Genomic DNA, 60948 nt, shown 5'->3' on the forward strand with positions numbered 1-60948 from the left:
AGAAAGAGGACAAAAGCAATGGAAGCCCTAGGCAATACCACGGATGCTGGAGATACAACAGAGAAATCCAAAACATTAATAGGATCCTTCTTGTTTGACTTATCCGACTTGATAATGCCCATGTTTGGAACCAGTACAACGTTCTATTTGTGATGGGGAGGCGTTTCCCTTATTTCCATTTCACCCCTTTTCTACTTTTGCTTAATACCAGTAATGCTATACTCACAACCAACGCAATGATTACAATTAATACTCGCCATGTTTCATCATCTTTTTTCCAATTAAAATAGTAAGATGATCACTTAATTTGGAACTAACAGAGTGAAAGAAAATGACATTTTTAATGTATGGGAGTGAGTGGGTCAATCAAACTGTTCCGGCCTCAAAGAGATTTCCAACTTGTTCACGGCTCCTCTTCAAAAAATTTCTTGAAAGCAACAGGGTGAAGTGTGCACAACAATGGAGCAAGTACACATATTGGATAGAGCCAGTTAAAAGAGGGAGAGAGATTGGAGCACAAGGCAAATTATTGTTGGATTAAATTTGAACAGGTAAAAAGCAAAATAGGGAGTGGTGATTGCGATTGTACACTGTGGGGGGGGGGGGAAGGATGCTGAGTTCTGCTTCTGATCAATGGGAGGTAGCCAAGGTCATATCCAGCAGAAACCCCTCCAAGAAGCTCAGGTCTAGTGGCTGTCATTGCAAAAGCTGAAGAGAGTTTTGGTCAGACATATTGCCCCTTGAAAAGTGATTGAGATTGTTAGGATAATTAGGTTAGAAGATATCACAATGATTGAGCCAATGTTTCACCAAAGTCTAGCAAGAAGAATCTAAAGTTACAAAACGACGTACACTTGTCGTTTTAAATTGGTGAGTGGCACTACTCTTTTGTACATGTTTAGCTTCAATAATTGGATGGTAAATCATCGTCTCCTCCTTGCCCTAATTAATGGGCTTATTGGCTTTAATTTGTACGTAAATGGGAACGTTTTTACATATGTTCTTTGTCTATCCTCGTTGGTGATTAACTCAAACAAAAGGAAAAGGTCACTCTCGATTACGTACGTGTTCCCATTGAGTAATGCATGTATTCTCTGTTCAAAGAGTCGAATTTAAATATTTTTTCCCTCTCTTTCTCTGTTTTTTTGAAACCATTTTAATCTTTAGTGAAGCAGCTTCATTTGTCATCTTTCTTTTATATTGATTGAGATGATCCTTTTGTTATAATCACTAACCCAAATTATGCTTGGAGTTAATGTTGTTGTCCATAAGCCACCTTGGAAACCTTGCACATCAGTTGTACAATAAATATGAAGAATAATAGAATTTATTTTACGCAAAAGTTAATTTTTCATTTAAATTTAAATGAAATAGATTATTCATATGATAAAATAATAATTTGGGTCAGGTGAGGCAAGGCTTTGAGGGTTGAAATCATTGACCAAGCCTAGTCTGAAACGACCCGGGCTTGCTGGTCTAACAGGCTACCTAGCCCAGTTACAGGTCTAAGTAACCCAAAGCCAATAATCGCACCTAACAAGCTCCAAGAAACATTATACAAGTTGGGACGGAGGAAAGCTGAGAAACCCTCAAAACCCATCCTAGAGAGGATTGGTGCCGCATGTAAGCTTCGAGGAAGCTCATCCCAAGATCTCTAAGTTAAATTACAACTATGTACAAAGCCCCAAAGTCAAATTGAGACATATTTAATTACTATTTTTAAAAAAATAAGATCAATACAACTGTCAAAAAAGCCAAAAAAGTTACCTCGTGCTATCTGTATTTTGATTTGAACTTCTCCTTCACTGCTTGAAACACAATGGTTTCAATAAAACTTTGCTAGACATCTGCTCTCATTCTCATGGCAGGTATGTTTGCCAAATCCTCCGTATCTACCCCCTACAAACTGTATTGATTAAGAGTCTTACAACTGTTGCTGATGCTTTGCAATTTGCGCAACATGCAAACCATTTAACAGTATAATGTCTACTCTTTTTCTCATTCCAGAAAAATGTTCATTGCTTTGTGGGGTTGATATTTGAAGAAACTATTATAACAGTTATAACCTAGATAACATGAGCTGAACTGAAAACTATATAATTAAGTGCAATTTGCAAACTAAGAGCTATGCAAAATAGCAATAAAAGCAGCTAAATTTAACAAGATGCATCTTCAGATGCTGGAGTAGCTGTTGCAGCCAAGAAAAGAATGAGAAGACACTGGCAGGTATGCAACAGAAAGAATGATTGAGCCAACAGCTAGATGGGAGGGCACTGCAAACATATTTTGCTTAATCAGTAATTTAATTGCCACCAGCTTCGTATACAGAGAACTGTATAAGAAGCTCTTGAAGTACATTTGCTTAACATGAATCTTGTACATGAAATATAAAACAAAGGGGAAGATTGAAAGGGACTTTGAGAGATGCCTAATCTGCTATCCCGAATCAGCTGTAAAACAGTAAGTCTCTACAATGTAACTCAAAAGCTGCAAGGAAAATGGCAGACATGAGAATTATGCTCATCAGATGAGGAGCCAGACAAGAGAACAGCTGCACATCTACCTCTGAGGTGATCAATAGCAAACATAATATCACATATGTCCTGAGCTGTTGTATATTCGGAGTTTATATCAGACCAAACATTCCAAAATTTACGCTGGTGAATGTCTTTTGATTGTTTTTCTTATTTATTTCTATGCAGCTTGTTCAAGTCTAATCGCTTTAATGAAGGTTCTCATCTGATTGAAGTGCATCAGATTCAATTTAACAATCACTGTCACAAGAATCTTTAAAACCAAGACAGATGGAAATTGAAATTTTGCATCCAAAATGGATTTCTAAATTGCATAACTCCTCATATATCTCCGACTCCATCCCTTTTGCTAGACTCTATGTTAGTTCCAATCTTTACATCTCTGAATTCTCACCCAAAAGAGAAAGTTAAATCTCTTCATCCACAGGCAACAGGCACCACATCCAATTCCTGATCTCCCTAGATGAAACTTCAGTACACATTTGCATTGCGGATTGCCACCCGTGTTTGGTCTATTTGGTCCTCTACAAGTGAAAGTTCTCCGACTACTGTTTACAAAATCCATTCCAAGGCTCAAAATTCCACCATTTTTTGGCCCTTAAACACCCTAGACAGTCAAGGATTCCCTTAATAGAATTCAACTAACATTTCTCTAAAATTCAGCACCCAGATTAACTGTTGCAAGTAAATGAAATTTAATTTAAAAACCACATAATTAGGCCAAAACATGAAAACCCACAACCAATTTTTTTTAATATACGCCGTTGAACCGCTGTAGAACCAAAATCCCTATCACCCAAACCAGCTTAGTATAACTAGTAATAATTCAAAGAACAAAATTAGACCAAATTATACAAATTTAGTAACAAGAAAAAAAAAACAGAAACGAACTCATATAATGAATAGACAACATTATCATCGTAAATCAACAATTCCACACAAAGACCATTATTCGCTACAAATTTTGTTCTTCCAAAATGAAAAACCTGAAAGATTATTCGATGGGTTTAGTTGCAGCATTGGTAGAGCTTAAAATTTTCGGTTGCTGATGAATCCCTTGTTGTTGCTGAACGGATTTTCGCTCTAGCTCTCGCCATTTGTTGATTCCAATAGTAAAGATAACTGCAAATATAAATAAAAAAATAATCAAAGCAAGTCTCTTTTAGGGTTAGAATAAAAAAAAAAAAAGAAGAAAAGAGATTGACTGAAGATAGTTACACGCAGCGCCGGCGAAGTAGAGGAGACGGAGGACTTTGGGGCCAGGGGGACCTGCCGCTTCTTCACCCGTCATTTCACTTTGATTCCTTTGCTACGGCGTGGATATTTTCAGCTGAGAGGTTTGAGAGGGAAAAAGTAGTGCGTCCTTTTTCTTAGTAAATAATGATGAGAAAGAAGGGCAACGCGGGAAAATTATATTAAAGTACAAACCCTTCATTTAATCCTACTCCTTGGTTCTTTGTCTGTCTGACGACGACTCCTTTCCTCTTTCTGCCCCTCCCCTTCGTATCTAAACGCTATATCTCGTCGGTCATTGAAGGAAAGCAAACAAAATGGAGAGAAAGCAAAGCTCCAAGTTGAACATAGCCTTCATACACCCAGATCTTGGCATAGGTACCCCTTTCTCCGCCGATAAATTTTAATTGTGAAAAAAAAAAGCCTTTGAGGTAATTTTATTACTGCCCTTTGATTGGTTGCTGAGAAAAGTGAAGAAATCAACAGGAAAAAAAAAGGAGATAATTTTTAGGTTTATTTTGGTGGATAATTAGGTTTCCAAGTTTTAATTTTGAGTAGGAAAAAGCTTAATCTTGTTATTTGAATTCGAGGTTTGAGATTATTAGTTTCCACAGCAAATATCAGTTAATTTTCTTTTTCCAGATTAAAAAAGATAAAATTTTTATGCTGTTGCTCGTCTGTTCTGATTTAAAGGTGGAGCTGAAAGATTGATTGTTGATGCGGCTGTTGAATTAGCATCCCATGGGCACAGTGTTCATATTTTCACAGCTCACCATGACAAAAATAGATGCTTTGAGGAAACCCGTGCTGGTAAATTTCTTTTCTATTCTTTCAATAATTTTAGCAGCTTATTTATGAAGTTAAGAATAGACAGATTGGAAAGAGAAATTTTTATCAGAATTATGATTTATCTTTTGAAGTTCATTTCAAATTATAAGGAACATAGTTTATTAAAACTATTTGCAGTAAGTATACTGCTCGATTATAGCTGAGCAGGAGAACAGAATTAGACTTAGTTCCGGCTTAGAAAAAGTCGGAGAATGTTTGAAATTGGGTCTAACCAAAATTCAATTACATCCTGGCATGGTTATCCAGGTATCTTTCCAGTTACAGTATACGGTGACTTCCTGCCACGACATATTTTCTACCGTCTTCATGCTGTATGTGCATATCTGCGCTGCATGTTTGTTGCTCTTTGTGTGCTGTTCATGTGGCCATCATATGATGTTATAGTAGCAGACCTGGTCTCTGTTGTCATCCCATTGGTGAAACTTAAAAAGTCAACAAAGGTATATAAAATTAATCTATATGAATTGTTATCTAGAATTTCTGGTGTGATAGCTCTTTCACGTAGCACTCCTTTTCTCGCAGGTTGTGTTCTATTGTCATTTTCCAGATTTGTTGCTAGCTCGGCATACAACGTTTCTTAGGAGGATGTACAGGAAACCTATTGATTTTATAGAAGAACTGACAACAGGTTGGGTCCCTGTACGGCCTCTTTGTCCTTATGGAATGTGGAATATAATGTTCATCTTTATTTGTTCTTTTGCTATGTTTTGGAAATTGGGATGCAGGAATGGCAGATATGATACTTGTTAATAGCAGATTTACTGCATCTATCTTTGCGAAAACATTTAAGCATCTTCATGCACGAGGAATTAGACCAGCTGTTCTTCACCCTGCAGTTAATGTGGATCAGTTTGAGAAGCCTCATTCTTATAAGTAACCAACATGCTCTTACATCCCGTGGTCTCCTTTTGTTTAAACTCTCATGTTGAAACATTTCTTCAATTATGTAAAACTTAACACCATAAGCTTCACTCTGAACAATATTTTGTTACTTTGGCTAGGTTGAATTTTCTCTCCATCAATCGCTTTGAAAGGAAAAAAAACATAGATTTAGCAGTTTCTGCTTTTGCGATGCTTCACACTCTTGAAGGAAATATCCATCAAACCTCTAACCTGGCTGATGCTAACTTGACAATTGCTGGTAAGTTCCTTCTCATTTTTTTTTATGAATACTACCATTAGACATTTTAAGCTGACTGATAGATTTTGTATTTGGATAGAATATCTTCATCTCATTATTTTTTTGTGGTGACATGGGGAGTACTTCAATTAGGATTTGTCACTTATTAAGTGTATTATTTATAAAAAAAAAAAATGAAGTTCACAATGCTGTAGTTGAGTCTTGATATATGTAATAGCCTCGAATACTGTTGTGCTGCAATGTCAGTATAAACAGGTTAGAAAGTCTGTGACAGGTAACCCTGATATATCCAACTGTCACAGTGGAGTATATAGAGAAGATGCTCTGTTGGCCAGGATATTTCATATGTTTTCTTACAAATAGTTACTTGGGGAAGGTTGGACAGGCAGAACTTTAGTTATAATTGTTGGTTGCACACCTGGTATTCCATTGAAAAGGATCATTGTGATCCAGGGATTTCACTTAACTTCTCAGCATGTGCTGTGTAAATGTGAAAGCAATAGTGTTTCTAATATGGATAATAAATGGTTTTGTTCTTGCTCTTTCACCTTCTGGTATTACTTTCTGCAGTAAAATGAACATACATTTTTTTCTCTCTCTTCATTTAAATTTTAGGTGGATATGATAGACGCCTAAGGGAAAATGTGGAGTACTTAGAGGAGCTCAAAAGCTTAGCAGAGAGGGAAGGAGTGGCTGATCGGGTTAATTTTGTTACATCTTGCTCAACAGCAGAAAGGAATTCTCTGCTCTCTCAATGCCTATGTGTCCTTTATACACCAACGGTATGTTGGCATATATTTTTCTCAAGAATTAATAAGATTAATGATTGAAAAGTAAGTTTAACATACAACATTTCCAATTCAATGCAGGATGAACACTTCGGCATTGTTCCATTAGAGGCGATGGCAGCACAAAAGCCTGTTATAGCATGCAACAGCGGGGGTCCTGTGGAAACAATTAAGAATGGGGAAACTGGATTTCTTTGTGATCCAACTCCAAAGGACTTTGCTTTGGCCATGGCTAAACTCATTCAAGACCCAGAGATGGCAAAGAGACTGGGGGAACAGGCTAGGCAGCATGTCAATGAATCATTTTCTACAAGGATTTTTGGCCAGCGTTTGAATCAGTTTCTTCTGGATGTTGCTGGAAATAAGCAGGACTGAGAATGGGGATTAGAAATGAAAGATGACCTTGTAGAACATAATATGTGGACACTGTCAACATTAGCCTATCCTTACATCATCCGTAGTGTTTTCTTTCTTGAGCTATTAGGAGGGATGACATTTATACTTGAGATGGTCAGCCCAGTCAACTAAATCTAATGACTTATTATGAGTGTGATTTAACACTAGTTGGATTTTACAGCTACTAGGGCGAGAAAAATGCAATATTTTTGTGGTTTTGTTGACTCCGTTATTGTTCCATAATGGACAATTGCTTTTTGCTTATTTAGATAATTTTTGGGTTTGCGTTGATGAAACCTTGAAGATATGTTTTCATGCATTGCAAAGTGAGAACTTGATGATTAATTTGATTGTAGTTTTGGAGACAGCATAAGAACTACAAATCAATTGATATCAAAGACATGGTTTCTTTGCAAGCATGTGATGTGATAACTGAGATTTGATTTGCCCTTTCCTTTGTTTACTTTTGATAGTGAAATCTGGACAAGGTGAAAGGCTTTCCGCAATGAAATTCATCAGTTGAAGACTGCTAATAAGACATACCAGATTGAATAAATTGAGATAAGATGATATATCTAGTAGAACTCTAAATGCAGATAAGCCATGGTGACTAGGCTTCTGAGCTTGCAGTTGGCAGATATTTCAGATGCCACTAAGCCTCCCTGAGATCACCACTCTAATTCTTTTACGGCAATGTTATCTTTTCAGCTCATTTTCTTCAATTTCTCAGATCACCATTCTTCTCTTTTATTGCAAAATGATCTAGTAATCGGTAACTTACGAATGTATTAAGAAATTTTATCTTTTGGGGCAGTTTCTGTTTCTATCATTCTTGGATGTTGCAGTATAACCCCTTAAAAAAATCTTGGCTACGTTCTCTCTGCTAAATTTCGACACATGATGGCTAGTGAGAAACAACAGGAGACTATGGCTAAAATTGTAGGAGATAAATACTGCTCAATCTTGAATGAAGTATCAGAGAACATAGAGTGGAGACATGGAGGCCCTCCCATTTTCGATGCTGTAAACAAGCTCTTTGAAGAAGGCAGAGCCAATGTAGGTGGCTAGCTCTTTCAGTTGATTAATCTCTCTTTCTCTTAAGAGTTTGCAGGAATGGCCTAAGGGATCAATAGAAGAAACAGTTCAAATGCCGTCAAGTCATGGGAGGTAGAGCTTTCTCACAAGACTAGTTTACAAGACTTCAAAACTATAAATCCAGAAAAGTTCAAGCTCATTGTTAATGGTATCTGATACTCTTGGTTACCCTTTTCAATCATACGTTCAAAACCATGGATTTTTCAAATAAGTTGTTGGTGACTTTGATGTAAAGAAGCTAAATTTCATGACAAATAGGAAGGGAAGGACTGTCAGGGGAAGAGACTCTTAAGCTTGGAAACTACAATGCCTTATTAAAGAACTCTCCGCCAGAGGAGTTTCAGTACTACAAATCAGATGAATAGAACTTTGAATCATCCCATGATGCTTTTCGGACAGCTCTGCCTCGTGGATTTGCATGGGAAGTAATCAGTGTTGACTCAGGACCTCCTTTGATAACTTTCAAATTCAGGCACTGGGGTTATTTTGAGGGTCCTTACAAAGGACATGCCCCCACGGGGGAAATGGTTTGAGTTCTATGGGATTGGAGTTATGAAGGTTTCTTCCCTGCTCTCTCTCTCTCTACAGATTCAGAAGCTATCTATCATTCATAATCATTTAGATTGGACATTGAATTTTGCTGTTAATCCATGATCTTGAACAATGTAGTGAATTCTATGAGGTTGCTAAAGAAAATGTGGTGAAAAACAGTACTCAATATCATTGACATTTCTCAAGCAGCTTTCTCTTTTGGCCTCATCTGGTGAACTTCTCCCATCAGTAAGAGTCCTAGCTTTGAAACTATGAGGATTCGTTAATCTATTTGTTTTCCCATTCAGGTTGATGAATCAATGAGGGCAGAGGAGGTTGGAAATTTACTATGATCCAGCAGAGCTGTTTGCAGGCCTTCTCAAGGGACCACGTAGCTCATCAAGTTCAAACACAAAACAACACAATTCCAATGATACGTCGACATCTACTCATCACTGTCCATTCTGCAAGTGAACAAATAAACAGGTTTTGCTCCCTTTTTTGTGATGCAAATATAAGTTGATTCAGCCTACAAAACAACACATCTTTCCTAGCAAATGTCAAATGTAAACAAAACATGGGAATATGATCAAGGACTTAGATCACTTGTCTTGTTAGCTTGATTAATTGTTTGCTATGCACAGTTTTATGAAAGCTAAAGTGGATAAAATAGTAGTATCATGCTAAGTGGTCCAAAATTTAAACAGATGAGGCTCTGTAAAGGTGCTGGATGCAAATTGTGGGGGTGGAATGGAGCTCAACTGACTCCTGCGTGGTGGTTTGGCTGTCAATTAACTTGACTTTCTTGGGGATGGAAGTAGATATTGTGCTAGAGGTCCAGATTTAAAGTTTTCTTGGATTGTTAGTCAGAGTTTGTGCTAAAAGATAGGTGGTTTTGTTTTAGGTTAATTGTTTTTGGATTTAATGGCACGATTTAGAATTTCTTTTCTTGTGATATTTGTGTACACCTAGCAGTTTTTTTGGAGTTGGAAAGGTCTGTTTTTTTGTTTAGGGATCTAATAGCTAATGTGGAGTCACCAATTCCCTTTTTTTAGTGCTTGAATCCTTTTGTAATTTTGCTATCATCTTTTTGTAGTGGTTGAATCTTTTTATTATTTTTTTTCAGTGACTGTATCCTTTTGTAATTTTATTGTAATCTTTTTTCATAGTTTGATTTGATGTATCAGTATAAGTTCTATCTTTTAAGGTTCAAAACTTGATATGGTACGTAAGTTACGTGAAGTTAATAAATTCATTTTTTTAAAATTGATTAATTGTCATTAGTTAAAATAGTATTTATTATTTTATATCGTGTAAATATGACATTGACGTGAAATGTTAAAATGCCACATAGTCATGTTATAATGACATATAAGCCTGCCACGTCACTATCCATAATGACATGTCAATATACCACATCATCACCACATGACAAATGACAATTGGACCAATGATAATGAGTTAACCCTTAATTATAAGGATTTCTTTAATCACAAATGAAAGTATCATACCTTGATTTTTGAATTTTCGTGAATAATTTTAAGATATTTTTTTAAAATATTATACCTATCAATTTTTATAAACAATTATTGTTTAAATGAATGTGTGGTTTGAGCCGTTGTTTTGAACCCTAGTTTATACTAGGATTCATGTGAAGGTATTAATTTATTGTTTTTATTGATATATTTAAATATATACGTCATTATTGAATCGAATATTCGTTTGCAGCAGGAGTTTGACCATTTACATGCAAATATTTCTTTTTTATTTACTTATTTCGAATCTGGAATTGTATGTTTATTTCACTAAAAATCTTCAAGTGTTCGAAAAAAATTTGACTTTGGACATCCACGTAACAAATATTATGAGTAAGAATTTTTTTTTTATTTTTCCCTATAATATTTAGTTGTATTGATCAACACGTAAATTTCATATTCAGCCAGTTTTATAATTTTTCTCTTTAAAAGATTCTGCTGACAATTATGAAATTCCAAATTAAATAAAGTAGATTAAGCAATTAAATTTTCCATTAATTGTAGGTTGAAAACTTTAGTAAACAATTAACAAGTCTACTTCATTGATTTCCTGGAGATAGAGAGACCTGCAAATGATTATAAAGAAAAAAAAAAAAACTATGGGATCCATTTGGAAGCTAATAATCATTTGGTGAAAGAAAGAATCAAGCTCTTTTGATTGGTGCACCTGCACTATGACATTAGCAGTAGGTTGGTACCTCATTTTATTTCTAGGAAGTTTGAATTGTTCAAAACCATTGATTGTTTGATTCAATTATGAGTGAAACAATTGCATTAAAATTCAAGCTTGACTGACTGACTGACTTATCCCACTTGCAAAATGTCAAAGTTGGCTCTTAACAAAGGGATTGGAATCCTATGACAGAAGTGGGTCCAAAGATGACAGAAGAACTTTGAGCATTGCATGAACATCCAGGAAGAAGTCAAGTATCCAATTTGAATGGGTGGTTTTAAGGTGAATGGATTGAAATGGGAAACCTCCCAAGTTAATGCGAATTTATTCTCCAAAACTCTGGTAAACCTCTGGAAACTTTAAGGTTTTTGATTGGTTTACACTTGTTTTTCATTTTTGGGTCAATTACCTAGGAAAACAAACAACAAAGAAGGGCAGGCATGCACCAATGACGACCAGAAATCGACAATGGGAATCTTCGGATGTTAAACAGTGTGCTATATGATCTTATATACATATACATGTCCATGGAGAATCTTCAATATATGTTTCTTAATTCGTAACAGTACAAGGATGGAGACAAATACATAAACATAGATATGATGGTTTTACCTAGAAATACATAAACATATGCACAGGATATACTATATGCTTATTTTGATGATCATCTTGTAGTAGGTGACAGACAACACGAAAGTCGAGCACATGGCTTGGTTGCCATTCGACACCCTTCATTCGTAAGAAATTGAAACATATAGCTTTATATAAAGAGAAAGATAGATAATAATTTCTTTATTATTTTTCAGATATGGACTCGTGATATATTTTTAATAATTGATATTAAATTATGTGATGAAAATAATTTATTCTCATTTATGAAACTCACTTGTAATAAAAATTTATGTTCTAACCGTTACAATGTCTCCTTTCCCTTGAAGTCTCGACATTGAACATGTGGGTGCTATAGGCTCCACAAGAATCTGACACTTGAACTAGTTATTAATCCTTAGGGTTTGTGGGTCCAAATTGGAAAATACATAGAGGCAAGGTGTAGGGAAATCTTCCATTCTCAAAATTTAACCTTGGGTATATTTAACCATGATGTTGCCCATATTCTTCTATAAAAGCTGACCACAAAGTTGCTGTTCTTCAATTGCAAATTTGTCAAGACTTTAGCATGGCTTCTGTGCCAGGAAGAGATAAGTACAGGTCTTTCCTGCATGATGATGCAGATAGTGTTCAATGGCGACATGGTGGCCCTCCAACATATGATGCAGTGAATCAGCTCTTTGAAGAAGGCCGAACCAAGGTGCCCTGGATTAGCTACTCCTTTTTCATATTTTTGTGAATTTTTATTCCTTGATTTTAAATTTCTGAACGTTATTGTAAAACTTGGTGTATGTCTATGCAGGAATGGCCAGAAGGATCACTTGAAGAAACAGTGCAAAACGCTATCAAGACATGGGAGATGGAAATCTCCCACAAGGTTCGCTTGCAAGACATCAAGTCCATCAACCCTGAAAAATTCAAGCTCATCGTTAATGGTATGATCCCAACTTGTGAAAAGATATCACCAAAAGTATATGATTATTGATGGTATTTTCATGATTGGTCTCGACTTGTATGTCGTTGAATTTGTTGTTAATCCTTGTTAGCATGGGGATTGCAGGGAGAGAAGGATTAACAGGAGAAGAGACTCTAAAGCTAGGGACCTACAATGCACTGTTGAAGAATTCTCTACCAAAGGAGTTTCAATACTACAAAGTAGATGAAGAAACGTTTGAATCATCTCATGAAGTCTTCCGTTCAGCTTTTCCTCGTGGATTTGCATGGGAAGTCATCAGTGTTTACTCAGGACCTCCTCTGATTGCTTTCAAGTTCAGGCACTGGGGTATCTTCCAGGGTCCTTTTAAAGGACATGCCCCCACGGGGGAGAAGGTTGAATTCTTTGGCCTGGGAACTCTCAAGGTAACATGTTCCTCCCTTCTTTATTTTTCCTTGGAAAAACAAAACAAAAGAAGAAAAAAGCCCTGGATTGTCTTCTTGGTATGATTATTAACTTGAATATCTATATATGTGGAGAAGTAGGTGGTGCCTATCAGTGCCCCATTGTTGGACCAGTTATTAATTGAAATTCATGGTATTGGTTGGTCCCTTAAGAAAAGTTTCAAGCTAGAAAGGATTATACAATATAGAACGTTTACCTGCTCCTTACTTTTTCTTACAGTAAGCATTAAATTTGATCTTATCTTATCTTTCACCACAAAAAGAAACACGCTTGAATCAAAATTAAAATAAAATTGGCTTGAATTAAATCACAAACACACAAAAACTTGCTCAAATCTCTTTCAACTCTTGATTGTTAAAATTTTAGATACAGATATAACTAAATTTGGAACTTGGGTTCTGTTTTTTGGGTTTTAAGGATGAGCTTGAAAGCACATAGAAGGCATCTATTGGCCTTTATTAATAAATAATAAGCAAAAGGTAGAATAGCTAATGGGAACATTTTGGTTTGACCTGGCTAGCAACAAACATTTTAATGTGATCCAATAACAGAAGGTTAACCATAGACTTTTTGAGACATTGTGACTTTTTTTTTTTTTCTCTTTTTCATGTAACAGCAAAAAATAGATTATCTTGTCACAAGAAAATGACATTTTTTAATGAAGAAGAACTCTTAACTATATTTAATTATATGCACCGAGTTAAGAGAACAACAAATAGCGTCAATCGTTTCTTCTTAATTTTTATTTTTTTTATTATTATACGTATAAAACTTAATATATATAATAAGATTATTTTTATAATTACTTTTTAACTATTTTTATGTAAAGTTCTGAGTTCGTCAGTGATTATATGCTAATGAAATCCCTTTTCACAGGTTGATGAATCTCTTAAGGTAGAAGATGTTGAGATTTATTATGACCCTGGAGAGCTATTTGCTGGCCTACTCAAAGGTCCACCAATCTCAGAATCACAAACAGGCGATGAAGACATTGCTCAATGTTCAGCAAAAACTCATGGTTGCCCTTTCCAGAAGTGAATATACACATGCACTTGGAATAGCTTCCCATGTGCCTCAATTTGTGCTTAATGTAACTGCTTACATGCAACCACCTAGCCCAATAAAGATGAACCTTTATCTATTTTGAGTGCCATCCTATTTATATTTGCTGTAAGAAAGCAATGACATTATTCCAACTTTTTTCTTTCCTTTTAATTACTTCTTATATAGAAAGGGATCACCAATCTCTAAAATCACAAAAAGTTGACATTACTAAATAGATGGCCTCAATTTTTGTTTCTAAAATGGAAAATGAACATCAACAATTACCTAACAGCTGTCCTTTTAAATGATCATAAAGAAAATGCACATGCAAGTAGATACATAGTCATAGGCAAAATATATCTATGCTTATCCTATAAAACTTTAATGTATCCAATAGCTAAGTCAACATGAGCTTTTTCTTTTTTTTTTTTTTTTCTATTTGGAGAATTATAATTGAAATAGAGAAATCACTCCAATCTTTAAATTAAGAGTAAAGAAATATAGGGATCAAATGCATCCTTCACTAAGTAGCACCACATAGGCATAATATTGCTTGTAAACTCGGTTGATGAGCCATGAGGGCACTGAAATGTGCTATATGGCCACCGGAATTAATTGGTAGTTTTCTTTGGAAATAGGTAAGTTGGCAAGAAATCAACAAGCAATGTACCATTAAATTCCCCTTTTTCCAACAAAAATCTTTTGGTACTCTTAGGCATATAGGTTTGAATATTTCTAACTTCTACGTACTCTTAGGCACCTCAAAAATAAATATCTAAAACCTGCAAAGAGTAAAGAGTAAATACAGCCTGATACTGGATACAAGAGAAAAACACCACATAGATTAATGTGCTTTATCATTATATGCAGTGTCAACGTTGCATTACATATTACAACAATACAAAGAATATTAAAAAAATGACACGAAACTTTAACCTTTTCAGCAGAAATCAATTTTTGGGTCTATGCCCTGTCGACATTCGTCTACAAGAGCCACATTTAACATTTCGGTGCAAAATGGATCATCTGGTTTCAGCCATAAAGCCTGTTTCGAAGACAAGTGGGAAGATCAAATTTAGACATTTGGGGCAAAAAAAGATAGCATCGAACCTGTACTTCAGCTATCCTACAACTATAACATCTTATGTCAATCAAGAAAATAATCAATACATTTGCTAAAATGCATAATATGCCAAACATTGTTGACCCAAGCTAAAAGCAGGTGAAGTGTGGAGATGGAGAACACACATTACTTAAAAGCTATGAAAGTAGATTCTTGATTACTGACCTTATGATAGTATGTAATTGCAGCGGTAAAATTATCCTGTTAACAAAATCAATGTAAGTCCCAAAGCAAGTAATCAGCTTACAACTAATTCAAAAAAACATTTTCATGTACAATCTAGAAAAGCCAGCATAGTGGAATATTCAATCTTGGTGAATTAGTTACGAAGTATAACAACTTTAAGTTAGGGTCCATTTGATTGATGCTTTTCTTATTTTCCTTCTGTTTTCTGTTCATTTTTTATGTTTTGCCTTTTACTTTTCATTCAATTTTTGTAAAAAGAAAGAGAAATAGCAAAAACGTTAACCAAACGGAACCTTAGTGAGTGTTAGGGGCAGAAAAGGGCTTAACTGACCTGCAAATGGTATGTGTAGGCAAGACCTGCATAAGTGCTCAAGCTTTTAGTCGATAACGTAAGTGCTTTCTCATAGAATGAGATTGCTTCATGGTACATCCTGATATACAATGGGCTCATATAATTAGTGTCAAAAGGTTGAAATTACTTGGCACTAATTTTTTGCAAATTAATACCACCAAAATCAGATTGTAAAAATCAATATAAAGAAATGCCATTCTCCTTGTTAAATACAAACTATGACATATAGTGACATCGGATAAATCAAAATCAACTGGGAATTGCAAATTCTCTTTGAATCTACCATAACCCAGCAGATGGAGTTCAAAGCTTGAGACATACTATCTAAAAATATAAAGGAAAACTAAAAATATTGGAACATTAAGCCAACAATATATAAATATCTGAGCTTTCTCAAACGCAAGCATTAGCATTAAACACATTCTTTCCTTTGCCGGGGTCACTGCTGAACCTTTAATGCTCTTGTAAATGAATGCCAATGTTGCATAGACAGAAATTTAAGAAATTAGTAAGTCTTAATGCTCCTATAAATTCAGCATGCTATATTAATATTATGACAAAAATTTTGTTAAGTTATTTGAAGGAACTTTCTGTATCCAGAATAAGGTAATACATATGTGGGACTTGGCACTAATAGGCATTTCTGATGTAGAATAAGTAAAGGAAAGAGATAGAAAATAGACAGATAGAAAATTGATGAAAAATCAAAAATAGACAGAAGCAACTAGGGAGGAACAGACAAAATCGGGGGAGAAACAGAATACTAAAAGTGAAAACCAGAAAGAATCAATGAAGGGACAAAATCATAATACTCAATATCTCAAATTCTCGAATATTCATCAGCCAAAACCTAATTGAAACTAAAATGACAATAGCATTTATAACTTAACTCAAAACCCTAATAAAAAACATATACCAAATATACCCCTAAAACCCTAATACTTGAAAAAGAGATAACATACTAACATTATAAAATATCCTAAATAATCTAAAATAACTAAACATAAGTCAAGATTACAATCAAATCTGTAAAACATAAAATAGAGCCCTAGATAACATAATCCCTCAACTAGCATATTTCCATCCTCCATCAATTTCAATTTTAGGTATCTGGAGTACTTAATGATAAGAATATTTGTGACCCTGCTCAAAATGTTTTTTTTTAACTCCTTCCAATAAATTGCAGTAGATACATACTTGTAATACAGAGGAGACACCAAGGCCAAAAAATAAAAAATAAAAATAGATACTCATGTATGCTATGTTCATAAGAGCAATGCCCATCCACAAGAATATGCCTGGCATATCAGGCCAAAACCTTCCTATTTCCTCACTGTTATTGCAAACACTGCCATTATTCTACAAACTACTTCGAGAATTTTCCTTATTATATCATGCCAAGAATAACATGCTATCATGCATTGACAATGTAATCAAACTTACTACTAAAAACGCATTTGCTGGTTACATTTATTTTCACTTCAGGGTTTTGAAGAAAGCACCAACATCATTGTGGAGTTAATAGAGAAAAAGAACGTGGAAGTATAGCATAACATTTCAAAAAATTAAAATGACATACTTAAGTTTCCTGTAAGCATGGGCAAGATTAACCACCGTGGGTTCCCACATTTCACTTATTGGGGCTGGAATAAGAGCCAATGTTTTCTCAAACCACCAGACAGCTTTGTTATACCTGAAAGTTTTGCAAAAGGAAAATGCTATTTTAAACAATTAACACAAGATACGTAACTTAAAAGAACTTTAACAAGGGAAACTTCAAAAGGAATATAAACATATGCTACATGACAGACATGGGTACAATGAAATCCTTGGCAATAAAAGGTATACAATGAAAGGATAATCTAAAGCATGATAATATCTTGTATGTGTAATTTGAGAGCACAACTGCATACTAGGAATACAAGTTATAGAGAATGGTGTTTAAAGAAGCCTTCTAGTTAAAGTACCCATCTAGTGATAACAGTTCAATTGGGGAAAAAATTACTATACGTTTAAGACTGTTCCTAATTTTCATTTTCAAAGATATCAGTCTCAATATAATTAATTTATTAGCATGCTTCAGGAAGTTCAATTCAACAACCCATCTTCAGCAAAAGATTTCAATGAAATGTTCAGAACATAAAATGTTGACCATCAGAGGAAAAAATATATAATAAGGTGCAATCACTCCTTACTCTTTCATATGATATGCAACAACTCCAAGCTCATTATATACAAGTGGATCTGAAGGGCAAATTGCCTTTGCCTGCATAATAAACTGAAAACAAATGCCCTTATCAAAATTTTTTACCATGCCAGGAAATTTTTTTTATTTCTGAAGGCTTATATAGAACAAAAAAATTGCAATGAGAAATAGAGACAAAGGAGATGATTGTTACAGAAGCAAAGAAAAACTCAGCAGTACAACACATTCCACCACACAAAAACAAAGAAATAGAATGATGAACAAATTACAGATGACTTTTGTTCTTTCACCTTGTCAACCAACAATGAATAGCATTAGCAACAAACAATAGACTCCACCATTTCTACTGATTTTAAAAATGGAGAGAATCTCATTCTCCTTGTACATGGGCTAGGAAGGAAAGCTGCTTCCACTTCCAAAACTTATTCTTGAAAATCCCAGCATGATTTTCAGGCATTTTATAATTCTATGCGACAGAGCTACAAGTGCAATCTCCCTTAACATAGGGGAAAATGACAAAATGCATGCAATCAAGAAAGAGGGCAATCTCAGGTAATTGAAATGCCCTCAATATTACTAAGGACAATATCATAATCTATATGCAAACATTATAATACAAAAAGCATTCATTTACTGATTTGTAGCCTCTATGTATGTGGTTATTCAAAATGGAACAGAATACGCCTCCCCAACATTAGGACTTTATATTTCTAAGCCCACCTCCATTAGTTTGCCATATGTCTACTCTTGACATACAACCCATCTAAAATAACATTTCTATAAATTATCTCCCAGAATAATTTAACAGTAACCAGCTCTTATAAGTGTTAAATTTTTCTGTCTAGGAAAAACCTTAAGATATCTAGAAAGTCTTCAAGAGTCTATAATGGCCCTCATACACAACTAATACTAGGAAGTTTGTAGTCCACAAAGTAGTCATTCTTGATAAACACAAGCAATGACGATTCTTTGACCCCCACTAAACTCAGCCAAAAATGATAATCTGCCTAACGTTAGAAGAGAACAATAACCTGCTCAGCAAGCTTGAAGCTGTGAGTCCGCATGTACTCCATTCCAATGTATAAAGTTGGTAAATGGCACCTGGAATAACAGAATATCAAGATTCAACCTGTAAAAGGACAATCCATAAATAATAAGAGGACTTTGACTACGCTTACATAAATGACATATTAAATGGACACTATGGATGACAACATCCCTGTATGAATCAGAGTACAGAAGTTTTTGATCTAAGAGGAGCAATGACTACAGTGGCAGATTGCAAGTTTTAGATACAGGAGCAAAACTAAGGAACTTGCACTCTCCAGTCAACCAGGAAAAGAGAAACATCAAAAGCAGTAATGTCAACAGACCATTGAACAAATATTAGGAAACATCCGGAAACAAATAACTAGAAGATTTTAAACTGTTGAAAGAGCCAAATAGAAACTAATATAAGTTACCCCGGAAACAGGCGAGCAGCAGTCCTATAAGCTGACATTGCTTGATCACCCTCTTCTCGAACAGCATATGCATTTCCAAACCCTATCCATGCAGGAGGAAACGTTCCATCTAAACTTGTAGCCTTGCTGCAGAGTGGAGTGAAACCAGTCAACTCAATTGACCAGGGAGCCTAATAAGATCAGAATTTAAATACTTTTTACAAGTGGAACAGACAAATGTTGATCTTAAACACAAACTCCGTTCCAAATTAAATGTCCATCTTACTATTTTAAAATGTTTCAAAATAGCATCCACTTCCCAAAATAGAAAACATTTTCCAGCATTGCTTTTCATTGAAATACTAACTTTAGGTGGGACCCTCTAGCTTTTATGTTACTTCAAGAGTAGAATTTGCAAAAGAACCAAATACCCCATTCCTAAAACTTTATACCATTTGGAAAGTGGACATTCAATTTGGAACAGAGGGAGAAACCCTTATTGAAATTGAACTAGCAATCTCCAAGAAGCACATGAAAAATACCAACCAAGACAGATGGAAAAGAACAATGGAGAAAAGCTAACAGAACATTACCAAAATAACCAATGCCCAACTCATGATACCATTTATCCTTGAATAATAAATTACAAACAAGAAAGATTTCTACATTAACTCATAAAGCCACACAATATTAAAGTCTTTTGAAGCATGCATAAGCATCTTTTGAAGTTTATTTTGATAGGTTGATTTCTTTCTACGAAATGGAAAATTTAGTTAGTATAGAACAAGGCAACATGCTATAACATCAATATCAATAAACCTCACTTAGTCATCCTTTACATAGGTATATGCACATACTAGTATTGTGAAATATTTACCTGAAATAACGGCGTGATTGATCATATTTCTTGATACAATAGTAGTAACAGCCAACAGCAAACCATGACAAAGCCCTATAAAATAAAATGAAGTACTAATCAGTGAACAACTTAATACAATATTGAAAGTCATCATAACAGATATGAACAGGAAGATACATGCTAAAGTAAAACTCTGTCTCACTTTTGAGGGTAATCTTTTACTAGATTGCATGCCATAAGATAAAGCTCATTTGAATGACCAAGCTCCATTGCCGCTGCTAAATGCACCAGGGTACATTTCAAGTGGAAAGGATCCTTTTCAAGCAATCTGTAAAGCTAAACACTTTGATGATATAAAGCATCCTAGATACCGTCCAGAATCATTTCAGCTTGTATACCAAAAAAAAAAAAACTGAAATAAAAAACAAAACAGAATTAGAGAAAACCAAAAGGAGTTTTAACTTACGTAGAAGTTAGCTCAAAGCATTTTTGGTATTCTCCACATTGATGGTAGTATTCAGCTTTGCATGCCAAGAGATCGGTGTTATCTTTCAAAGTACACATCAAAGATTGGCTAGAAGGGTTACTTTTAGAACTTTCCTTCTCAAGTTCTTTGAATTTGGCTTCTACAACATTTTCTTTGTCATACTGCATGATATGAGAGAGTAGCAGTTAGGTAGAGAAGAGAGAGTTAGCATAAGATAGACCAAAGAAAAAAAATTAAAAAGATAATTGCAGACAAAACAAACAAATGAACAAGTAACAAAGGGTATATGAAATATTTATATTTCAACAGAACAAATTCAGGTTGCTCATTGCCTTTTTTATCAAGCAAGAGTAGAAAGAAGAGAGCCATCCATCTTCAGCACCAAATTGCAAAGATGAAAGTAGACTAGTTTCTGCAATCCAATAACAAAACCGAAAGTTAAACGTATTACTTCATCAAAACCAAAACAACATTTATCCTGAACAATGTGAAAGTGACTAATGGATATGAATTTAATGCAAAACTAAGAACCTAAATTTGGGAGAATTAAGAGCAAGTATCAAGTTTCAAGGAGTCATTTTTATTCAATTGTTGATGACCAGAAAAGAACCAAACAATATCATAGTTAAAACATCATACCTTCCTCACAAGTAAGCATGTGATTTTCAATAAGACACTCCAAAGCCTGAAAAATAACAAAAAACACAATCACGAAATATATCATAGGGAATGAACAATTACATCATAAAAAATGACTATATCATTATTCTGATTAAAACTATATTTAAAGAAGTTATCAATATAACTTTTATAAAGAAATTAACTTCAGAGAACTAAAGGGAAAAAATTGATAATAAATAACTCAGATTCCAAAAGGTTTATCACCAATGAAATTTTTAAAATGAGCATTTATACTGTCAGAAATGTGAAATTGGCACTTTCTGCAACCCTGGATATCATGAAGCCCAAGGGAGATATTTTGTTTGCAAAAGGCCACATAGCGCACCCACAAGACACAATTGGGCATTCAAACAGCTATAACAACTATTATAACTTTCCATAAATACCTCATAACACAAAGGATCAGCTTTGATAGCAGCTTTGTACCTGAAATCAGCATGATCAAGCAGATCATCTATTAAGGTTTTTTCAACCAATATAGACATATTCATTTCAACAAAACCAAGAGAACTGAGACAATGATCTTTACATAGATACAGGGGAACTAAAAGAAACAGAGCATGAGTTTAGGCAGAACAAAATGTAAAATTATACTAAAAATAGCTCCGATCTACTACCATAGCATAAAAACTTGGAAGAGAAGGGTACTTAGAAGATCATCATTTCATTTTTAAAACAGTGATTCCAAAGATTAAAAAGGAAAAAATTGAAAATAAAAGAACAAAAGAGAAATGACCCAAGAAGATAGTAGTCCAAAATAAGGACTAAATCTACAATCCAGTAACAAAGGGGATAACAAATTCTAGGAGACATTATCTAGAACAAGTTTCCAGGTCCAAGCATTTTTTTAACCCCCTATTCTTGTGCACGCAAGAGTTCAACTAACTCTAAAATTGCAAAAATAGAAAAATTCCCTCCAGTTATTAATATTCCTCAATCTTTTCTTTCTTAATAAAATGAGCACAAAGCCCACATGAATAAACAATGATTTTGTCTCTGTGTGTGTGTGTGGTTGGGGTGGGGGGGGGGGGGGGTGTGGAGAGAGTGGGGTCGTTCTTTTTCTAGAATCATGTACTAACCACTGTCGAGCCTGAGCACGATTTTCCAATGCTTCATATGCCTTGCCTCTTAGAAAGAATATTGCTGAAGAAATCTGTTACAATGTATTAGTCATGCTCCTACACTACAAAACCTTGCACTTTTATAGCAAGAGAAATATCCGTGACTATCTAGAGAGGTCATGCATCTCATATCATCCCAAAATTAACAAAACTAATAAAATAGAGATTTTCATGAGCTTCAACATCATTATATGGATAAAGTACTGGCTACTATAGCAAAACAAATAAACTGGCAGCATAAAATGGAACTCTTCAATGGACAATCAAACAGAAAGAGAACACATTAAAACACTGCGCATTACATCATTCAATTTAATCTTGAGCTAGTTAATTTCAGAAAAAGAAAAACCATAAATTGTAGCCAACTACTCCAAGAGTTCTACAAGAATCCCCGGTCACTGTCTGCTCAAAATAGGGCTGCAGGTTCTTTCTAATCACATGCGAGATTCTGTCCAGTTAAACAAATATTAAACTTGATCCATTGAGTCTTTAACTTGATAGGTAGGCCTTTAAATTGATTTTACAGATTAAAACAATTCAACGAAAAACCTAAATTAAATTATACCATTGTCCATTGTGGAGTTTTCTGATGAAAATCAAAGCAAGGATGGTGGAAGATCAAAAACTATATGCACCATGCTGTCTCCAGGCATAAAAGGAAACTAAAGAGATAGTTTTGGAAACATTAGAACTAATTCAATCCCCCTCTGGCTCTGCCTTATAAAATACTATTAACCAATCAAATTTAAACCAAACTTAGTTAATTTCTGAACTGATTCTTTTGCTGAAAAAAGTTAAAATACTAAAAAGAGACTAAAACCGACTCCACAACAACCAAACTGGCCACGTTTTAAAGGCTCCTGAACAACCCACCAGAAACCCAAAAGAAAGTATTCCTACATTAATATGAAGATGTTCGAAGCACAAATTGACAACCAAACAGAACAGAAATGCCACTGCATTTGCAGATGTAAAGTAACACCAAAAAGAAATCAAATAAGATCTTTTACATTGATTTCACGATCTTCCCCATCTTTGTCTAAGTACATGGCACTGTTATCCTTTGCATCATAAACATTCCCATGTTCATCAAACTTCTCATCACCAAGCATCAAAAGACACTGATCCCACTCCTTGAGCTCCTCCTGATCAAATCAGTTCATTCAAAAAATATTTTTTATAAAAAAAAAAAAAACTTTAATCAAGAACTCTAAACCCTCAATCAAACTTTTCTGAAAAAAGAAACTTTTCTAAACCCTCATTCAAAGTTTTCTAAAAAAAAGAAAAACAAAATCGTTATCAAATAGGGGCAGGTGATCATCTAATAAAATTTATCAAACTATTATTTGAAAAAAGAAAAAAAAAACCCTAAATCAGCAACCGAAAAAAAAAAAGAAAAACTTCAATTACTAAAACGAAGCAGAGAATAATTTTAGCAAACGAAACAAGGCAGAGAGTGATATTAATATCTTAACAAGGCAGAGAGTGATATTAATTAAAGAAATGTTAGTTTTAGTGTAATTGAAAGAATTTACGAGGCACTTGGCAGCGAGGTAGCGGAAACGGAGATCGCGGAAGACGATTTTTGAGGCGTTGAGGAGATGGAAGGCGCGACGGAAGTGGCGACCGAGGAAGAGGGCTTGAGCTTGCATGTAGACGTCGGCGGGGTCATTGGTGATGGCGGCGACTTTGTCGGCGAAGAAAATGGCGGAGGAATATAGATGCTTGCTGACGCAGTCTCGGACTACACCGCGGAGTTTCTCGATTTCTTCTTCTCTCATTGTTTACAAAAAAGAAAATGAAGGATTTTTTCTTTTTCCTTTTCTGGAGAATTTTGCAGGGATTTTTTCTGAGGGGGACAGTGGAAAAGGAGTGAGAGGAGGAAATGAGCGGGAGTTTGGATTCTGTTGAATTTTTTGTGTATTGTTGGCCCAAACGACCGGTGGGCTGGACTCAACTCTAGTGTATGAATATAACCTTTACCGTGACTCGAGAAAAAAGCCATGGAAATTTGAGTTTGTGTAAACTTTCTGTGCCGGTTATTCCATTCTCATATGGTTCCAGTTTCAGATTATCATTAACTTCTTCCTAAACATGAATACTTACTGAAAATGCTGAGAGAGAGAGAGAGAGGGGTGACAAACTAATGTGTATAAAGACTTGCAGCACAAGGGGACTGATCAGCTATTCACATATATAGATGAAATTTCACATTAGATGATGGAGCAGCGTAACTGTACAAAAGTTTGAATTCACCGGATACAAGTCAATGACATTTCTGGAATAGAACTTCAGCTAAGCAATACAGAACTATTGAGACAGGAGAATTAACTTCTTTTCATTACATTTAATGTTGACTTTGCTTCTTTGCTTGAATCAAGCTTTTGGTGGTGCCTAATGAGTTTCTTTTAACTGATACCTTCCTCTCTGGGTGAAGCATTACATTCCGATTCCCTCATTTGAATAATTACTGAAATGATTCTTCAGTGGGATCAATGGTATTCACCAAACTAGGGTGCAATACTTCAGGTAAACAACTGGTCAAATGATTCATGTCAAGACCCAAAAAGGTTACATATCCTTGTATAGCAGTTGATATTTCGGTATTCGCTCTGGAGGTAGGGGGCAATTAACAATCATCTTGCCTTTCATGGCTCCCCTAAATATTGCCTGCAAGGTTGGAGACTGAAGATTAGCTCAAAGCCGCAAAATTAATGCAAATGTGAAGTGTATCCATCAGGAGCATAAACTTTATTACCAACAGTCATTTTATAACTATAAATTTAAAGAACTTTTGTAGCAAAAGCAAACCCAGGACAACTACTATGGAGAAAAGATGGGAAAAAATTGCTTAGCACATAGAACACAGTTCACAAAGAGAAAGCCTACTCTGGCAACAGGGCAGGGTGGGGCAGATTTTTGCCTGCCCGGTCCCTGACCTGATCATCTACTATCACTATCTGAACCTGCCCCACCCTGACTTGGATTTATTATTGAAGAAACCCGCCCCCGCCCCATCGGGAGAACTAAAACCCAGACTTCAACCCACCCCGCCCCACCTCTCTCTGTCATCAACTAGTTTTCATTTTTATATCAACAATTGGCCAACAAATAAAATAAAGGCATAACAGCAACAAATCAGAACAAAAAAGTCTAATATGAGTTAACAAAAATATCTAAAAATAAAAACAAAAGATCAGAAGCAAAACCCTAAACAAAAATTAGTTTACATCAAACATTTGTTAACCAAAACATTTTCTAGAAAAATTCAGTAACAAAAAAATCTGAAGAAAATACGTTTGCATCAAGCATCAGTCAATAACAGAACTTAGAAACTAGAAAAATAAAAAGATTAGAATCCAGATCTGAACAAGAAGAGAGAGAGAGGAGAAGATCTAGGCATAGTAGATCCCTGTCAGGAACCATCAAATACACCGTAAGTTCTATAGCCCACATAGTCTGACTTCTCAAATTCACAAACAAGATATATTGAACTTCCCTAAATTTTATGCAAGATGCCAAGTTCAATGTTGTAAATCTGTATCCATTCCTATTTCTGAATATTAGAGCCAAGAAAGTGAAAAATGCCATACATAAGTGTATAATTCAAACCATGCAAACAGTCTCATACTTAAGCATGCGGTACAAAACAAACTGTTCTCCATCCAATGATAATGAACAACAGTGTCATACTGTGTATACCAAAGATATACTAATCATTTGAGAAGAAATCAAAATGATCTCTTCTATATTTTACTCAACAATTCCCTTATTTTCCTCCTAAAATCATCCAGATGAACATAGCTCATTTCTAGAGAACCAGGTACATAGAAAGTCATAGCTTTGTTAAAACTGAATTCCACCCACTACTCTACCTCTGCAAGCAACATAGACAACAATATGATGAATGGATAATCATGCAACAACAGGTAAATAGTCTTACTTGACACCTTTATACTCAACAAATCTAAACAACAAAGTAAGGATAAAATTAAAAACAAAAATGGAAAAAGGCATTCATCTCAATGTGTTAAAGGAAGCATTGCCCATATTCTCAAAAGCTATGGTTTATTGATCCTCCCAATGATGCAACTTTATTGAGATATACGCTCTAGTATTAGAATCAAACGAGGATCAAACCTGACATTCCAATTTCCAAGAAATTATCGCAAAAGCAGGGTAACAGTTCCAAGGTGTCAAAGGTAACAATTTTCGGATATTGGACCATGTTGGGTGATAAAAGGACTAGGAAGTATCAACTCAGACTAGTAAATTAGTAAAATGAACAAATGGAAACAATAACGTTGGATGAATAAACTACATCACTCATACAGTCAAAGGAATGGGATCATTAACTTCATAAATTATTTAGGCACTAAATACAACATACCTCTACAACATCTATGAAGTCCTGCTTTTCATGAAATGCACCCACCCATTTAGTATGGTCCGCAGTCCTGAATCACAAACAAGAAAAATAAAACAATAGCAACACATTGCAGAAGAAACCTAACATCTTAAATGAAGTCTCTAAATTCTTATTTATTGCAGAATGAAATTTTCTATTTGAAAACAAGAGACATAATTATATAATTTACAAAATAGGAATCCCCAACATAATTGAAATCCCCAAAACATGTGACACAGCTACAACAGTCACTATAATCAGAGGCTTAAAAAATTAAATATTAAATAGCAAAATAGCAAATAAATTCAATTCATTTAACCAAATTAAATTAAAAAAAAAAAGAGAAATTCAAACGATAAAGAGCTAAAAATAAATACCCAGAATCCATCTTCATATGATGAGCATTGAAGAAGAAAACAGTGGAAGGAATCAAAGTGATATCGAAATACTTGACGTAAACCTTAACATCCTCAGAATCTATATCGATTAAAGCCACCGTCGCGAATTTGGAAACCTCACGCGCCGTCTTGGCAAGGATGTTGTCGAGTTGGAGACAGACGGCGTCGGCGGCTCGGCCGAAGCGGAGGACGAGGACCTTGTCGATGGTGTCTCGGATGATTGTGTCGACTTCTGTCTTCCTCGTCAGTGTCGGTAATAGGTAACTCATTGTCGCTCTCTTCCTCGACCTCAGACGAACGAGAGTTATTTTTAATTAATTCTTTATTATTTTTATAGTTTCCGCTACGGTGAAAATAGAGCCTTGAATGAACCGGGCCTGGCAAACTTTGGGCCACTACATTTGAATTTGGTCTTTGTAAGCTAACCCAAGCCCATTAATAGGCCCAAATTTATATTATTATATATAAAGTAATTTTTATAGTAGTAATATTCAATAAATGAAATTGTCTAATTTTGAAATGCCTAATTATTGCAGTCGAATATTTAGTTTAGTGATTTGTACATGATTTTTTTAAAAAAATTAAATTTTTTTAAATTGAAAAAATATTTGACTACTTATAAAATAACATGTTTAGATTGTTGAAAAATAATAATTTTGTAGACTTATTTGTAATAGTTAATTGTGAAAAATTTTAGTATTCTCTATTTCTATTTCTATTTCAATATTTTTTAATTTAACTTTTATTAAATTTAAAGAAATATAAATTCATTATTATTAACTAATAATTAGAAAACGAGTTAAATCAAGTCATGCTTCAAAATCTTAACTCAATTGTTCTTATCTATTAAAATGATTTCCTAATATAGTTTCTCCCTTTACTATTATGATTTTTATATTTTTTGATTACCCCAAAATGATGTTCTTCTCCATTTTTTAGGAAATTTTTTTTAATTTTTGCAATCTTAATCAATCTTTTTCTTATAATAAAAATCCAAATTCAAATAAAAAACAAAAAATAAATAAATTTTAAAACAAAAAATATTTGAAGTTAAATAAGATGCCTAATTTATTAGGAAGTTATCATGAACAACAAAATCAATATATCTATTGGTCCATAGACAAGCATCTAAAACAGCAAAACAAAAGCATCATAATCTCAAAAAGGAAGCAAAATGTCACAAAGAACAAGTTTGGGAAGCAACCCCATCCCAGTGAAGAAGAACATGCAAGCGTTGGCAGAGGGATGCAGTTCCATAGCTTCATTGAACATTGAAATGAACCAGTAAATAGTTGGAATTTCACCAAAAGTTCAAAATGATGGTGTCCCTCTAGCATGCAACTTTACTGATCTATCCATGGCACTTTACAGGCTAACAAAAAGTTCCAATGATAATGTGTCTATTATATTTGGAACACATCTCCCAATATCCCCAGAAATGGGTCAGATTATTACAGTAAAAAAGACAATGAGAAATGTTGTAAGCTAGCTGACCATGCATGTAGTCCCATTCATCTCAGTTTTCCCAACAGCAAGTAACTTTCAAGATATTCCAATCTGATTCAAAATTCAAAATGGCTTATTCTGAACTTATTGGCCAAGAAAGAATGAAAAACGGTCATCTCAAAACAACCCTTTTATATCCCAACCTTCATTATATTTTCCTTTTTTGCTAAGATGAAAAGACAGTCACTTTACTGGAAAACAATTGCAAAACAAGATCATAGTCAAGTAGCAGGTTATAACAATGAATTCTATCCTAAGAAGCAATGACTGTAAAAGGAATCTTAATCATAAAACTTGCTAATATATTTGGTGATCAGATGACAATTAGATATATCATGATTATCCCATGCTTGATGTTAAAACCTCTAATGGAATTGTAGTTGATCCAAAGTACTGTTAATCTTCTAATGTATTATTAAAATTTGTGAGGTGGGGGGCTCCCAAGGAACATGATGGTCCTCCAATCTATAAAACAAGATTTCATTGACCCAACCCTTTAGTTTTTTAGGGTACAACCTCAAAATCTTTTTGCAAGCCACCTTCTCATCATGTTCACACCCCCAACATCACCAAATCATACCACTCACTTTCACTGCTACATATATTCACCTTAGAAACTTCTTCTACTTTTATATATATATATCCACCCATCTCTCTCTTTCTCTTTCTCTTACTCTCAGCTGCATTTCTTCATGGTAATCTCTGAGTCTTCTTCCTCACCACCTTCCTCACCAGGGAATTCATATTTAACCAGCCCTAGTATCCAGATGGTTTCGAAAACGGTGTCCGAAAGGCTTCTTGGCAAATTCTTTGATGCATCTCAATATGATTTTGATTATGAGCAGAGTGGTCTGTGGTCTCCTCCAGTAAGGAGAAGTGTGTTCTTGACCTCCCCTGGTAATATTTGCTCTGAAGATGAATTCTTCTCCAAACTCAAAAAAGCAAAGAAGGCTTGCAGATGGCGCTTGCGCATTGCCTGCTTCAATGTATGCACATTGCTTTTCCCCTTAATTTGGCAACTCAATATACATCTAATACACATTTTTCTTTTTAATTACATCTTTATATTTATCAATCTTTCCTAGCTATTAATTACTGCATAACAATCAACTCAAGCAGATGTTTTTGAAAGGGATACATGTTTGCCATATCTTCTTGTTCATTATTTTTTGAAAGGCTAAAGGATTTTCCTAATATTCTGTACCTTTTGTGCCTATTATGGCCATGTGAATATTTGATTTATACCTAAATATCTGCAATTTGATTTAGACCCACTACTTAATTTGTTTCCTTAGTTCATATATATCAGATTCAGCTTTTTCTCAGTAACAATATCAACCAAGTTTTATTTATTTATTGCCATAGATCAGCATGATCATAATCATAACTATAGCATCATTTAGAATAAATTTATGATTTCATTGTATGTATAAACTCGAAACCTCAACCCTTCATGAACTGATACTGGGATGCTTTTTGCTTGTTAATTTTGCAGGCCCTTTGGTGCTCTTGAAGTAAATCTTGTGTTTGCCACTTGTCTTTAACATTTCCCCTTCAAGAAAGGCATGTTTTGTCTCAAATTAGAATACCCATGCTCTAAAGATCTAAGACATACCATATTTCCAACTTCTCTCAGTCAAAAATGGTCCCAAGTCAAAAAGGGAACTAACTCATCAGGGCTCAGCATGTGGCCTTGCATGTAAAACTACGTTCTAGTTATCTTTTCTGTACCACCCCTTTCTAATATAATACTCGGATATAACACTTTATTATTATGATTTATTATATATTTTCAGTTCCATGTTTTTTTTTTCTTTTTCTTTTATCTTTAAAGCTTGAATATTTTGGGATTCTAAAAGAATGATAACCATGGAGATAATTTGAAATGGTACAATGACCCATCAGCAGACAAATGTTCAGTAATCTGCAGGAAGCAAGCAAAAGGAATTTCCAGGAGACAGGATCGTTGTTTCCCTGATAAAGTCCCCCCAAGGGTTTGCTTTTGAATCTAACAACAATTTTACTGCAACAAACGGTTCATTTAAGATCCAAAGCTGTAACATTCTTTTCTTTCCTCTTGTTTTTTACTCTTTTGTCTGTAAATAAACTTGAATTAGATTCCCCCCCACCCCTACTTTCGGGTTAGCTTGTGGACTTTGAGAGATGCTTCCTGCAACCAAATTAATTGCTCTTTTAATTCTTGTCGCTTTTGATTAATTTTGGGTGTGAATTAGACCTTTCTTTGGTGGGCTTTGTTTCTTTTCCTAGTGTAGCATTTTTTTTCTTGCTATTTTCTTGTTCATGGCAGCAAGTTTCTGGGTGGGTCACTAAATGGGCCTAAAGCACCTCCATATGGATCATTCTGATTAAAGTCTGGCCAGCTGCTTATGGGCTATGGGGTCTTAAACTTCTAATCATCTTAGTTTTTGGCATAGTGACTTTATTGAGCAATCCTACTAGTTCTTTATGTTTGGTTTTAATTTGATTATTGAGGTCTATGACTTATAACAAAATTTAACACATATTCTTTAAGAATGTGATAAACTATAATATTTGCATGTGTATTTATTACCATTGACATTTTCTTACTCTATATATATATTATACATTATTTCTCTAGTAGCAATCTTTTCATATTATAAAAGTAATAACAAGAAATAATGTACTTAACATCAATATAAAATTGAAAGGCAGATAAAAAATATTTTTTATCCGATTGTAGTTTTTATAAGAAATTATGTTGTCTAAGTTGTTTCATAAGTTATGTGAAAAAAAAAAATCGAGATAAAGTTTGGCATACTTGAATAAAATTTTTTATACAATTTAAAAAGTTCTTCAATAGTAGTTTTTTTTTTTGTAAAAAATGCTTAAATTATATATCAAAAATGCATTTTGCTAAAGTGTTGTGCAAATACATTTGCAAAAAATTTTGTTTTCAATAGATAAATTAAATAAAAGGTGCAATTTCATTGAACCCTACCTTAAGTGTAGGCAAACCATAATTTTTAATGCGAAAGAAATACGTAAAATTACACTTTGAAAAAAATAAAAAAAATCAAATCAAATGATAAAGTACCAAATGCATATAACATGCTTGTGACAAAGCTCATTGAAGATCACTGACACAAGCTATTTTTTAATTTAGATTCATTCAATCTAAACTATAATGATTTTCGCCCACAAAGGGTATTATATTCATTTTATATCTTTTAGTAAGTGTTTTTTGGTATTTTGTTATCTATTAAATGAAAAACGTTTGTCTATTTGTGTTTTTATTTTTATTTTTTTTGTTATACTTTTTAACAACATATCACGCTATCTATATCTCACAGTCACTCCCCATACATCATTTGGATTTTTTTTTTTCAATCTAAACTATAATGATTCATAGGGTATTGTAATCACTTCATATCATTTAATTGGTGCTTTTTGGTATTTTGCTATCTATTAAATGAAAAACATGTGTTTGTTTGCTTTTTGATAGTTTGGTATTTTTCTATTATGCTTTTTAACAACACATCACTGTTATCTAATTCTCTTAGTCACTCTTCACACATGATTGTCTTAAATGCTAGGTACTTTGTTGTATCTTTTATCTCTTAATATATTTTGTTTCAAAAAAAAAAAGTCTTCATCCATTTGTCTTATTATATAAATTCACATTCACCTTTGACATAAGTTTTCTTCTATACCAAAATAAACCTTTTAAAAAATTTTTAAACCAAATTATTTTTTCCAAATCCATTTTATGTACGTAAAATACTCTTAATATGACAGATTCATTACAACCTTCTCAAAAGACTCTAACGATAGATGATATAATAGAAGACAGTCTTGAGAGTTTTGGTTGGGCTCAAGCATTCCATTCTATCCTTGTTGCTTTTGCATCATTGTTTGATGCACGAAATTCCTTCATCAGTGTCTTCACCGGTGCCCAACCAACTTGTCATTGCATCGACAACACTGTGCAATTCAAGCTCTAATATATGTGAAATTCCCAAGTTTGCAGGGGCATGGAGTGATCATGCTTCAAAGACAATCATTTCAGACTGGATGCTTCAGTGTTCCAGTTCATTCATCCAAGGTTTACCAGTATCTTCTCACTACACGGGATGCATGCTAGGTGGGATCTTGTTGGCAATGTATGCTGACTCCTTCCTTGGTAGGAAGAAGTTGTTATTTGTTTCTTGGCTAATAATGTCAGTAACTGGAATTCTTACAGCATTCTCCAGTAATATCTGGATGTACGTCATAATGAGATTTTTCTCAGGACTTGGTCGCGGCTCGCTAGTCACATGCACCGTCGTCTTGTTAACCGTAAGGGTGGGAAGGAATTGGCGAGGAAGAGTTGGAATTCTCGACTACTTGTTCTTCTCATATGGAACACTCTCCTTACCAGTTTTAGCCTTTTCAACTAGAAGATGTTCTTGGAGAGTGCTTTATCGTTGTACTGGAATTCCAGTATTTGTTTATTGTGTCATAGCTTATCATCTTGTTGTTGAATCACCAAGGTGGCTATTCATGGGAGGCTATACAGAAGAAGCAATCACAGCTTTAAGACAAATGTCTCAAAAGACTGATTGGACGTTAATAAATTTAGGCCAGCTACCACCACTTCAAAGGGAAAATACCATTAGTAATTTTAACTCTTCAATTAAAATTCTCTTTAAGAGAAGATGGGCTATTTGGCGTATCCTTGTCCTAATCTTGTATGCTTTTGGAAATGGAATAGCATACTTAATTTGGTCTGATGTTGGGTGTCGGACAGTTAGACTTTAGCTTGTATTTGAGTGCCATGTTCAACGGTTTAACGGAAATGCCTTTACTTTTAATCACCTTTTTCCTACTCAAGAAATGCAATAGGATGAGCTCCTTGCTATCATCATCTATCATAGGAGGCATCGGTTGCATCTTAACATGGTTGGTTGGTACAGGACAAAGGGTCCCTCAACTCATGCTAGAGCTTTGCTCCTACTTTGCGATTTGCATGGCCTATGGCATCCTACTCGTTTATAGCATCGAGTTGTTCCCGACATGTGTGCGCAATTTTGCCACAATGGCCGTGGGGCAAGCCATTGTCCTAGGAGGAGTGGTTTGTCCTGTCTTAATTTCTGTTGCAAAGGAAAACCACTTCTTTTCTTATGGCTTGTTTGGATGCATCGTGCTTTTTCCTGGCCTGTTTGTGCTGTGCCTACCCGAGACCAAAGGTAAATCGCTCTATGATTCAATGGAAGATCAAGAACGGAACGAAAGCATGGGGTTAATCAACCTCGTGAATCTCACTGGCTCATACGTTTAAAGTTTTTAATTATTTATTTTCAGTTAAGTCTTTTTTTTCAATGGATATTTTCGATTATGTTTGTTGATGCGTTAGGTATGGTACTGGGTGTAATGATTTATTCTAATTATATAATGTCAACAATATGTAAATTGGTGTCACTCCAAGGTGATATTTTTTAATCAAATAGTTGAACAAAATTTTTTAATCTATCTAACTTGAAACTACCATTTCTTTAATTTTTTTTTCTTTTTTTTTTGCAATCTTTTTCTTAATTTTTCTATTTATTCTCTTTTGCATTTATGTGAACCAAATGCTATTTTCTATTCCTTTCTTTAGTGCATAATAACTTACTTTTACAATTGCATTCGAAAAAAAAAATGAACGGAGGTTGGTGGAGATACACAATCTAGCAAAAGGAACTCTAGGCATTAATCTATTGTTTAAGGGCCTGGCGACACTACTAGTTAAGATCCTAGTTTGTGGTAAAGACAAACAACGTTATAGTTAGCCACTTCCAAATGTAACCAAAACTTACAACCAATTAGGCAAGATGGCATAAATTCTTAGCCGAGTTTAATTTTCATTTTCAGCATAAAGCAGGGAGAGTTAACCAAGTGGCGAACGCCCTCAGCAGAAAGGTCAAATTCATGGCCCTTAGATTAATCACCCCAATGGCAGTAAGTAAAGTGACCATGGACATCCACAAGTTGATTTCTTGAAGCAAGACCCCAGGTCGTTGTCCTCATGAAATTAGTGGAGGATGGGAAGTCCAAATGCTTTTGGGTGAAAATTGGGATCCTATTTACAAAAAGGCTATGCATATTTGTTCCAAGGGTAAGAGAGTTGAGACAGAAAATGATGCGTGAGTGTCATGATACTCCTTGGGTAGACCACTTAGATAGTAACACTCTATTGCTCTGCTAAAACAAGGGTACTACTGACCCTATATGCAACAAGATGTGATGAATTATACTAAGACCTGCCTCATTTGTCAATAGTATAAAGTGAAGAGAGAAAAACCAACAAGAATGCTCACCAAAATTGGAGATCTAGCATCTATTCTGGTGGTGGTGGATCTTTTTTCGAAGTATGTTACTTTCATCCCAATCCAAAAGTTTGATATTGCAGAGGATACTGCTCACATGATCTTCAAACATGTAGTGAAAGATTAAAGCGTTTCTCAGAAGATCATCAGTGATAGAGATCCAATATTCACTAATTCCTTTTGGAAAGAGCTCTTTTATTTGTTGGGGTATATATTATATATACATATTCACACACAACATGTAGTAATAAATGTCCCAACATTTGGGAAAACATTTTGGGTAAATCAAAATATTGTGTTATGTTATAGGAACTAATTCAAGTAAATGAACTTATATTTTATACATATGTAGCCTTGCCATTTCCTTAACCTCCAAGGTTGGGGTGTGACACCTGTTCAAACTGATAATGTTTATTAGCCCATGTATGCTATCATGTTCCTCATTTCTTCATGATAGTGATGTTTGTTGGCATATTTATATTTGCTTATTAATTGGTCATTCATTTTCTTTTTCAACATATGAGAAAGTTCAAGGAGAGATCATATTTTCGAATCTTCGACATCTAACTCTTCTAATGAGGGGTAGCAATTGCTACATTGAATTGTCTAGGTCGTTATGGCATTGCCATTTACATTCAATAAGATATCTTCTAACCATATATAATTATTTATTTTATAATTCTTTATGTTTGGCTTTATTTTGATTATCTAGGTCTATGACTTATAACAAAATTTAACACATATTCTTTAAGAAAGTGATAAACTATAATATTTGCATGCACATATGTTACCATTTAAACTTTCTTAATATATATATATATATATATATATATATATATATATATGCATTATCTTTGGATTATTTGATTTTTTATTTCATAATTTTTTGAAATTTGAAATTTAAGTTTTAAATTGAGATATGATAGAAGAAAACTTTTTAATTGGGTTGAATTTTAAAATTACTGATTAAAAATTGATTCCAAATCTTAGATATAACTTTTTAACATTTGGACTTAAAAAAATTAAAAGCATCTATTTAGTTGTACATAATTTAATTATTGTATTTAGATTTAAAATACAAAATATCAAATATTGCTTGTCAAAACATTTTTTTTAATTTTTCTAGATAATAACCAGAAAAAGAGTTACATTTTCATATCTTATGGGCTAAAATGAGTTGGCCCATGAAAAAAAGCCATTAAACCCTCAATAATCCTTCAATTGTAGCATTTTATGGGATGAAACCCTTAACTATGGCATTCCATTGGTGGAAAACCTCAACTATTACCTTTTATTGACTAAAACCCTCAACTATAGCATTCTACTAACTTAAACCCTCAACTGTAGCATACCACTAACTAAAACAAACCTAATTTTTGAGTTTTTTTTAAAAGTGATTTTATTAACACTAAGTCATAGTGTCATTCCAAGTCTTTAACTGTTTGCTAAAGACCAATGTTTGCTAACTCTTTACTTGATGGAAAAGAGCTGCTATTTATTTTGTGTTTAATAATGTTTGTAACTGAAATTCTTATAGCATTCTCAATTAATATTTGGATATACTTCTTTGAGAAAAAAAAGTAAAAAACATTTGGATGTATAGCATAATGAGACTATTCTTTAATAAAAGAACATTTTTGAGAGAAGATGGACTATTTGGCTTCCCATTATCTTAATCCTATATATTCTTGAAATGCCCCATACTTTGATATGGTGATAAATAAAGTTGGTCGGATGCGAATTGAGGCATAATAAGGAACTTTGGGAACCAAAGAGATAAGATAAAATTTTTAAAATAAAATAATATTTTATTAGTGAAATAATATTAAAATATTAATATTTAGCCGGATGTCGAAATCAGTCATGAAGAAAGATCATATGGTTGATCAAAGTGGGGGAGAAGATGACAAGTCCGACTATATAAAATATTTTTCATGACATACATGTGATGGATAGCATGTTTGCATGCTAGGAGAGTCCCGAAAAATCAACAAAAGTCGGTATTGTACCTAGAGGTACAAAAAAGTTGATTTAAGCCTCGAACTAGATCAAATAGAGAATTTGAGATGAAATTAAGAATATTAAAGTTCCAGAATGGTTTAATATGGTGATTTGGAGTTCGAGGATTAATTTGGAGTCAAACTGAAATTTTCACTATCTAGGGGTAAAATGGTCATTTGTCATCTGGGGACAAAATGGGAATTTTTAGAAAATATTTTTGGCCCCATTTAACTTATTGCAGTATGATATGAGTATTGAAGTACAATTGGAAGATTTAGCAGTGAAAAATATGAGTTTTCGGTATTTTTAAAGTATAGGGTTAAAATGGTAATTTTGCCATCCAGAATCGAAAATTTAATTTTTGAAAGGATTTTGATCAAATTTAATTATTTGGAGTGTGAAATGAGTATGGGGGGTGAAATTTATGCATTATGGAAAGTTTTCAATTTTTGAGGCAAAAATGTAATTTTTGAAAAGTTCGGGGGTAAAAGTGTAATTTTGAAAAATTTGCTCCACCAAAACTTTGGAAAAATCTGAAAATTTCACTTAAGACTTGGATAAGTCAAAGGGAATGTATGGCTAGAAAAAAAAATGAATTAATAAAATATTCAAAATATGAATAAAATAATATTATTTCATTAAACTAATAAAAAGGCATAAAAAATCAGCCCATAACCCATTCTTCTTCTTCAACATTCGGCCAAGCAAGAAACAAGAGAGAGAAAGGAGAAAATAAAACCCTAGCTAAGAAATTTAAAGGGAAAATTGGTGGAAATTCAAAAATAAGTGAAAAAAAAGGTAACATTTCTTAAATTTGTCTTGTGCTTTACCTTTCCCATGCATTTCTTATCATTTTCCATGGTTGAATCATGTGTTTTGAGGATGATTTCAATTCTGGTCATATGGGCTTAGAGAGAGAAAGTTGTTAGATAAATTTAATTTTGAGTTATGTTAGTGTTTAGTGTTAGTTTAGCATGTTTATGAGTAAAACAACAAGAAAAATATTTATCTTCTCCATGAATTTCTCTAGGCCGAATCTAGCCAATGGTATGTGAGGATGAGGTTGACTTTATTTTAAGAGAATTGGGTGAAAAAAATGATGAATTATGAGGTTGAAAATTAAATGGGAATTTTTGGTGCAATAAATTGAAAATTTTACCCATTAGGGGTAAAAGCGTAATTTATAGTCCGAACTGATAAATTGGATCAAATTCACAGTAATTGAGGTATTGTGGATATAATTGGATAGTTGAAATTGAAATGGATGGAATTGGAGTCGAATTGGGGATTTTAGGAATTTACACTGTGTATAGGTGAGTTAGGTCGGACACCGCAATTAAGCGATTGTCCAGACATTTTAAATCCTATCTAGTGCATACGCATGGATAAGAGCCTGAAATAATTTATGATAAATTGACACAATTTATTGAATTTTGTGTCATGGATTATGGATAGGTGGTGAGTCAATTGTTTCGGGTAAGAGACTGCACCCGAGGGCAGAAGATAGGAGTATTTCTACTCCTAATACTGTGAGAAAACCTATTATCGTCTGAATTATCTAGAATAGTTTTTATTCAATTTTGTGATTTGTGAAAATTATTTTAAATGATGAATTTCTTGTTTTATAAGAAAACATGAATTTATAAAATAAATAAAATTATAAAATAAATTGAATTTTTTATAAATTGATTTGAAAATAGATTGTTGGATTTGAAAATTTGAGTAATTGAAGACCATGTGATTTATTGTAAATTATGATTTGAATTAAATGGCTTGTGATAAATTGGCATGATTGGATGAATTTATACTTGTGTTGAAAAATATGAACTGTCTGTTTTGCCTTGATAAATTGGTTAGTAATGTAATTGCCATGCTATGCCATTGAGATTTGATCAATTGGTGGATTAAAGATTAGCTACTGCAGTGGCGAGGTTTTGTGGACCAGCCTATAACAGGGGCACAAAATCCCGTTATATTTTTACCTCTGTTGGAGAGGCGAGTAGGGTAACTCCCGAGGTATAACTTTTAGAGTTCACTTCACGTCAAACCACCACGTGAGGGGGAACTCAGCCAACGCCAAGGAACGACTATGTTTTCAAAATAAAAACATGATTTATGCGTACATGACTTTCTAATAGCCTTGGCAGACTCAGTTGGGATAGCCCTCGGTCAAGGTATCCTAGATAACTGAGTATGATAATAATTTTTGACATGAGCCAAGCTTTTAAGAAATTCATAAGCCATACTGATTACTTGATTTAAATAAAATGATTTCATTTGGTTGAAATGAATATTCGTGTTGTGAAAAATTTGCTGAAATGAATTATTTTTATTTGTCTCCCTTTACTCGCCTTTAGATTATTTAGATGGTGTTTGTTTACTCACTGAGATTTTATAATCTCACCCTTTTTTTATCCCATCATTTCAGGCCGGATTAGCCTGTAGATAGCAGACATCGTCGAGAACTATAGTTGGCCATACTACTTCAAGAAATGTAGGTTTACTATCTTTACTACTTTTGTTCATTTGTGGGCCCACGTAGCACTGTAAATTAGATTTCATACTTAGTTTTCCGTATTATAGTTGTATAAATATATTTAACTTTTACTCTACTAAAAATAATTTCCAGAATACTCTATAAATATTAATTTGTAAGAAAATAGAATATTTTGTCAAATATTTTTATTTTATTTAAATGGTTATAATTCCATTTTAAATCACGTTTTAGACATTCAAATTTAATTTTGATTTTGAAATAAGCATTTCTCGCTTAATTACTACATTTTGATAGAATTTGAAATTTTTGACGAAAAAAGACCAAAATGCCCCTGAGAAATGAAATTTATTTTTCCACTGTTTTAAATCGGTAAAAGGCTTAAAAGTCTCTAAAATACGACATTTGACAACGATTAACCACAAGAAAAATAAAAAATTGATACAAAAGCTTTGCGAGATCTTGATATGGTATTCGGAGGATGAGTGTCTATCGAGACATCGCTGCGGTTGTTACGGACTCAAGGATGGTTTCGAGTCGTGACAATTCTTTTGGAAATGGAATAGCATACTAGGGTTAATTTGATGTTGGGTGTTTGGACAAATGGATTTTAACTTGTATTTGAGTACTCTTTTCAGCATTTTAGTAGAAATGGGTTCGCCTCTAATTACCTTCTTCATGCTTAAGAAATGATATAGGAAGAGCTCCATTCTATCAACATCTCTGATAGGAGGCAGTGCTTGTATCTTAACTTAGGTGGTAGGTAAATCACTATATGATTCCATGGAAGTACAATTGGCATGTTGCACCTAAGCATTTAACTAACTAGTAGTTGCATGTCGAGTTTGAATCTTTTTTTATTAAAATAAAAATAAAAAAACTTCATAATTTTGTTATACGAAGTATTCGTATGTACGATAAACTTTACTATAAAATCTTACAATTTCAAGTTTTCTTTTTTATATTCAAATTTCACACTCCCCTTATCGTTTTTCATTTTCTTTTATAATACTTTCAAAAGTAGAAGGTAAAACCTTTTCCTATTTATGTTAATTATTTTATATTTTTATCCCTAATTTCCTTCTTCTTATTTTTCATCTTTCATACCAAAGGTAAAGAAAGAAAAACAACCTTCTTGCCCTTTATCATACTCAAAATAATATAGAAAAATTTTGATTGATCTTTTAATTTTTTAAAATATATTTTCAAAATTATTTTTAAATTAAGATATATATTATTTATGTAATAAAATAATAATTTCATGTTGACCCCAGCTTTTTTTTCGACAGGTTAACTTGTTAAGCTTCAACGGAAATCTTGGCGCCAAACGAGCCTTTCAAATTTCAGTTACTCCTTTCTTTTCCCAAACCAAAACACAGAAACAAGAAGGAAAACAAAGCAAAACATGAAAACTCCAAAACCCATCTCTCCTTTTAGGCTCTCCTCTCTACTCCGCAGCGAAAAAGATCCGACCCTCGCTTTCAACCTCTTCAAAAACCCAAACCCAGACCCTAAACCTTCCGGCAAACCCTTCCGCTACTCCCCGCTTTCCTATGATCTCATCATAACCAAGCTTGGCAGGGCCAGAATGTTTGACGAAATGGAACAAGTTCTTCACCAACTCAAAAATGATACCCGTTTAGTCCCACAAGAGATCATCTTTTGCAATGCCATGAAGTTCTATGGTCGTGCGTGCTTGCACAAACGTGCACTGCAATTGTTCGAGGGAATGCCTGAGTATCGTTGCCAAAGGACAGTAAAGTCTGTGAACTCGTTGTTGAACGCGCTTTTGTTGAGCGAAAAGTTTGATGAAATGAAGCAAGTGTTTTTCGGTATGGAAAAATATGCCCGCCCGGATGCTTGTACTTATAATATATTGCTACGTGCCTGCTGTTTAAGTAGGTGTTTGGATGATGCTTCAAACCTGTTTGATGAAATGCAGAGGAAAGGTGTCAAGCCTAATGCAGTGACGTTTGGGACGTTGATTCGAGGGCTTTGTATGGAGATGAAGGTAAAGGAAGCATTTAAGTTGAAGGCGGATATGGTTAGGCTTCACGGTCTGTTTCCCAATCCATGTACTTACTCCATGATGATTAAAGGGCTTTGTAGGATTGGTGAGTTGAGTTTGGCAATTAGGCTTAAGGAGGAAATGGTTGGGAATAAGATGAAAGTGGATTCATCTATATATTCTACTTTAGTTAGTGGGCATTTTAACGTTGGGAGACAGGACGAGGCTCTTGGGATCTTTGAGGAAATGGCTTTAAATGAGTGTAAACTGGATACGGTTACCTACAATGTGATGATTAATGGGTTCTGTAAGGTAAAGGATTTCGAAGCAGCTTACAGAGTTCTTGAAGATATGGCAAACAAACAGTGTAAGCCAGATGTCATTAGTTATAACATCTTAATTGGTGGGTTGTGCAAGGAAGGGAAGTGGAGTGAAGCTAATGATTTATTTGAAGATATGCCAAGGCAGGGGTGTAAACCTGATGTTGTGTCATATAGGTTGCTTTTTGATGGCTTTTGTGGTGGATTGCAGTTCAAGGAAGCAGCATTCATTTTGGATGAGATGATTTTTAAGGGCTATGTGCCGCATTGTGCAAGAATACATAAATTTGTCTCTGGATTGTGTCAGAAAGCAGACATGAAGTTACTATTGATGGTTTTGAATAGTCTAGCAAAAGGAAATGCAATTGATCAAGATACATGGCTGATGGTGATTTCTAAGGTTTACCAAGAGGATAAACTGTCAATTTCAGCTGAGATTCTTGATGCTCTGATGCTGTAGTTGTACTGACAATGTTGGTTTATCCTGTCATGACCTTGTTTTAAGTTTTAACTTCTTTGAATGTGGATAATTTGGAAGTCAAGTTGCAACTTAGCTAGTGATGTGTCATTGTGCCATTCATAATATTTAGCTTGGGTTGTAGTTTGACCATTGAAGTTCTTTATGCAATGAACTGATTAGACTACAAAGAGAGTTGTGTTTCTGGTTTGCAAGAGGTAAAGGTTTATATCAAGACAAGCTTGAATGTTTTGAGGTTAGGTAGTAGTTGCCTATTGGAATTGTAGGTATATATGGCTGTTTGACGTTACATTGGTAACTGATTGCTTTATGAGGTACAAGCATGAGTCAACTGCTTAACTGGTTTCTCCTCTTAACTAGCAGCATCTGCTATCTCACAGAACTTTGGAGCTGGAGCATTCTGTAGAGTCAGTGCCAACTGTTGTTCTGAATTTGTGCTCTTAATTTTCTTGAAAGTTGGCCTTATTATTGGATTATCTTGATTGTCTTTTGAGTTAAATTCCCTAGACAGTTGTGAATGACCGAAATGTAGCAATTTTGTGAAGTAAACTATCGGGGCGAGGGAGGGGGACCCAAAAGACAGCTTCTGGGATGTTTATACAAGGTGTGTCCTCATCATTTCACTTTGGATGATCTGTTCGACCTTGTTGCTTTTCAAACTGGAAGACAGTGTTTGCATGTATTGCTTGGGTTGCAAATCAACTGAGCACTTGACTAGCCACAATGTGTAATGTTTCTTACTTTGCTGGTTTTGCAGAGAATTGTGAAGTGAGAAAATAGAATACATATGGTTGCCATGGCTTTCGAATGGCAAGGAGCAGGGCTTTTGAGTACACAGGAGCTTAGTTGATTGTAAAATGGGATATGTGCAGATTGTGTGTTTATTGATCTTGTTTGTACAGATAGTTTTAAATTGTAAAGTGGCATATGGCAGATTATGTGTTTATATGAGAATTCTTATACTATATATTATTGAGCATGTATATCCCATCAGTCTATCACTTATCATGATTTTTATTTTCATCATTCTTTGTTGACCTTTCTTGGCAAGTAATTAATGATGTATGATTTCCTATAACAAGTTTTTTTTGAAAGGCAATTTCCTATAACAATTTGTAGAGGTACATTCGCTTAAAACCATTTTAACTTATAAAAATTTTTATTCACCTTATTTGAGCTATAATTTTTTTATCATTTGTCAAACATATTTGGATATCATGACTTGTTTCGATAATAAAGAAAAAAAATTCAAATAAACCTTACATATTGAAAGCATGCTCTGGAATTTAGACAAATAATTCTTGTATTAAAAATATGATCTAAAAAATGTGTCAAAACTCGATATTGCTAGGATACTTGAACTAATTATACTAGCTTTTCGAAAAACAAGAGTCATGAGACTGGAGAATAACCTCGAAAAGAACTGAAATGAAAAACAAAAACAACTTGAGGCAAAAACCTGGAAAGAAGTCTAAAAGAGCAAAGCTTAATATTATTTCTAAGCAACTATTTGATTCTGCATGGTAGTCTTTGATGCGTTGATCCTCTTGAAACAAGCGACTGCTTCTAAGATAAGGGCAATAAATCCCAAGAATGAGAGTGCAGCAATGTAGGTCAATTGAGGCCAAGTCCGGATCCCAAAATGCACCATGTGAAACCCTAAGAAGACATTGGCAATGCTTAAGCCAATGGTTCCGTAGCCAACCGAATAGTGAAAGATGTTGAAGTAGATTCTCTTTCTATCTTCCTTGATTGGTCTGTAATAGCCTACTATTCCTTGAATGGCTCCAAGACAAAGAAGGGAAATACCAATGTATTGATGGCTTCCTCCTTCAACTCCGACTCCAACTACGCCAAGCCAAAGCAAAACACCAATGATCCCGCCCGCCAAACCCAACAAATAAGCTGTGCATTGACAAAATATATGGGCATGAAACCATGCAGGCCTTGGCCCCAGGAAGTGTTTTCCATGCCTTGCTATCAAAGCTCCAACGGGTATCAGAAAACCCCATCCGAATGTGCATAGAACTCCATGAACTATTTTCCAACAGCTTCTTGAACTTGTCCTGTCTATAACAACCTTGCCCGAGCGAAAATCCAAGGTTCCCATTGAACCGACATTTGGACCAGACAATCGGTGCATCCCAGGAACATCCCCGACTAACGGTCCTACTTGCCAAAGGTGATTCACGGTTGTGGTGTTGGCAGGCAGTGCCAAAGTTGCAAAGATAATCATCTCGTTATCTTTAATCATGGAGGAAACCCGATCAACACGGAAACTGATGTCCCCTTGTTCAAGCTGAGTTGCGTAACTTGTTATAGGAGAAGTGTAAGCCGCCATGGTTCCATCATCTTTCCGAAACGCAACCAAAGCTTGTGAACCAACCATGCCCTTTGCCTCGGGATTGATAGCCCAGGAAATCCATCTTGGTGACTTGTCAACACCGCTCTGCCTAAACGCAATCTCGACTGTTTGAGACGACGAGATGTAGTTCCAATGAAGTGAGCAATCCAACGACGGTAAGTCGTTGCAGGAGGCAAAGGTTTTGCCTTCATCAAATCGGTGGTTGCTGCAGTTTTCAGCAGCACCAAGAGGGCATAAGAAAGAGAGCAAAAGAAAGAAAAAGAAGAAGGATTTCAAAGACGCCATGGAGAATATGGATGGATGATCAGAGCAATAATTCTTAGCATCGATCGTATTCTCCATTATATACAGCTTAGACAGTCGGTGTTGTAATTCCTTGTGTTTCTTTCTCTACAAGTTATATAGAATAATCTTTTCTTTTTTGTTTAAATTTAAACTTCAAGAGTATGTATTATACCATATTAAATAAATTATAAAATAAATAATCTCAACTTTACACCAATTTTCTCCTTTTAAAATGTTCCATAGAAATTTTTTTAATTCCAATACAAATTCCATACACCTAGCCAGCTTTTACCCTTTTTTTTTCTTTCCTTTGCTTATTTTCACTATCCAAAAACTATTTGCTTTACCTGTTAAATTTATATATTGAATTTAGATGAAAAATTAAAAGCACAACTTTGTTAAACACAATCTATACCAACTACAAAGGATAAATTATTTGTTGTGCAACTAAAAGATGGAAGAAGAAAAGTGTGTGAGGGATTCTAACATTTAATTTAAAGATTAATATCTTAGGTTTTCAAAAATTCTAACTTAACCTAGTGGAAATTATCTTCCACTATAATCTTGTGGAAATAATTTACCGATATCTAACTTAAACAGGGGATCATACATCAACCAATGAGTCAAATGCTCGGGTGTCATTATAAGGTTACAATTTATCATAAGGAATTCGTTAAGGAGGAAAAAGGAATAATTATTTATATGCGCCACCACTTTTTTTTGTAGCTCCAAATTTGAAATTTGAACAAAATTCTTGTCAATTAAATTTTAATGTCAATAAACTCGATAATTTACCGATGTCTATCAAAATTATCAATTTTCTAGTCTTTTAATACTAATTTCATAAACGATTGTAATCATAATAGTTATGTCAACAATTAATTTTTTTGAAATTAATAGTGATTAGCTTTTGCGTACATTTTAGTTAATTTCATAGATTAAATTTCCAAAAGATAAAACTCAACCGATTAATGAGTTGAGGATTCAATTGAAATAATTTAAAAGTTAAAAGATCAAAATGGAACACGATTAAATAGTTAGGGATCATGCATTTTACTCCACTTTTAACTTAATGTAACTTGTTCAATTGAAATCTTATAAATTTTTCCAAACTATATTGATAAATAAAAAAAACAAAAAATGAAAAACGATTTACTATTGGTGAAGGTCTTATACATCAACAAAGTCAAATAGAAATTGAACTTGATAAACAAAGGAAGCTGATACCAAGAACTAACTTAAGCTATTTCCAATCAATGCAGATGCATATTACATTTCTGCAAGAGGCTTTAAATTTCACCAAAGTCACAGGACAAACATAGAATTGGATGCATCTTAAAAAGGAGTTTTGGGGCTGAAGTATCTTCCCACCACCTTGGAGTCCAATACGTTAATGGCATCTTCCAGTTTGATGCAACAGGGTGTCTTGTATTGAGTAATGGAAGCACCCCTCGATACATAGAAATCCATAAGTGCATCAAAGGTTCCATATTTTACCACTCTGATCTCTAAAGAGCCAATTACTCCGTTCTTCCTAAGAAATCCATACTGATAATTGAATGATTTTTCCACCGTAGAGCAGCATTGTTCCATTATCTTGGGATCTACCTTTGGCATATCGCTAGTTCCTGGAATCTTAAGCTCCCAAAATAATACATAGTGACCTGGTTTCGATGAGGTGTCAGCATAACTAGTGTGCCCAATCAAGAGAAAGCCAAGGGGCTCAAGGAGGACTTCGGCATCTGTCACTGCTCTTGAGAGGTCTGTTTCAGTAGTTTTTTCAAATTCAAGGTTTAAAGCCACATTTTTCCGCTCTATAAACCGGAATTGAGGAGCATTATTGTGGAAACCAGTTGCCATAAGAACATCTCCAACATTGTATCGATATAGACCTGGAAAAAAGAATGGTTATCACGAGCATAAATTTCTCGTATAAAGATGACTCATGGAGGGTCAACAAGGGGGCAGAATCTGACTTTGATACCATGTTAAATTTTTAGGTATGCATTCAGTCTAAAGCCAATTGACAATAAGTAGAGTAATATATTTATATATGTTCTCAGGAAGAAGAGACAAGAATACGTTTGTTAATTTAAAAAGCGAAAATATTACCTGTAAGAGTTGTGACAAGTAGTTCGTAACATTGACCAAGCTTCACATTCACAAGATCAACAGGTTCAATATCTTCATTTTTATTCTCTGTTTCCCTAGATTCTTGAGTCAACTTTTCATTGTCTTCTTTCACAGGTAGAAATTCAAAGTAGGCCATATTGGGAAGAAAGGTGTAAGAGACTTCCGAGGGCTTGCTTAGAGGTTTTAAATTGATACCACAAACAGCTTCAGAACAAGAATAATATTCTGAAACTAGAGGCAGGCCACCACAATAGAAATCAAGAATCTTGATATATTGGCTCATACTTCCTGTAACAAGAACACCAATATACTTTGTTTTAGGGAAAAGCTTTTTAACTATCCCTTGCCATGATTGTCCTCCGCATGCACGTTCTATTGAATCAGCCAACTCTGGATTTGGCTCGGTGAGGACTGAAGACAATGCATTTCTGCATCCTGCATCAGTAATCCAATCGCTTGCACGACCTGTCCTTATGTTAAAGCATAGCTCTTTCCAGCAATCTTCTAAAAACTTAATGCTCCGAACCAAAGTAGATGCAAAGATTGTAGCAACCCTCAAAACTTGATCACTTTGAAGTAAACCAATCAATAATTGGCAGTACATGCTCTGCTGGGTGTCTAAGCACAAGATTATCTCAACAGGGCTTGTGCAGATTTTAGCCACACTGTTTTCGAAGCCACTGCTCTTAAAGTAGGTTGTAGTATACGAGCTTTCCATTAAACCACATGGAGTTTCAACCTCTGGATTGGCAAAAAGAAAGTACATTCCTTTTCCTTTGTCTAAGCCATCAAAATATCTGTAATTCCACAAAGTTAGCTATTTAATTAATTGGACTGCAAAATATCTGTCAAGAACAACCCAAATAAATAAATAAATAATTGAGCAAAGTCTCTTACTTTCCCATGACAGCCTCAGCTAGGATTGGTTGTAAACACATTTTGTCCAAACTCTCAGCTGTGTACGGTATCAACTTTCGCTTCCCTCCCGTAGTGCCAGTGCTACGTCCAAAATAGATATGGTAATTTATTTCTATATATGGCTTAATTTTGATATTTTATTTTTTACATTTTGTTAATTTTTTAAAGAATTGTTATAAATCACAAGGGAAAGACAAAACAATATCATAATTGATTTAAAATGAATAAATAATTAAAATGTAATACTAATTACATGAAAATTTAACCTGTGTCGAAGTAGAACAGGTATTTTGTCATTTAAAAAAATTATATACCTTCGTAGAAATCCGAGTACAAGATCAGCCAAAAGGATATCTGATGGCTCTCCGTTGGCAATTCGGTCAATATAAGGCATGATATCTTCGTAAGTCGAAATGGGAACATTCTCTTTGAACAGTTTCTTGTCGGCTTGGCCATGGAGGTAGCCTTTTAGATATTCAGTTCCTGCATTTCGTTTTAATATTTCCTCCAATAGTTTTTCCTGCATCTCATGAGCATTGCTGGTCAGCTCCTCCATAATTTTCAAATACTTATCTGTTTCCATCTCACCGGCAATGAAAAATAATTTTCAGAAACTAATTAAAACCAGAAGAGAAAATTTCTAGTATGCAACTTGCAAGGGAAACAAGCCGTGACGAATCCTTTACATAGATGGCTTATTGGAGTGTTTTCACCTACATCAAGTTGCCAATTGGAGATTAATTATTATATCTAGCTATGATCTAACATCTATGTAGTACTATGCAATAGTAATAGTTTATTTATTTTTACGGGTAAAATGTCTATACCTTCTTAAATTTTAATCGAAATTTCATATAGGTTCATTAGTTTTTAAAATAAACAATGAAACTCAAAAGTATAAACACCATTAACAAAAATATGAAAAGATTAAAATATCTTTTTTTCTCTCAAATAATGTGGACTGGTTGGCCATCCCAAGGCATGTGCTCCCCAAGCGAGAGGAGCACCCCTAGTAGCACCGACCTGGTGCTCTCTTGAATTTTTTTTTGGGTGAAAAAAATTATATAATAGTAATTTTTAAAATTAATAAAAGATAAAAATTGTCTTTTCAATAATGTCACGTCATCAAACTAATAAAAATACTAACTGTTGATTAATGGCTGGACTTATGTGTCTAGCGAAAGATATTTTTTAGGGTGGAGTGTCCACTTCGAAAACTAATGGATTTGCTTGAAATTTTGATTAAAACTTAAAAGGTCTAGGTATTTTATCCTATTTTAATCTATCATCAATAAATAATAAAAGCATAGTATAATATCTAAAAATTCCCTAAACTATTTCAAAAAATTCAAATAAGTTCTTATTTTTTAATTGTGTTTAATCAAAACTTTATATTTTTGAATTAAATAAACACTTATGACTAATAGTTAACTTAGTCAAAATAGTATTTGTCATTTTATGTCATATGATGTTAACGTGATATAGTGACATCTCATAATAGATTATGACATGACATACTGATGTGATATAATGACACGATCATGTGATAATTTTCACTATTCACGTTAGTACTATGTCAGTGCGATATGAGTTTTAAATGACAAGTGATATTTTGACAAATGAAAATTAATCAACCTTTAATCATAAGAGTTTATTTGATTCAAAATAAAAATATATAAACTTAGTTAAACACAATAGAAAAATAATTAGATAATTTTTGTTGACTTCAAATTGCCAACTAGAGAATAATTATTATAATGCTATGATATGTATGATAGTACTATGTAATACTAATAGTTTATTTATCTTTATCTATAATCTAAAATTATAAAAGTATTTGACTTAAAAATGTGTTATAAATTAAGCCAGAGATGATCCTATTTCAACTCGTAATTTTTCTTTTTCAACATAAATCAAACACATTACTTGCATGTAAATAACATCTATCTATTCATATAACGCATATTCTCATTGAAAAAATTTAAACATGCATCAATGGCGAGACATAAATATAATAAGTGCTGGTTTGGTCTATTTTTTTTTAGTTTATCTATATTTTAAAAGCAAAAGTTAAGCAAAATAGGGATTTTAAAAAGCTCTTATACAAAAAGTAACTTATTTTTAAAGAATTTTTTTTTTTTTTATAAAAAGAGCTTCAGAAGAAGCCCCAAAGAGGAGCTTTTTTTTTTTCTCTCTTTTTTTACAAACGTGTCTCTTTTTCAAAAGAATTTTTTCTTTTTGTTTCAAAAATGTCATTATCTATTAAAAATAATTCCAACATTATCTGTTTCTATTTTTATATGATTTATTATTAATTATAAATTTTATGTTATATAAAAAGACTTTTTATATTTCTAAAACTTTATTTCAAATAAATAAATTAATAAATTTAACTTTTTTTTATTGTGAACCCTTTATAGTAATTTTAACCAAAATTAGAACTTATATAAATTATTTTACCGAACATCTTATCTATACAAAAGAATTTATAAAATTAAATTTACCTAACAGATTTAGTCTAATTTTAAAAATTATTATTTTTCATAAAAGTTTTATATTAGCTTTTAAGTTAAAAAAAAGTCAGGCCAAACAGGCTCTAAGGTTAGTTTGTGAAACCTATTTGGGTTATTTTGATGCCGCGATGAGTTTAAAGTCGATTGACAGTAGATTCGAATAGACATTCCATGTGTAATCTTTCCAATCATTAATGACAATTATTATTATTTTTCAAAAAGGTTATTATAATTGAATATAAAATTTATTATTATTATTATTTTATTTAAATTCAAATTTAATAAACCATGTAAAAAAATTAGATTCTCTGTTAAATTTCATTGTTAGATAGTTTAAACCATAATTAAATAAGAATTACATAAATATGTTTTTAGAAAATATACTAATTGAACACACATTAATTATCATTAAATTGAATATTAATAATCTTTCAAGGCTTAAGTAATTAGTAATTCTAATTAATTTGAAGTAAATAGAAATTAGGCAAAGTTAGGTGATGGACAGCATATAATTCATTACAACAATACACCAAACTTTGTTGTTTCCTCCAATTGCGTCGTAGTGAATTAAAAGCAGCCCACTCCTCCAATCCTCCCTAAGACTTTTTCCTAGGAGTTCGCAAGAAAGATTAAAGTTTGCTAATACCTCTATTCCTACTCCACCTTATATTAAAGTGTGCAGCTCTTGTATAGAATATTTTGTACAGGGAATCCTTTCCTCGCTGTTGCTTTTGATTGCAGGGGCCATCATCACGCGCCCACCACTTAAGTGGTGTCGTGGTCTTCGTCTAGCAACGACCCTCTCTACTCCTACTCTACCTGATATTTAGGTGTGCAGCTCGTGTAGAATTTTTGTTTCAGGGAATCCTTTCCTCGCTGTTGCTTTTGACTACAGAGGCCATGACACCACCACCAGTTAAGCGGTGTCGTGGTCTTCTTCCCGTAAGCTGCCGCCTTTTGTAATCCTGTCTTGATCAGCAATGAAATTTTTACTTCAGCTTTCTAATAAAAAAAAATTTGATAAATAGAACTCCATGTCACCCCCTCCTTACAAATCTAATTAAGCTAATGACTACAAAAACTTTAACTGAACTAAGTTGAGAAATTGCATTCAAGCTTTGGATAAATGTCATGAATGAGCCATCTTGCCATGAATTTGTAAGCCTGTTGCGTCAAACGAGAACCAAGACTCTTATCAGGATTGGACCACGTCAGTACTCCAAAAACTCCACATATTTTTTTTTTGAACTGAAAATTCATTTCATTAATACCACAATTGTCAAAAAACATAAAGATTAACAACATTAGACCAAAAAAACAGACATCCTAACCCATTTGTTACTCACCCTATGGATTTGAGCCTCGTTAAAAACCTTATCATAGTAAACCCAGTGGGACAAACCTATAATAAGGAAAAAAGAGTACTCATCAATCATGGGATAAGACAATCTCAGAATCAAATTCAAATTACCCTTCATGTCTTAGGAACGGAAGTCTATCAATATCAACAGCTTCTAGAATCAACACTGGTAGATGTGAAGAGTCCTTCCATTCTATCATCTCATCCATCATTCTTTTAGCAATCTGGGCAATTGAATGTGCTGTCCGGTTGGTCTCTCTTGAGCAGAAATCAATGGCTTGACAGTTTATCCTTTCCATCAAAATTGCACAATCCTCGATTAGATGTCCCAAAGCTCCAGTAAATTGCTGCTTTTTAATCCATCCCGTAACTACTTGTTTGTCCAGAAAAACATCAGCAAGCATAATTTGTTCTTTAACACAACAACTTAACGCCCAAACCAAAGCTCATAACTCAGCTTCCTCCACACTTGCACAATACTGTATTTTCCTTCCAGCAGCACAAAGAAAACCACCATTCGGTCTTCTTATGATAAATCCAGCACCTACTCTCATAGATCCATCAACTTGGTCCATTGCTGCATCTAAATGCAGGGACAGTCCACACGAACGACAACCTCTATTTTCTCTCTCCATTACCCGATTCTTTGTTGCACTAACCTCTATAGCCATATGATATTGATTTTTCATGTCAAGTCCCAGCTCAAGCACCTGAACAGGATTCATAATCTGGTTGCCAAAGATTATTAAATTTCTTGCTTTCCATATAGCCCACAAAATGAAAGCTATTTCTCCAACATCTTCAGGGCCAAGATTATAACTTACCTAGAAAATCCAATCAAAAACAGATGTGGAATGTGCTCTTATGTCCCTAAATCCTCGTTTTGAAGATAACCACATTGCCCTCGCAAATTGACAACAACATAAAATATGAAAATCAGTTTCTTCATCCTCCTGGCAAAAAACACAGATACTGTCTACATTAATTTTCCGCTGGCTTAATGCTTTCTTGGTTGGAAGAGCACTTTTCAAGGCTTTCCACACAAAGAAGATAATTTTACGCGGAATAAAGAGCTTTCAAATTTCCTTCCAAAAGCCATCGACCGAACTGGATGAACAGCCAGGTTCAGAATCATCTAGGAGAGATGAAATCAAGCGATAACTAGACTTAACTGTATATTTTCCATGCTTATTGATAGCCCACACCTGTCTATCAACAGGAAGCCTCACACTGAGAGGGATAGACAAAATTAAATTACTCTCATAAGGAGGAAAACACTGCATAACTTTCGCTTCATCCCACTTCCCACCTCCTGCATCGATAAGTTTAGACACCATCATTGAGTTACTCACATTTTCCTCATATGCCATTGCAACCCGAGGTGTTTCATATGGGATCCAAGAGTCCTCCAATACCTGAATATCATTGCCATTGCCAACTCTCCATACTAAGCCTTTTTTAAGGATTTGCTGATTTTCTTTGATGCTTCTCCATAGGTAACTGGGATTAGACCCAACAGGGGCATCCATAAAATTAACCCTTGGAAAATATCTCGCTTTAAGAATTTTATAAGCAAGAGTTAGCTGTTGCATTTGTAATCTGCACCCTTGTTTTGCCAGCAATGCTAAATTAAAGCAACGAGTATCTCTAAATCCCAATCCTCCAGAGAATTTAGAAAGACACAACGATTTCCAGCTCTTCCAATGTACCTTGTGTTTTGAATCATCACCATTCCACCAAAACCTTGCTATCACTGAATCTATATCTTTGCAAATGGGCTCTGGGAGTTTAAAATAGTTCATTACATAGTTTGGCACTGCTTGAGCTACAGCCTTAATCAACGTTTCTCGACCAGCAGCTGACAGGAATTTATTTTTCCAGTTCAGAACTCTTTTCGTTACTCTTTCCTTCACATAACTAAATATTTGTCTCTTCGACCCTCCACTGATTAATGACATTTCAAGGAAAAAACCTTCCCATTGTTCATTTTTGATGCCCAACATTTGACAAGCCATCTCCTTTTCCACTCTAGAAGTGTTTCTACTAAACAGAATCACTGATTTATCACAATTAATTTTTTGGCCATAGGCTAATTCATACCTCTAAAAAATGTTTTTTAAAGCCATCAGCTCTGACCTGTTAACTTTCCCAAAAAGCATGCTATCATCCGCAAAAAGTAAATGAGTCACATTCGGACCTCCTCTTCAAATTTCAATACCTAAAATATCCTTGGAGGCTTTAGCCATTGCTAACAATCCTGATAGGGCCTCGGATATGATCACATATAAATATGGGGATAAAGGGTCACCTTGACGAAGCCCACGAGAAGGAAGGATTTTCCTTCCTGGGACACCATTGATCAGCACCGAGTAGGACACAGAAGTCAAGCATTTAATCACCTTATCCACAAATAGATTGTTGAAACCCATCTTTTTCATTATTTCCTGTACAAACACCCACTCAACTTTATCATATGCTTTACTCATATCCAGTTTCAATGCAAATTTACCCATTGATCCTTGTCTTTTATTGTGCAAGTGATGAATTATTTCATGTGCCACAATAACGTTGTTTGAAATTAATCTCCCAGGAACAAAAGCACTCTGATTATCAGCAATCACATGATTCAAAAAAGGTTTAAGTCTGTTGGTGAGAACTTTTGAAGCTATCTTGTAGAGCACATTACATAAGTTGATGGGTCGAAACTAAGAAATTTCTTCAGCCTGGGCAATCTTTGGAATGAGCATAATAAGCGTGTGATTAATATCCTGAAAAGGGAATGAACCTTCCAAGAATTCAACAACAAATTGGTGAACAAACTTACTCATCTTATGCCAATATTTTCGGAAAAACAAAGTAGGCAATCCATCGGGACCAGGGGCTTTTGTGGGGTGCATGTGGAATAATGCTGATCTAACTTCTTTGATGGTAATATCAGCATTCAACTCAATATTCATATTCTCAGAGACCTTCAGTTGTATAGCAGTAAGCACATGCTCAATTAACGTTGGCCTTGATGAAGAAAATAATTTTGTGAAAAAGTCACAAGCCTCATCTTCCATCTCCTATTGCGATTCCACCCATTCACCACTATCTTTTTTAAGAGCTCAGATAGTATTTTTTCTACGTCGTTCAGAGGCCCGACGATGAAAGAACTTAGTGTTCTTTGGGCATATTCTTCCTTCGTAGTTGACCGCAACCTTTGGGTAGTCATGCCGTTCATGTCGGAGGGTTCTTGCTTGCATCGCATGAAAACGGCTTATCCCGATGGATTCGAGGAGGCTGCTATCGCTTTCATTCTTAAGGAAACTCTTAAGGCATTAGATTATCTTCACCGACAAAGACATATTCATCGGGATGTCAAGGCTGGGAACATATACTTGATAACAATGGAACAGTTAAGCTCACTGACTTCGGTGTTTCAGCTTGCATGTTCGATTCAAGAGACAGATAACTTTCAAGAAATACCTTTGTGGGGACTCCTTGCTGGATGGCACCGGAGGTCATGCAGCCAGAAACTAGATATAACTCCAAGGCAGATATATGGTCATTTGGCATAACAACATTGGAGTTGGCCCATGGTCATGCACCTTTTTCCAAATATCCGCCCATGAAAGTTCTCTTGATGACCATACAAAATGCTCCTCCACGACTTGATCAAGATTGTGATAAAAAGTTCTCCAAGTCTTTCAAAGATATGGTTACGATGTGCCTGGTGAAAGATCAAAGAAAGAGATCGACTGCAGAGAAATTATTGAAGCACTCGTTTTTTAAGCATGCAAAGCCTCTTGAGCTTTCTGTGAAGAAATTATTTGCTCCTTTGCCACCGTTGTCGAATCCTGTGAAACCCGTTCAGCTTAAAGGTGCTGCATAACTAGCTCTAAATAAAATGCCTTCACCAGAACAAGAAGCTACATCGTAGAGTCAGTATCAAAGAGAAATTAGCGCTTGAAATTTTTATATTCAGCAGAACATTGAGGATTTAAGTTATAAGGAGTATTTTAGTCTTATCACATTTTAGAGCTATTCCCTTAGTCATGGAGTAGCAAAACCCATGGGGAAGCTCGGGTATAGTTACGCCTGAGTTTTACCCCATTTTAAAGAATAGCTATTACTAGATAATAGGCATTCTTTGTACCAAACGGAGGTAAGCTATTCCCTTGGGAATAGACAGGGAGTAGCTTATCTATTCCCTGTACCAAACGTGCAGTTAATATGACAGATTCATTACAACCTGCTCAAAACAATCCAACGATAGATGATATAATAGAAGAAAGTCTTGAGAGTTTTGGTTGGGCTCAAGCATTCCAATCTATCCTTGTTGCTTTTGCATCATTGTTTGATGCACAAAATTCCTTCATTAGTGTCTTCACCAATGCCCAACCAACTTTTCATTGCATCGACAATACACTATGCAATTCAAGCTCTAATATATGTGAAATTCCCAAGTTTGCATGGGCATTGAGTGATCGTGCTTCAAAGACAATCATTTCAGAGTGGGAACTTCAGTGTTCCAGTTCATTCATCCAAGGTTTACCAATATCTTCTCACTAAGCGAGATGCATGCTAGGTGGGATCTTGTTGGCAATGTATGCTAACTCCTTCCTTGGTAAGAAGAAGTTGTTGTTTGTTTCTTGTCTAATAATGTCAGTAACTGGAATTCTTCCAGCATTCTCTAGTAATATCTGGATGTACGTCATAATAAGATTTTTCTCAGGACTTGGTCGTGGCTCACTAGTCACATGCACCGTCGTCTTGTTAACCGAAAGGGTGGGAAGGAATTGGCAAGGAAGAGTTGGAATTCTCGACCACTTGTTCTTCTCATATGGAACACTCTTCTTGCCAGTTTTAGCCTTTTCAACTAGAAGATATTCTTGGAGAGTGCTTTATCTTTGTACTGGAATTCCAGTATCTGTTTATTGTGTCATAGCTTATCATCTTGTTGTTGAATCACCAAGGTTGCTATTCATGCGAGGCTATACAGAAGAAGCAATCACAGCTTTAAGACAAATTTCTTAAAAGACTTATTAGACGTGAATAAATTTAGGCCAACTACCACCACTTCAAAGGGAAAATACCATTAGTAATTTTAACTCTTCAATTACAATTCTCTTTGAGAGAAGATAGGCTATTTGGTGTCTCCTTGTCCTAATCTTGTATGCTTTTGGAAATGGAATAGCATACTTTGGTCTGATGTTGTATGTCGGACAGTTAGACTTTAGCTTGTATTTGAGTGTCTTCGTCAACGGGTTAACGGAAATGCCTTTACTTTTAATCACCTCTTTCCTGCTCGAGAAATGCAATAGGATGAGCTCTTTCCTATCATCATCTATCATTGGAGGCATCGGTTGTATCTTAACATGGTTGGGTGGTACAGGACAAAGGGTCCCTCAACTCATGCAAGAGCTTTGCTCCTTCTTTGGGATTTACATTGCCTATGGCATTATACTTGTTTATACCATCGAGTTTGTCACGACCCGGAACTCTCCATCGGGCCCGTGACAACCGTCGTGAAGCCTCGACAGACATTTTTCATCCCGAATGCCGATCGAAACCTTACAAGGCTCTCGTATCAGCTTTCGCACTTCCCTAGTGAGTAATAGTTATCAAATATCGTAATTCGAAGGATTACGAGTCATTTCTAAATTAGAACATAACATATTGTTTTCTGGCTCACAGGGACATTTTCTTCATTTTTTGTCGAAAATCTCAAAACTTGCTAAAAATGTAGTAGGTAAGCAGAAAATATATATTGAGTGATTTAAAAACAAATTAAGTATCTAAAACGTTCATTTAAAGTGAAAATTTGACCATTTGAATATAATAAAAATATTCAATAAAATAACTATTTTCTTGTAAAATAATTTTTATAAAGCTATCGGTAAATAATTCTTATAGCGTAAAAGTTAATTATATTCATATATACTATAAAGCAAATAACCAAAGCATAAAATTACTTTTACAGCGACACATGGGCCCACATCTAACCAAAATGCATCGGAAGCTGAAAACCTACAGCTTTTGCCGATTCAAGTCCAAATGAAGGTCCTTGTCAAAGTCAGCTAACTATGAAATTTCCCGAGCCTGAAATGTGAGGAAATGAGGGTGGTGAGATTATAAAATCCTAGTGAGTAAACAGACACCATCTAAACTATCTAAAGGTGAGTAAGTGGAGACAGATAAAACAGTTTAACATACTGAAATTCATCACCTTTCAACTTGTTTCAACCAAATAAAATCAATTCATATAAATCGAGTAATTAACATGGCTTATGACTTTCTTAAAAACCTTGGCTCATGCCAAATCATTATCATACTCAGTTATCAGGATACCTTGGCCGAGGGCTATCCCAAACCGAGTCTGCCAAGGCTATTAAAAGTTATGTATGCATAAATCATGTTTTTATTTAGAAAACACAGCCGTTCCTTGGCGTTGGCTGAGTTCCCCCTCACGTGGTGGTTTAGCATGAAGTGAACTCTAAAGTTATACCTCAGGAGTTATCCTACTCACCTCTCCAACCGAGGTAAAATATATCGGGATTCCGTGACCCTCTAATAGGCTGGTCCATAGAAAACTCGCCCCCTACAGCAAGTTAAATCCACCATACAACACAATTTTGACAGCATGAGATGACTAATATAATACTATCCAGCCTGTAAATGTAAAACAGAACAATTCATACAGTTCACCAAAAACACAACCTAGCCAGTCATGCCAACACATTAACATAAGCCATCAATTTAAATCATAAATTTATAATACATCAGGAGTCTCCAATTACTCTATTTTCAAAATCATCATTCAATTTCAAAACAATTTATAAAATCTTTTCATTTAAATACATTTTGTTTATAAACATAAAGGTTTACCATTTAAACTCATTTTTCATAAATCATAAAATCGAATAAAAACCACTTTAGATAATTAAGACGATAGTAAGGTTACTCACAGTTCTAGGAGTCGATGTACTCCTAATCTCAATCTTCAAGTACAATCTCTGTACTTTTACCAGTATAATTTACTCACCACCTATCCACAATGTACAATACATAATTCACCACATTAATGCTCGACCATTATAAAATCAATTCAGGCTCGGTGTATATGCATGATATGATATGCAATTTATCCGACTACCTCTTAAATGCGGTGTTGACCTAATTCGGCCTATTACCCGATTAAATGATAATTATGTCCGATTTGGCTCCAAATTGCTCCATTTCATTTCTAATATATCAATTCACTAAATACAATTCCAATAATCTAAAATTCAGCCTAACAACCCTCACAATTCTTCTTGAAAATTTCAGCCATTGTGGTGCACTATCACTGAAAATTTTCCCATTCCATTTTCTCACCATAAATCATCATTTCATCAATTTTTCAACCAATTCACTTGATCACAAAATCAATTCATTACTTCTACACTTCACATAGGGTTCGGCCATTGAAGGTTCATGGGAAAATGGATTTTTTTTCTTGTTATTTTGTTTCTAAACATGCTTAACTAACTTTAAACACCAACATAACTCAAAATCAAACAATTCCAACATCATTTCTCTCACCAAACCCATTCGGCCAACCATGATTTCCCCATGAAAACATACAATCCAACCATGAAAATTAAGGAGAAATGCATGGGTAAGGTAAATCACTAGCAAAATCAAAGAAATTTTACCTTTGCTTTATCAAATCCTTGAATTCCAACACTTTCTCTTTGATTTTTCCCACCTAGGGTTTGTTCTTCCTTGGTTTCTCTTCTCTTCTGGTTTGGCCGACCACTATGGGAGAAATGGGCTGATTTTTATGTCTTTTTATAAAGAAACAATAAAATAATAAAAGCATGACACATGACATTTCCTTATTGGTTCAAATTTTAAATATTTGACTTTTAATTCTTTAATTCTCCACCACACATTTCTCATGTTTATCCATTTCCATGATGAATAAAATTCCTTGGTCTTGACAAGTGTCGGGGGTGAAAATTTACCAATTTACCCCCGAGGTGGTAAAACTACCATTTTACCCCTATGCTCTGAAAAATATCGAAATTAAAATTTTTCACTTCTCAACCTCAAATCATACTCCAAATGATCCATCATAGTCAAAAAAATCATCCAACACTCACATCTTAACCTTAGGTGGCAAAATGACCATTTTGCCCCTAGATTATGAAAATTTCAGTTTGACTCTAAATTGATCCTCGAACTCCAAATCACCATTTTAAATCATTCTTGGATTGTAAAATTTTTTTAATTTCACCATAAAATCTCTATTTGATCTAGTTCGAGGCTTAAATCAACTTTGTTGTACCTCTAGGTACAATACCTACTTTTGTAAATTTTTTTGGGACTCTCCTAGCATGCAAACATTTTGTCCATCACATGTATGCCATGACAAGTGTTTTTTAAGGTCGGGCTTTACAAAGTTGTTTTCAACATGTGTGCGCAATTTTGCCACAATGGTTGTGAGGTAAGCCATATTGGTGCAAATGAGGCTTAAATGGAATTCAAGAACCAGCAAAATTGACTTCAAGGTGAGCCTTTCAGTAGATGTTATCTTTAAGACTTATTTCACCCCCACCACTTGATATGCAAAGGGGAATAATGCGAATAACCTTAGTAGCATGTTTGGTTGGGGAATGGCTTATCCATTCCCCCTTTATTCTCAAGGAATTTTAGTTCCTTTAATTGGTTGAGAAATAGACCAAGGAATAGCCATTCCATAGAGATGACTATTCTCAAAAATCCTTCAAAACTAAGGAATAGTTAATGCCACCCTTTCCTATGGTATTACATATGGTATTAGCTATTCTGTGGTTGAGGAATAAACTCAAAAAATCATAAAGATAAAAATACCCCTTACAAGTTTGAAATATTACAACTTTATTTGTATAACATATTATTTTTCTCTCTCTCTCTCTCTCTCTCTCTTCCTCTCCCTTGATTTCAACTTTTAATAAAATATTAATATTAAATTATAAAATAAAATATTAATATTTAAATTATAAATTATTCCTATTTAAAAACAAAATAAATTAAAAATAAATAAGCAAAATATCATTTAAATTATATAAAATAATAATAATTAAATCATCAATTATTAATATTTTAAATAAATTACCAATTATTAATATTTAAAAAATAAAAA

The 60948-nt window shown here is 34.3% G+C and overlaps 9 protein-coding genes and 4 pseudogenes across 14 annotated transcripts; 7 read left to right on the plus strand and 6 right to left on the minus strand.

The window, feature by feature from the left end:
- Positions 1-1408: 1408 nt before the first annotated feature.
- On the minus strand, positions 1409-3938 carry LOC18594240 (uncharacterized). 5 transcript variants are annotated; one of them, XM_088808177.1, is made up of 3 exons: positions 3753-3938; positions 3521-3656; positions 1409-1899 (listed from the first exon to the last, which is right to left on the minus strand). In XM_088808177.1, exons 1-2 carry the CDS (start codon positions 3823-3825, stop codon positions 3529-3531), a joined length of 201 nt encoding a protein of 66 aa, XP_088664303.1. In that variant the 5' UTR covers positions 3826-3938; the 3' UTR covers positions 1409-1899; positions 3521-3528. The 5 variants fall into 5 exon arrangements, with proteins under 5 accessions (XP_088664303.1, XP_088664304.1, XP_088664302.1 ...); XM_088808178.1 differs by having other exon boundaries at positions 1409-1906; XM_088808176.1 differs by lacking the exon at positions 1409-1899 and adding an exon at positions 1971-2273 and having other exon boundaries at positions 3753-3937.
- A 47-nt stretch (positions 3939-3985) lies between these two features.
- On the plus strand, positions 3986-7214 carry LOC18594241 (UDP-Glycosyltransferase superfamily protein). Its single transcript, XM_018125129.2, has 8 exons — positions 3986-4145; positions 4461-4577; positions 4863-5056; positions 5139-5244; positions 5342-5489; positions 5618-5757; positions 6373-6539; positions 6627-7214. Exons 1-8 carry the CDS (start codon positions 4085-4087, stop codon positions 6918-6920), a joined length of 1227 nt encoding a protein of 408 aa, XP_017980618.2. The 5' UTR covers positions 3986-4084; the 3' UTR covers positions 6921-7214.
- Positions 7215-7364: 150 nt separating this feature from the next.
- Positions 7365-9684, plus strand: LOC18594242 (pathogen-related protein-like; annotated as a pseudogene). The gene is made up of 4 exons (XR_016027476.1): positions 7365-7997; positions 8053-8184; positions 8295-8594; positions 8876-9684. The product of XR_016027476.1 is annotated as a pathogen-related protein-like (transcript).
- Positions 9685-11845: 2161 nt separating this feature from the next.
- On the plus strand, positions 11846-13924 carry LOC18594243 (pathogen-related protein-like). The gene is made up of 4 exons (XM_018124072.2): positions 11846-12084; positions 12187-12319; positions 12445-12743; positions 13660-13924. The coding sequence occupies exons 1-4, from the start codon at positions 11953-11955 to the stop codon at positions 13819-13821; spliced, it is 726 nt and encodes a 241-aa protein (XP_017979561.2). The 5' UTR covers positions 11846-11952; the 3' UTR covers positions 13822-13924.
- A 743-nt stretch (positions 13925-14667) lies between these two features.
- On the minus strand, positions 14668-24232 carry APC6 (anaphase promoting complex 6). The gene is made up of 16 exons (XM_007021744.3): positions 23820-24232; positions 23295-23429; positions 22243-22316; positions 21550-21589; positions 21122-21167; positions 20815-20894; positions 20462-20643; positions 20198-20323; positions 20014-20088; positions 19158-19283; positions 18726-18795; positions 17684-17766; positions 17068-17181; positions 15468-15567; positions 15116-15151; positions 14668-14872 (listed from the first exon to the last, which is right to left on the minus strand). The coding sequence occupies exons 1-16, from the start codon at positions 24063-24065 to the stop codon at positions 14768-14770; spliced, it is 1638 nt and encodes a 545-aa protein (XP_007021806.3). The 5' UTR covers positions 24066-24232; the 3' UTR covers positions 14668-14767.
- A 212-nt stretch (positions 24233-24444) lies between these two features.
- LOC18594245 (mRNA splicing factor, thioredoxin-like U5 snRNP) lies at positions 24445-27399 on the minus strand. The gene is made up of 3 exons (XM_007021749.3): positions 27070-27399; positions 26675-26741; positions 24445-24954 (listed from the first exon to the last, which is right to left on the minus strand). Exons 1-3 carry the CDS (start codon positions 27357-27359, stop codon positions 24856-24858), a joined length of 456 nt encoding a protein of 151 aa, XP_007021811.3. The 5' UTR covers positions 27360-27399; the 3' UTR covers positions 24445-24855.
- A 1889-nt stretch (positions 27400-29288) lies between these two features.
- LOC148761610 (uncharacterized) lies at positions 29289-30109 on the plus strand. The gene is made up of 2 exons (XM_088808661.1): positions 29289-29582; positions 30092-30109. Exons 1-2 carry the CDS (start codon positions 29289-29291, stop codon positions 30107-30109), a joined length of 312 nt encoding a protein of 103 aa, XP_088664787.1.
- A 2384-nt stretch (positions 30110-32493) lies between these two features.
- On the plus strand, positions 32494-33375 carry LOC148761611 (organic cation/carnitine transporter 2 pseudogene; annotated as a pseudogene).
- Positions 33376-40711: 7336 nt separating this feature from the next.
- LOC148761612 (uncharacterized) lies at positions 40712-43244 on the plus strand. Its single transcript, XM_088808497.1, has 2 exons — positions 40712-42827; positions 42981-43244. The coding sequence occupies exon 1, from the start codon at positions 40823-40825 to the stop codon at positions 42203-42205; it is 1383 nt and encodes a 460-aa protein (XP_088664623.1). The 5' UTR covers positions 40712-40822; the 3' UTR covers positions 42206-42827; positions 42981-43244.
- A 477-nt stretch (positions 43245-43721) lies between these two features.
- On the minus strand, positions 43722-44930 carry LOC108662751 (cytochrome b561 and DOMON domain-containing protein At5g48750 pseudogene; annotated as a pseudogene).
- A 1278-nt stretch (positions 44931-46208) lies between these two features.
- Positions 46209-48513, minus strand: LOC148761613 (indole-3-acetic acid-amido synthetase GH3.17-like). Its single transcript, XM_088808498.1, has 4 exons — positions 48239-48513; positions 47904-48005; positions 46986-47803; positions 46209-46765 (listed from the first exon to the last, which is right to left on the minus strand). Exons 1-4 carry the CDS (start codon positions 48505-48507, stop codon positions 46209-46211), a joined length of 1746 nt encoding a protein of 581 aa, XP_088664624.1. The 5' UTR covers positions 48508-48513.
- A 3730-nt stretch (positions 48514-52243) lies between these two features.
- Positions 52244-54310, minus strand: LOC148761614 (uncharacterized). The gene is made up of 3 exons (XM_088808662.1): positions 54016-54310; positions 52901-53655; positions 52244-52621 (listed from the first exon to the last, which is right to left on the minus strand). The coding sequence occupies exons 1-3, from the start codon at positions 54308-54310 to the stop codon at positions 52244-52246; spliced, it is 1428 nt and encodes a 475-aa protein (XP_088664788.1).
- A 633-nt stretch (positions 54311-54943) lies between these two features.
- Positions 54944-55818, plus strand: LOC148761615 (uncharacterized; annotated as a pseudogene).
- The last annotated feature ends 5130 nt before the right edge of the window (positions 55819-60948 follow it).

The sequence above is a fragment of the Theobroma cacao genome, chromosome 7, assembly GCF_053813885.1.
Source record: "Theobroma cacao isolate CCN51 chromosome 7, ASM5381388v1, whole genome shotgun sequence".
NCBI lineage: Eukaryota > Viridiplantae > Streptophyta > Magnoliopsida > Malvales > Malvaceae > Theobroma > Theobroma cacao.

Excerpts from the sequence above, each read along its gene's own strand:
- LOC18594240 (XM_088808177.1), bottom strand. The coding sequence starts at position 3,825 with ATGACGGGTGAAGAAGCGGCAGGTCCCCCTGGCCCCAAAGTCCTCCGT. Across the intron at positions 3,657-3,752 it reads CTACTTCGCCGGCGCTGCGT|TTATCTTTACTATTGGAATC; the intron begins GTAACTATCTTC and ends TTATATTTGCAG.
- LOC18594241 (XM_018125129.2), top strand. The coding sequence starts at position 4,085 with ATGGAGAGAAAGCAAAGCTCCAAGTTGAACATAGCCTTCATACACCCA. Across the intron at positions 4,146-4,460 it reads ACACCCAGATCTTGGCATAG|GTGGAGCTGAAAGATTGATT; the intron begins GTACCCCTTTCT and ends TCTGATTTAAAG. Across the intron at positions 5,245-5,341 it reads TATAGAAGAACTGACAACAG|GAATGGCAGATATGATACTT; the intron begins GTTGGGTCCCTG and ends ATTGGGATGCAG.
- LOC18594243 (XM_018124072.2), top strand. The coding sequence starts at position 11,953 with ATGGCTTCTGTGCCAGGAAGAGATAAGTACAGGTCTTTCCTGCATGAT. Across the intron at positions 12,085-12,186 it reads TTGAAGAAGGCCGAACCAAG|GAATGGCCAGAAGGATCACT; the intron begins GTGCCCTGGATT and ends ATGTCTATGCAG. Across the intron at positions 12,744-13,659 it reads TTGGCCTGGGAACTCTCAAG|GTTGATGAATCTCTTAAGGT; the intron begins GTAACATGTTCC and ends CCCTTTTCACAG.
- APC6 (XM_007021744.3), bottom strand. The coding sequence starts at position 24,065 with ATGAGAGAAGAAGAAATCGAGAAACTCCGCGGTGTAGTCCGAGACTGC. Across the intron at positions 20,644-20,814 it reads ACTCTTGCTTGATAAAAAAG|TATGACAAAGAAAATGTTGT; the intron begins GCAATGAGCAAC and ends CATATCATGCAG. Across the intron at positions 15,152-15,467 it reads CCTACACATACCATTTGCAG|GATAATTTTACCGCTGCAAT; the intron begins GTCAGTTAAGCC and ends TTTTGTTAACAG.
- LOC18594245 (XM_007021749.3), bottom strand. The coding sequence starts at position 27,359 with ATGAGTTACCTATTACCGACACTGACGAGGAAGACAGAAGTCGACACA. Across the intron at positions 26,742-27,069 it reads CATATGAAGATGGATTCTGG|GACTGCGGACCATACTAAAT; the intron begins GTATTTATTTTT and ends TTTGTGATTCAG. Across the intron at positions 24,955-26,674 it reads ACTTCATAGATGTTGTAGAG|GCAATATTTAGGGGAGCCAT; the intron begins GTATGTTGTATT and ends CCAACCTTGCAG.
- LOC148761610 (XM_088808661.1), top strand. The coding sequence starts at position 29,289 with ATGGTAATCTCTGAGTCTTCTTCCTCACCACCTTCCTCACCAGGGAAT.
- LOC148761612 (XM_088808497.1), top strand. The coding sequence starts at position 40,823 with ATGAAAACTCCAAAACCCATCTCTCCTTTTAGGCTCTCCTCTCTACTC.
- LOC148761613 (XM_088808498.1), bottom strand. The coding sequence starts at position 48,507 with ATGGAAACAGATAAGTATTTGAAAATTATGGAGGAGCTGACCAGCAAT. Across the intron at positions 48,006-48,238 it reads GTACTCGGATTTCTACGAAG|CACTGGCACTACGGGAGGGA; the intron begins GTATATAATTTT and ends TTTTGGACGTAG. Across the intron at positions 46,766-46,985 it reads ACTTGTCACAACTCTTACAG|GTCTATATCGATACAATGTT; the intron begins GTAATATTTTCG and ends TCTTTTTTCCAG.
- LOC148761614 (XM_088808662.1), bottom strand. The coding sequence starts at position 54,310 with ATGGGTAAATTTGCATTGAAACTGGATATGAGTAAAGCATATGATAAA. Across the intron at positions 53,656-54,015 it reads AGCCTCCAAGGATATTTTAG|CTGCTGGTCGAGAAACGTTG; the intron begins GTATTGAAATTT and ends AATTCCTGTCAG. Across the intron at positions 52,622-52,900 it reads CTGGCTGTTCATCCAGTTCG|GTAAGTTATAATCTTGGCCC; the intron begins GTCGATGGCTTT and ends TGGATTTTCTAG.